The 72,089-nt window shown below is 33.7% G+C and overlaps 1 protein-coding gene and 1 long non-coding RNA gene across 2 annotated transcripts; both read left to right on the forward strand.

Moving 5' to 3' along the window:
* Positions 1-9,788: 9,788 nt before the first annotated feature.
* LOC149566048 (uncharacterized) lies at positions 9,789-11,838 on the forward strand. Its single transcript, XR_016361525.1, has 2 exons — positions 9,789-9,912; positions 11,493-11,838. It is a non-coding gene; the product is annotated as an uncharacterized LOC149566048 (long non-coding RNA).
* Positions 11,839-11,901: 63 nt separating this feature from the next.
* On the forward strand, positions 11,902-16,349 carry LOC149566049 (uncharacterized). Its single transcript, XM_089817336.1, has 6 exons — positions 11,902-12,002; positions 12,200-12,332; positions 14,577-14,663; positions 14,867-15,549; positions 15,636-15,676; positions 15,783-16,349. Exons 3-4 carry the CDS (start codon positions 14,600-14,602, stop codon positions 15,397-15,399), a joined length of 597 nt encoding a protein of 198 aa, XP_089673462.1. The 5' UTR covers positions 11,902-12,002; positions 12,200-12,332; positions 14,577-14,599; the 3' UTR covers positions 15,400-15,549; positions 15,636-15,676; positions 15,783-16,349.
* The last annotated feature ends 55,740 nt before the right edge of the window (positions 16,350-72,089 follow it).

Genomic DNA, 72,089 nt, shown 5'->3' on the forward strand with positions numbered 1-72,089 from the left:
AATTATCATGGCCTAACTTAGCATTAGCAACAACTTCATTAATGTTAGGATCAATAATAGAGCACACGTCCCTATAAAATTCAACTTTGTAATTTTGACATAATTTTACAACAAAAAGAAGATTGTATTTCAACTCAGGAACATAAAGGACATCATGTAATTTTCTATTTGGAATACTAACATTACCAAATCTTTCAACTTTGCAACTATGATTATCAGCTAATTGAATTGGAATATTAGAAGGATCGGGTTTTGAATAATCAAACACTTCTTTATGAAAAGTAACATGTTGAGACGCACCAGTATCAATAATCCATTCTAAATTTTTAAGAACATTGTAACTAACAATAAAAGCATGACGAGATGGATGAGAGTTTTAATTATTGTTATTCATAAGTTGTTTATCTTCTTTTTTTTAACAATTATTAGTTACATGACCATCTTTCCCACAATAAGTACAATGAGATTTTTTATTAGATTGATTAGGATGAGTATTATTACGATGAGTGTTTGGATGATTATTGTGATTATTATTATTATAAGTATTGGGAGAATCATTATTAGAAGATTTGAAATTCTGATTTTGACTTTTAGACACAAAAGCATGTTCATTAGATCTAAGAGTACCAAATTGTAACAACTTAGCTTCCTCTTGACGTAACAAATTTTGAAAAATACTATAAGTTAATTGAGTAGACAAAGTAGGAATAGCAAGTTGAGAATGAACATTAATAATAAATTATTGAAATTGTCTAGGAAGACAATTCTTTAAAATAATGGTAATTACTCTAATATCAGTGAGAGTAACACCTAATCCAATTAATTGACTTTTAATATAATCAAATTTAAGTAAAAATTCATCCATAGATTTGAAATCAATATACCTCAAGTCTTCCAAATTGTCTTGCAATTGAATCTTGTGTGATTCAAATGACTTTTCATACGTTTGCTTTAAAATATCCCAAGCTTCGTGGGCATTAGTACAATGAAAAATTAGAACATATAGATCTGGGTTAAGAGATATACCAATGAGGCCAAGGGCTTCCTCATTTTTAGTATTCCATGCATTTTTTTCATCTTGTGTAGCCGAGGTACCAGGAACTACAGAAGGGTCAGTAGCAACATCTAAAATATGCTTAAAACATAATATAAACGAAAGATGAGTTTTTCAAGCATGATAGTTTGAGTTATTTAACCTGATTTCTGAAATTAAAGTCGACATGATTATAAATTACATTTAAAATTTAAATAATAGATTTGAAATAAAAAAGTGAGACTTATTATCCACAAGAATGTTAAATAATTATTAAGAGATTTAGAGAGTCAAAATTAAAAACTAAAATGTTCCATGCAAAACCACTGGTCAGATTGAAGAAACAAGAAAAATAAAAATTTGAAAAACTGAAAAAATGTGTTACACACAAAGAGCGATAACTTTTTTTAATTTAACTCTATTTTCAATAAAATTTAAAAGGTTTTCTCATTTTTATGTCTTCTAAATGCTGTTCAAATTTCAGCCAAACCCATATCACGGATTAAGAGATATCATAAAAATACGAACTATTGTCTTAAAACTTGAAAAACAAATAATACTGCACATATAGTACAATAACTTTTGCAATACTATTCTGATACAAATGAAATTTAAAGAATTTTTTCGTTTGTATGTTTTCTAAATGTTGTTAAAATTTTAACCAAATCCAGATCATATATTATGAGATATAAGAAAAATACGAACTGCTGTACTTTCCTTTCTAAAACAAAAATAGAAAAAAAATTTGAATTTCAAAAACTTAAAAAGCTGGCAAGAGAAATAGGGTTAGATATAATAAAAAAATTAAAAATAAAGAATCCTTTGGTGGCAAGCCTTCCAAAGGAGGTTAGAAAAAATTTAAAATGAAAAACTCTTTGGCAGTAAACCTTCCAAAGAGGGTTAGGAAAAAAATTTGAAGATTGAATAAAAAACCTGCAAAAAAAAATAGGAATGAATTTTTTTCTTCACTTCTCCTCTCAACAAAGTTCTCCAATATGGTAACCTTCACAAAAGCTCAAAACAAGGATTAGAAAGCTCTGATACCATGTAAGAAAAAGTGATTGAAATGATAAAATATAATAAAATGAAATAGCATGAAATAATAGATTTAATCCAAGAGAACAAGAAGAGTTTTACCATACAAATGATACAAGATCAATGGAGCAGTACCAAAGAGGAAGCAACACAAGAGACAAGGATTTGATAAGGGGAAAGCAAAGAAAACCCCTTGTGAGTATTATGAATGAGGCAAAAACCTGAGAGAGAGAGAGAGAGAGAGAGAGAGAGAGAGAGAGAGAGAGAGAGAGAGAGAGAGAGAGAGAAGAAATGGAAAAAAATAGCTCATTTACAATAGCATCAAAAACTTGATGTGAATAATAGAGACTAGATGAAAATGTGAGAGAGAAGCACCTCTTTTAAAGAGATGAGAAAGGAGTTGCATGTATTTGCATGTGTAACTCTCATTTCTATGAATGCCACATTCATAAAAAGTGTGTGCAAAGTGTCAAGTTCCTCTTAAGGAGGAATATCTATTTTCTTTATTAAAGGAAATACAAAAATGAGCTGTCCTCACAAGTGGAGAATAGGACAAGAATGACATGTCCTTTACATGTGGACTAGAGGACAAATAAATAATATATAAGGGATACCTTAGTTTATCCCAATAAATAAATAAATACAACCAAGGAAAGATTATTAATTCTAACACTTGTACTATATATTGTACTAGTCTTATTATACTGAGGTGAAGTTTGGTCACTTGAACTTATGTGTAGTTCCTAAGACCAGCGTTATGACTTCTACACTTCCACCTCCTATTCAGATTCCATCTCTTGGAAAAGATTACTCTTCAACATTGCCTACTATTGCAGCTCTAGTCATCAAGCCACCTACTACAATTGTTGAGGCTATATCAGAAGATGCACATCTCCTATCAGATGATGGATTCAACACACTTGTTATCCCACCTCCATTGGAGATTCTATTTTAGGATTCTCATACTTTCTCCTTTGAGCATTAGCTAGGACTTCCAATTGCACCTTACATACATGGGTTTTATCTTTCTTTTCCATTGCCTTTGTTTCCTTTAGACTAGAGCCACTTTGGTATGTTCATCAACATAGGAGTTCTACCATTCTAGGGGGGCTAAGGAGTCTCAAGCTTCTATCATGGAGGCTTTCATTGTACTTGTGGTCTTGAGAGATTCTCTTGAGATGTTTCATTTGTGCATCCTTTTCTATCTCTTTTTGGAGTAGGGGTTTTCCCACTGGGTTTTATCTATTTCTCTATTTCATAGAGATTTGATTGTGATTGGGTACCTCATCAGGCCTTATTGTCGGGACCCAAGCTTTCTTTTTGCATTGTTTGTAGCTACATTGTTGCTCATCTTAAGGAGGGGTGTTAGAGAAAAAGGTTAATTTCATTTCATTTATTAAATTACCTTTTCTCACTTTATGCACTTATGTATTCACATTTAATAATTAATTAGTAATTATTAAATGGATTTTCCCTTTTAGGTTACCCCTTTTTCATGTTTCAATCTCCTTCTATAAGGATTGATCTTTTGTAATTGTCTCTTATCTTTTTCATTTTTGAGAATACAATTTGCATATTTTCAGAGCAAACTCTTGCCTCTTCTTGTCTTTTTCTTCTCTATGATAGGTTTCTACATGTAGGTATTCTTCGGGCTTTGTGGATTTGTATCTCTCAAATCCTTCATATCATTTATGGACAGGGCTTCATAATCTCCCACAAGAGTATTCGAATGAAGATTTTTATAAACTGATAGGTGACAAACTAGGGAAATATGTGAGATTAGTAGAGACAGTTGATAAAGTAATGTTTTAGATGTTCTCTCATATTTGCATTCAATGGAAATCATGTCATTCAAATGTTGCCTAAATTGATAGATTTGATATTTTTTGAAGGGGTGCGGAAGCAAGCCCTCTCAATAGACAAAGACTTGTTGTTTGCACATAGTTCCTTAGTGAAGAACATGAACAAGATGATTGTGAGATTGGGGGTAAAGGGAAGGAATTAGAGGAAGATAGATTAATGTAAAGAGTTTTAAATATAACTAAGTTGCATTCAAAATAGCAACAGGTTGCTTGTAAGGAATGGTTAGCAAGGGAAGATGAGTATGAATGTCTTTATTAAACTCAGTTGGATTAGCAAACCATAGTTTTGTGTTAGATAAGAAAAAAAATTGGGGCTTGCATATGATGGAAGTGGATCAAGGGATAGTGTTTTTGATAGGGTTGAAGAATCAGTTTGGGGATGGCTTTGGGATGGAATTTTTTTGAGTGACAATAGATGATGAAACAACAATTTTTGGGAATTGGTGTGTAGCTAAAGATTAAATTTCACGAGTAGGGAAGATGATACCTAAGGAGGTTCAGGTGGATGTTTAGGTCGAAGAAAGGTGGTTCAAGAGCACCCACATCAAGTGAATAATTTCAAAAGTCCTAAGAATGTATAGAATAGGTTAGGTTTAACATCCAAGCATTTGGACCTACTTGTAAGCCCTAGTTCCAAGATTGGCATAATTATAAGCCCTTGGTCAACTATGGTCAAATAGCTTAAAATCTTAAGATATTTTATGTTTTCATGTTTTTGGCATGTTTTGATCCTAGTTGGATCATTTAGTTAAGGTTTGAACATATTTTGTTCACAAATTGCAAAAGTTGTCTTAAATGCAAAAATTGCTCAAAAGTTGTCAAAACTTGTATTTTGATTGCCATCTGCCAAAAATGGTTTGAAATTCTTTTATGACCATTAGGGAAGCTTGCATAGGTCCTTTTAGGTGGATGGTAGGTAAACTCATGTACTCTTGCATTCAAATCGATAAAAATAACTCAAATTTCCTGCCAGATTGATGTTGTAACAATGTGTACAGATGCACCATAGCATCTAACCTAAATTTTCAGAAAGGTGGATGAGTCATCTTTCCAATGCACTTGATTTTTAGGTTTTGATCAATCTTCTAACTCAAGATATCTGCATTTTTGTAGAAGTTGTTTAGAAATATTGTCATACCTAGGGTTTCACAAATAATTTGCCATATCTTAGGATTTCACCATGGGAATTTGATGGCCTCTAGTGAAATCCAAGTGTGGATTATTTAATTTAAGATGTTCTTCGTCTTAGACTTGTATGTGTGGGTGGCCAATAGGAAATTGATGCCCTAGGCATGCAAGATCCATGTGCATGCTTATAACATTGGTCAACATCTCCCATAACTCACTCCAAAAGTGACACCAGGTCTTTAAATTGGGTTTGGTATATATTTATTCTTGCCCCTTCATGTTCCAATCATTGGTTTGAATTTTGGTGCTTTGCAAAGTGTATCTCCTTTCTATTTGGAGACCTAATAGGGCTAATTACTTAGGGAAGAAATTGGGAAAACCCTACTTTGTTTGTATCTTCATGTCTTGGTGTTTGGGTATGTCTATTAAACCTCAAAATGGTACTTTATTGTGTGATTTAACCATAGGGTTATGTGGAGATTGTTGAAGTTAAGTCAAATTTTCATGAAAAAGGGAGCTACAAGCCTAATATGGTGGATTTGTGAACCAACCACATGATAAATGTTGCATAGTTTGGTTTTAACCATAATTCCACCTCATGTTAGACCTAAATAGACTACAAGTCCATCCTTCAGTCTTACCTGGTCTTACTTTGCATTTCGAGGTCTTGTGTCAAGAAGTTGTCAATTTGTGCATTTTGGGCAATTTGGGATAAGTTCTCTAGATTGAAGGATCTTCCTTGTGATTAGGATTTCCTTGTATAGTGGGTTGGTTGTGATAGCCTAACATCTTAATTGAGCACTTATGATTAGTGCTTAAACACATTTGGGTAGGATAAAGGACACTTTTTTTGGCATATCTTCAATGAACGAGATCTAAGGACTAGTTACTCACCAAAGGGACTATTCCACCAAGCTCTATTGCATCAAAAGGTTGGCTCATAGTCTATTTATTAGATCACAAGAAAATAGGGCAAAGTCTTTAAAGGGGAACAATGGTCTAGTAGGTTGGAAATGATAAATAAGGATGATCAAGGTGGAAATGAAGGGTGTTTTGAGTCTAAGAAGATAAACCTCTTGATTGCAAGTGATGTTGAGGGAGGTGGAGTGTGGGATACACAAATCTCTCCTATTAAAATTTAGATAGCTCATTTGAATCAATTGGGGATTTGAGTTAGACTATAATGGAATCCAATTTGGAATTTGAGATAGAGGGCAACCCTAATGAGGATTTTTTAGTCTTGGAGGATGATGTTGTGTTGTGTGTGAAAAGAACTTTGATATAAATGGATGTAGAGGATCCTAAAGTGGAGGTGGGTGAAAAGAAAAAGAGAGGATGAAAGTCTAAGAAAATTCTATTGTTGCATGTATAGGTAGTGTGGGGGGTCAATATAAACTGAGATCGGAGAGAGGCTATGTCTCTTCCCAAGGGCAATGAAGTTACTATCATGGAATTTCAGGGATTGCAATGCCCTTAACAAGATTCACTTGATCAAGTAGAGTTTTGATCAAGTGAGATTTGATATTGTTCTCCTACAAGAAACAAAGGTAAAAAAGGAGGATCTTTTGAGTTTGGATAGACATTTTAGTGGATGGAAATTCATTTGGAGGGAGGCTCAAGGGGCTTCAAGGGGCTTGGGTGTACTATGGAAAGAGAATAGGTGAATGTGGAGTTCATTCAATAAGATCATAATTTGAAGTGGATGAGGGTGTGTTCAAAATAATTGGGTTTGATGTTTAATTTGTTGAATAGATCAAAAAAAGAGGTATTGATGACTTTATCAAGTTTGATGGATGTAATGGACGAAAAAATCTGTGTGCTAGGGGGATTTCAATACAATTTCAAACTCGAGAGAAAAGGTTGAGGGCAGAGCTTGGATAAGTTCTAGTTAACAATATTTTAATATCTTTGTGATGGATAATGGTTCAATTGATATTCATTTTAAGTGAGGTGAGTTTACCTGGACTAATAAGAGGGCAGGGTTTGTGAATATAGTTCTGAGAAACTAGATCATTTTCTTCTAGCTGGGAATTGGGCTAGTTATTGTTGGACTTGTAAGGTTGAAATTGTGCCTATCCACGGTTTAGATCACTACCCAATAGGCTTACATTTTTTGGTAAACAAATTTGTCATTGTGAGATTCTCTCTAAAACTAACCATGTTCGCGTTATGACTAGTGAGAATTGTGCTAATAGTTGGAGGGACTACAACTGATCACTATTAAATTGCAATCTTCCTTTTCATTTGAGAGGGGAAACTCCCTCATATGATGGGTGTATTTGCAATTTTTGTGTACTTTTCACTTGAAAGTATGAAAGGAGAGAAAATAAAACTAAAAGAAAGTACAAATATAAACCTCAACAATAGGCATATGATTATTGACTAAGAATCACAAAAGACAACAATTTACAAGGGGGTTATGAGAATATAGATGTAATCATGGTCAAGGAAAGATAACAAATCCTAACATACGAAGCGATAGGCTATGTGAGTACATCCAAATCAAGATACCATGAAATGAATGCATACTTTGCACCAAATCAAATGATCCACATGAATGCATAAAGAATCGCTAGAATCACATATGATAACAAGTGATTATAATTTAGAAGAACAATTTGAACATATGAACAAACACATTCTTCATTATCTTTTGAGAATATACAAGTTCAAAAACTCTTACACATAATATGAAGCTAAGATTCAGTAAAAGTTTCTCAGAAAATTTGTCTAGAGTTTCCTCTTTCCAAAAAGTTTCCCCTCCTTTACATTACAAATTGCCTTGTATTTATAGGTATCATTTTGATAAGTAACCAACTTCGGATTAGTAACTAGCTCATTTTTGTGCAATTGATACAAGGTTACGAACTTTACAAATTTCACACAAAAGTGTTCAAATTCTTAACTTTGACCAAAAGTGACAAAAATCATGATTTAGAAAATCATAACTTGGAAACCAAGACATTAACCTATGATTGACTTCACTGAGATAACCTATCATCTTTTTCGCTTCATTTGTATTACTTTCATATTTGCCAAACATTCTCACAAATAATGTGAACTTTGAGGTATATATAATTGTGATATTGCTATCAAGATTTAACTGTGTCATTTTGAGTCAAAGTCATTGACCCATGTTTCATGAGTAGTGATTGGACATGAATACATCTCTCATGAGAATAAATAGAACACTTAGCACTCATTGGATCTAGGTGATGCTCACAAGGGTGAAGCACCAGGACTTCTCGAGAGGTCACCCATCCCAGTACTCCAGCCTAAGTGTGCTTAACTATAGAGTTTCCTCCATGGTTAAACTCAAAGCTTGCAACCCCATTTGCAAAACCTTCACCAAGTGTTGTGCCTTATGAACCATTCATTTGAAAGCCCCTTAAGCTCATCAATTGATAAGTAGGAGATAATTTCCACAAGATTTAACTGTGTCATTTTGAGTCAAAGTCATTGACCCATGTTTCATGAGTAGTGATTCAACATGAATCCATCTCTCATGAGAATAAATAGAACACTTAGCACTTATTGGATCTAGGTGATGCTCACAAGGATGAAGCACCAGGACTTCCCGATAAACTCACATCGTCTCTAATTCCACAATTGCATTCAAAACTGCAAGCATCTTATGAACCGGTTGACATGTATTGATTAATCTTTAGCACATCACACCCATTTAAACCATGAAAATCTTTGATACTTCAGTGGATGCCCATATTTTCCATGTTCCTCATGTCGATCAGAACATTGCATACGATGCTTCAATATACATACCTGGGGGCCACTGAAAGTGATTACGTATTGCAAGGAAATTTGGCAGTGACTTGAAGACATTTCTTTGGGAATCACAATAGGTGGAACCTATGGAGGAGTAATGTTTGGCATTATCACTGAAATAAAATCAGATGTGTTTCTCCTCAAGCCATGTGATCTGCCCTAACTCTCATCTTCAACTGGACCACCATGTTTAAAATGCATTTGAACATAAACTTTCTTCCCCAGCAAGGATATTATTGTCCTCGTATTTGGAATAAGTTATTGAAAAAGATTTGGTGATTTCTTGGCTTCGAGCATCTGTACTTTGTGTTGAGTCTTCTTGAGCGGCTTCATCTTCCTATATTGGCACCCTTGTTATCCTGATGTTGCGAGTCCATATTCCTATGAAGCATTATTATGATGTTGCGAGCTCATTGCAAAATGGAGAGAGCTTTAGTTTTCTATGATGGCTGTGGAAATCTTATCAAACATGTGTCACACGTCTCTTCAATGTGGCTTGGGACAACACCACTTTGAGGCATTATGTAAAATGTTTTGCGTGCTTCCTTGCTATCAATGTCAGACAACCGCTTGTTGGATAATAAGTTGTACACCCAAGGCATACCACTAAACAACGCATATTCATGTCACATAATTACTCAATTTTTAAAAAAGTTAGTGATGAAGGTAATTACGGTCACGTAAGCTGCGTGTAAAATAATCAGAGTCACAGAATGCGTGTGAGTATTATATTTTCAGGTTCATTAACATTAATCAGAGTCACAAAATGCGTGTGAGTATTATATGAATATTATATTTTCAGGTTCATTAACATTCTCCAGCGTGCAAAGCATGAGCAAATATTCGGTTATCTGGTAGTCAGTCATCTGGTGTGTAACGTAAATTTTGAGTTATATGAATTTTGGGATACTTTTGGCACTTCTAAATTTATCGTAGCAATGGTGTCTTAGAAATGAAAATTCGTTGCAGTGCGTGATGGAGTTGCAGAAGATTGAATGCTTGCAATGCCGACTGACAGGCATGAATATAGAAAACTTCCCCAGATGCGCTAGTTCCCACAAGAATCACTTGGTGAATATGTTTTACACTGCATTTTTGGCTTAAAACTATGGTTAATATGTTTCGAATGATAGATCGAATTAGTGATTCTTTGGAGTCTGGTTTTGTATAATTTAGTACGCTTCAATCTAATGCCAACTGGCTGGGAAAAAAACTTGTTACAGAGAACATATATGAACAAGTGACGCAAGCGTCATAGTTCCTGTCATTTAAATTTTAAAGTAGCAATGTTTTCATTCAAACATTGATAATTACATGAGACGGTTTATGCTGATGAATCTTGATGTGAGTGACTTGCTATGGTTTGAATAGTGTAAAAATAGCTTATTTGCATTAAATAGAAAATCAAATATAAAAGATAAACAAGTTAAAAGAAAATAATGCAGAGAAAAATATTCATAACAAAATATTTGAATTGTTGGTCTTTATATTGTTTAAAATTTACAAATATAATTTCACTTGTAAAAAATTGCTAAAATTTTATCGTAATTTTTTAGAATGTAAAAGCTTATTTCCTAAAGTTTTTATAATGTTCTTAAATAACCTTTAATCAATAAATAATTATGAATAAAATAAAATCTAATATATTTATATTAAATTATTGTGATTAAATATTTATATAAATATTCTAGTTCACAATCAATAATTGGAAAAATAAAATAGAAAATTGAACATAATAATATAAAATACTAAAAATAAAATAAAACTATATTAAAAAATATTAAGATTTAAGTTTTATTTCTTATATAAAGAAAATAGTCAATATGTTATGTCACTGATATAATTACTATTTGATCTTTATGTTTAAAATAGTTCTAAAAATGATTTTTTATGGTAAAAGAAGATTTGTATAAAAGATGACATAAGCTATAATTAATACATTTAAAAAAAGATTTCTAAAAAAGATGACATAAGCTATAATTAATGTATTAAAAGTAATGTATTAAAAGAAAATTAATTTTACTCCTTCCTGTTATTGTTCCAAGCCAATCAAAGAAGAGATAAATTATTTTGTTTAAATCATTTAAATAAATGAAAAATTTAAAACTATAGTTTGTAGACATATGTTGTAAAAATTCTTGACTCTGATTAGATATTTAAAAGTTACTATTGCATCCTATGGCATCTAATGAATGCAACAACATAGAGGAACTAATAATGGAACTACTGGGTGATTTCATTCTATAGGGTATCTTGATCAACTTGACATCCTAATAGTCAAGGATTGATGTTTTTCTTGACAAACGTGTGATCAGTCACAACTCTTCTAACTTTTTTATTATTTTTTTAATATTTAGTATTCATTATTATATCTATATTTTTTATTAATTATGTATTCAGATTATTGTAACCTTATAGCTATAATGTCAAGTTTGTTTTTTTAAATCTTGACAATCCTTTTGAACTGATATTTATTTCTATAATATATTTGAATTTTATTATTAGTTCCTGCTCTATGAATACTAATGCAGGTGCTATTAGTCTTATTAATTTCACCAATGGGGTCAATGTATTTTTTCATTTCTCAGGCCTATTTTAATGTTTATTTTCGGTAATTTTTTTTCAATTTTTTTTTTAAAAATTTTGATTAGACTGCAGGAATCGGGTGCAGCACGGCTCCCCCTATAAACTGCAGTGCACCGGATAAACTTTTTAGCGTGACCGGTAGCGCTGGCACAACACGCCCACTGGTACCACAAGGACGGAGGAGACTAGAACCCGTGACCAACCCTCTGCAACAGACAAGAAAGATTTAGCCAACCAAACTAGGGCCCCCGCCCTTATTTTCCAAATATTTATTAATAGTGTTTATCTCACATTTCATTGGCTGCACTCAATTTAGACAAGGAAAATTTTAATTTTTCCAAACCGAGTGAAAATTGTTACAACAAATTGCCGCTGAAAATATCCAATGCATATCTGTGTGACTTTCATTTATGTTAGTTGTTCAGAATTAATTAATTGCTCATAAATGCTCACCTTTATCTCTATCTTTCATCGACCTAGTCCACTTTTTACATTTGCAAAGATCTCTATTTCTCTACACTCAGACAACGCAAGGAGAGGGACTGGCTAGCGCACCAATTCTTGATCTCTTGTCTGTTAGTTTCACTTTTTTCAACCCTTAATTTGTTACCTTTGTTTTGATTTAACATTTGATTTTTGCAAGTAGAATGCAGAAATAGTTGGATGCAAACAGATTTTGGTCTGTTTCATTTTTCTATTGTGCTAAGGTTTTGTAATTTTTTATTGTCATAGTTTTGATATAGTAAGCCAAGTTAAATCTTTCTTTTGGTAGTTGAAAATCTTCGCAAGATCCCGGGTTCAAATTCCACATGGAAACGTACTTATTACTGCAAACCCGGTAAGAAGTTAGTTCAGAGTTTCTGCTAGAAGAAGGCTGACCTCTGTGCGAGCAGCTACAGTAACAGGTAAAGTTTTTGACGATATGCATGGATAAAATTTGGCAATATGCATGGATGATTTCTTTTTCTTGTTCAATCTTCGTTGAGGATTTATAACGTTTTTCATTGACTGTAGTTAAAATTTATAAACAGGGCTCACCTTAGAGTTTGCCCTGTCAATCGTTGTTTAATTGCTGCAATGGGCTGCCTTTAAATGTTGGCAAAACTTTGGAATTGAATCACTTTTTACGGATAGGCTATTACAAAAAAAATTTAATAAATACTGAAAAAGAGATTAGTTAAACCTCTTTTTGTTGCTGAGAATCGAAACTGGCGTAGTGGTGGAAAACCCCTAATCAATTGTAGCATATCCCAAATAACAACCATAGAAGTTATAAGTAATGAATAATCTGGAGCTAGATATCAATATTTCTCTAGAAATAGGCTACCAAAAATTTTTTGTGGGCAAGTATACAGACTTAGCTTAATATATCGAACTTAATTTTGATACGGTACTCTATGGACTTTCTTATTAGCAGACATATCATAAGCCAGTCGATAGTCTTTATTCAATTTAAGGCCAAAAACTATATATACCTTAAAGAAAGATTACAGTGTATCTGACGGTAGGGTACATTGCCTTTTCAAGATACGTACTGATCGAGTAATAGCGATTTGATTTTCTGCTGCAAACAAAACGTCTATTTGTTATATTATTTTAAGTGGAAAGACTTAATTACAAATGGGGAATTCGTATCCTGCTGGCCTCGAGCTTTTCTGCAGCGATTTGATTTGTTGTACCTGGGAAAATGCTTTTATTGCATGGATTTTTAAATTTTTGAGAGTCAACTGTAGATAGGAAAGTTTATCTTGAACCTAGTTCAATAATTTCAGCAGCGATTCGTTTTTTATGGCCGCTGAAAAAAAGTAATTATCTCTAAGAGCCTTTTCAGAGAGAAATGCCGCTTTCGCTGACTTCAATATTTCTGCCTTAATGTTATTATGTAGGGTTTATACAGAGAAGAATAGCCGCTTTATTTTGTATTCTTGGTATCTATTTCAATCTTTCTTCCATTTTACAATAAATCCTTTATACAGTAAACATAAAATTGAGTGGTGGATATTCTAAGTTTAATTCTGGAGTATGTTGCACAATGCTGAGTTTATTTTACTTAATGTGCTCTGATTAGATGTAAAGATAGCTTTAGAAATTTTACTATGACATTTTGATTTCTTGATAAAGAAATGGAGCAGTTAATGCCTGTGCACAGATCTATTTTCCATGTTTCATTAGAGCATTATATAAGGAGTTTATTACGTTGCAGTGTTTTCTTGAGGAGAGTCGCTCTTTGATGCGTTTTCCAGCTCATCAGGAAATAAAAAACAATATGAAAGTGGACAGAAATATGAACCTCATTTTGAACTTTGTCTACGATAAACTCAATCAAGTCATGGCTTGTCATGGAATTGGCACAATGCTGATGTATTTATCTGCTGTCAAATTCTATTGCACATAAATTTAACAACCTTCTATACACATACTTCTTCTCACTTCAAAATTTGACAGTCTTCAATGTTTTCTACAGTTAGTTAATATGTGTTGCATGCACTTTTATTATTAAGTCTACAGTTAGTTAATATAACAGCAATATTATGTTTTCTACAGTTAGTTAATATATGTTTCCTGCAGTTTTACAATTAAAAAGTTATTAAAATATATTAGAAAAAACAGTCGTCTCTAGCTACTAGCTAATTATCTTTGGAATCTGTATCATTACCTTTGAGAAAACATAGGCGAAACCAATTCAAATTCTTGTACAATCAGGAGAATTTTGAGTGGAAAAAAACCATCATATGCACCAGCAGATAGATCATAAAAGCACACATCAGCACTTAAATGAGGAATCAGTTATATGAGAGCAGATTTTTGAGTGTAACAGAAGATCCTTGTATAAAATATAAATTTGATTTGACATTAATTATTAATCTAAAATATAGTGTTCTTGTAACAGCAATTAACTTCTACTATTTTGCATGATATCTTTTTCCTCATGAAACTGTTTTCACAATTTTATGGCGTACTCCAAGCTGACATAAATTCGTATCAAACTAATAAAAATCTACTCCAAGCTCCTTTGTAGCATATGGCAGGAACTGTGACACATCACGTCCCTTGTTTAATAACATAAAAATATGTTTAATTTATGATCAAATATAATAAAATATATATTTATGATCAAGTATTAAAAACATGTTTGGTTTATATTTCAGGAAAATAACCTTATATTTGTTTCATGGCTTTACTCAAGAATAGATGGAATTGGAAAGATAGACAAGTGGTCACAAGTAGTAGTACAGGTAAATCTCATTTTATAATTATTTGAAAAAATATATTTTAAACTTCTAAATTAAATATTTTGTAAGTATATTAATAATTTATGTTTTCCCCAAATGTTATAATATCAAAAAATGATTAATATTTGTAATGCTATTTTAGAATCAATTATAATAGAATGTTCAAGATAGAGCCTGAATGCTTATCTCTCTTTCTTCCCAAGAAGATGAGGAGATAGAGCCTGACTACCTGGTATATCTATGGATCGCTGATGGTTTCATCCCAGCAGGAGATGACCAACTGGATATGGCGTGGAATTGGTTAGAGCAGCATGCCCAGCTGTGTTTGGTTGAACTATGGCAAGACACAAGCTCTCATGAGTTCTCAAACACACATTGCAAAGTTCATGATTTATTGCATGATCTGGCAATACACGTATCTAGAGAAAATAGATGTGCTTTTTCTGTTGGGGAAGCTACACCTACGATTGCTGGCACTGCATGGTGTCGGATTTTACTAGCCAAAAAAGATATTGACAATCGTGCTCTCTCACGCAGGATCTCTCCGGAAAATATGTTTAATGACATGAGGGGACTGCGTGTTCTGGACCTGAGGTGCACAAGGATCTCTGCATTGCCTGCATGTGTTGGAAAGATGATACTTCTCAAAGTCCTGAATTTATGGGGTACAATGATTAAGGAGCTCCCCGAGTGTGTCAGAAATCCGAAAGGACTCTGTTTCTTGCAATGCCAAGAATAGAAAATTGAGATGTATGTTTGCGCCTCCCAGATAACAGAACTAGAACGTCTTTAGCATTTAGAGGTCTCGAATGTTTCTTTCGGGCCGAGGGTAATATTAAAAATGGTCTCTCTGAGAACACTGCGATCAATGTTGACTCATCTTTGGAAAGTAAGTTTACACGTTAAGAATGACATGGAGGTGGAGATCGTTGCACAGCTGGTGAACTAACGTAATCTGAAATTGTTTCCCTACAGATTTGAACAGGAGATTCTGCAGTTTCCGGAGACAATGAGAGGTATGAAACATCTGGAAAAACTTATGTTGCATCACTTTGCAGTGCCTAGTTGGATAAGCGATTTGGTAAGTATAAGGGATTTGCTGTTCGGTTTTTGTGAATACAGTGACTTTCCAGAATTCGAAAGAATGCCCGAGCCCGATCTCGTCAAATTAGAATTGACTAGTAATGAAGGGTGCAAAGAATTTGCAAAGGCGTTCGGAGTGTCGATAGGATTTCCACGCCTCCGCTTCCTACGCATTGCAGACTTCAATGCTTTGAAGGAGTTCCCTCAGCTGGAGGAGGGAGCAATGCTATATCTTGAGGGGTTTAAATTAGCCAGATGCGGGAATCTTATCAAATTGTGGCATAATTACTCATGTGTCACACGTCTCTTCAATGTGGCCTGGGATAACACCACTTTGAGGCATTATGTAAAATATTTTGCATGCTTCCTTGCTATCAATGTCAGACAACGGCTGGTTGGATAATAAGTTGTACACCCATGGCATACCACTAAACAACGTGGATTCATGTCCAGTTATTCTACTCTATATTTGTAATGCAGAGGTAGCAGCATCTATTTGAGGCATTTTGTCAAACAGTTGGAGTGTTTTGTCTGGCTATGGAGTATGTGAATTATTGACATATTAATTCCAATTTCTATAATTTCAACATCTTTCATTCTGTGATCTTTTAAGGCTTCGATTCCGATCATTTGCAATTGTTCAGTTTCTACGTAATCATGTTACTTCCCACTTTGCATTTCTTGAAGATGGTAATTGTTGTGAGACATTCTACCAAACAGCAGTTCGCTAGCTGTGCCGAGACTCCATACAATACTTTATCGACATGTCACACGAAATGTGTGCAGCAAGTAATGCAATTACATAATGAAGTTCAAGCTTTCCATGATGATCTCGATTGAACTCACCGATTGCTTTCATCTTTTTGTGAGTGTGGCTTGCATGCATGCTTGTTGCCAATCGTGCTCATTAATTTATTTTGTTGTGTATTTTAAGGTCATTCTTAAACATCATATTAAGGAGAAAATTAAGTTCAAAAAAATAAGTTAATTTTGAGTATTTAGAACTTTTAGTCTTGGAATGAAGCTTAGTGTGTGATGTTTACCCTATCGATATTTTAGGACCAGCCTTAAACATCACATACTAAGGAAGAAATTAACCTTTGAAAAATAAATCAACTTTGACTATTTACCACTAGTAGCTTATGAATCAAGCCTTAGTGTGTGATGTTTAAGCCATCTGATATTTTAGTGATCTGCTAGACTTATGGAGCATCTTGCACAAGCCTTAAGATAGGGGTGGTTCGAATGTGCGGGTTGAGCGCTAATAATTATTAGCAATGACTTCTAGTGGGCAATTTGCCAAGGCAATTTGACAGGCATGTCTAATGCATACCGCTTTATTATGGTTAGGAATGTTTGGTGAGTTTACATGTTCCCATCTCCATTCTCATTTCTTGAGGAGAAGGTTTATGAAGGATGACTTGTTATTGCAATTGAAATATTTGAATGAATTTATATAACACATCCTTAAGTCATCCATTGAACATTCTTATTGCATGCTAACAAATGGTGCCATCATCTCCATATCTCCATAGCATGAATGGACATCTTGGGTGGTCATGAGAGTTTTGTTTGCACTTTCTTCATTTGATTAAACATTTTATTGCCTTCCCATACATATCTACAACATCACTCTAAAGAATTATAGTTCACATACAACCAAGAGGTGTTAGTAACCGTTTCTTGAAATGCCCAGTTAGGAATGCTCTGAATTGAAGCATTTAAAACATATCTTGGTTATGTCTCAATTTTCTAGCATACACAACCTATCAGAGGTTTTCATTTTGGCTTTTTCAAACATTTTATAAAACTCGTTGTGAATGCTCAAGTTTTAAGCATTAAAAACTTTTAAAGGTTATGAGTTTGACCATTTCAAGCATCAATAGTTGTGTCTTTGACTTTTTTGAACATTTTAGAAAAGTGAGTTAGAAATGCTCAACTTTGATGCATTTTAAATCATTAAGTTGTGTTTTCTTGACTATTTAGCACAAACAACCTTTCATTAGTTTTGAGTTTGACTTTAATGAGCACTTGGGTTACCAATTTGACTTTTTCAAGCAAATTGAAAGAATGAGTTATGAATGCTCATTTTTAAGCATTGAGAACATGAGTGCTCAAATTTTGAACATTTCTAACTTTGAAAATTATAATTTTTAATCTTTTGAGCATTTTTATGTATTTTGGAAGCTTTTTGGTTAGGAATTATAACTTTTTGAGCAAGAACGTGCATAACTTTGGCAAATAAGTTTGTTTTCAACGTGGGTGGGCTCATTTCGAAGGTAAGAATGAGAAGAAGAATTAAATAATTAAAACTATTCCAAAAAAATAATTTTAACTATTTATTTTGATCAAAACTTGAGCCACATTAATTTGATTGAAAACTTGACCCATAAATCATAAACTGGATATACAAGGCAACAAGCAACACGTTTACAAGAGGATTATTCCCTGGACATATGTCCCTTCAAGTTTGAGGTGATGTGGTTGAGAGGTGAAGGTTTTAAGGATGTGGTAAAGCAATTATGGATGTTAACTCCAATGTTAGAAGGTAAAACAACATTTATTTTCTTCAAAAACTGATAGTTTGTAAAGGAAAAGCTAAAGGTCTGGAATAGGGAGCACTTCCAAAATATCTTTAATAAGAAGTTAAAACTAGAGGAATCTTTAAAGAATTTAAATGATATTCTACATGACACAAGGGAGGTTGATTTTGAATAGGAAAATTCTTTAAGTAAAGAGTATGTAGAGGTATTGGCTAGGGAGGATTTTTTTGGAGGCAAACATCTAGAGGAGCTTGGTTGAATGATGGGGACCGTAACACTAAGTTTTTTCATAATTTAGTTAAGATGAGAGGAGTTTATAATAAAATTTTCTCTATTTAGGATGAGATGGGCAGAGAATTAAGGGAGTTAGAGGAGATCAATAGTGATTTTTTTTTATTTTTTTATTTTTTAAAGAGGAGAGGCCAAAAGTTAGTTTTAAACACTCCTAGGGTGGACATAGTAATGAGAATGATGCTAAGGTGTATTTCTCAAGATCAAAAGAAGATGTTGATTTCTAAGGTTTCAATGGAGGAAATTAAAAAGTTTTTATGGGGTTTGGACAAGGATAACCCCCAAGGCTAGATGGTTTTCCATCTTTGTTCTTTCAAACCTTTTGGGATGTCTTAAGCATAGAAATTTGGGAAGTGGTGGAGGAATCTCATTTGGGTGGTTTTGTTTTAAAAGATCTCAAAAACACTTTTATAGCCCAATTCCAAAAAAAAGATGAAGTGTCTACCTTTTAGGAATTTTGTCTCATTTCTCTATGCAACACAATGTATAAAATTATTTCAAAAGTTATGGAAAATATATCAAAGAAGGTTTTGGATTTAGTCATTTATGATAAACAAAGTGGTTTTTCTCTAGGAATATCATTTATGAAGGAGTGATAATAGTGCATAAGATGATTGGCTCAATTAGTGATAGAAAGCTAGAAAAAATGATGGTGAAACTCAACATTAAGAGGGCCTATGATCAGGTCAATTAAGCCTTTTTGCTGAAGGTTTTTAGTGGATTTATATTTGATCAAAAGTGGGTTGATTGTGTGAAAAGTTGCATAATTACCCCTCAATTTTTAGTGTTGGTGAATGGGAATGTGTAGCTTTTTTTTTGAGGTTTATAAAGGTATTCATCAAGGGGATCCTCTCTCCCCCATTTTTTTATAATCATGGTTGAGGCAATGGGAAGGTTGATAGTCAGAAAGAGAAGGGAAGGTTTGTGGAAAGGGGTGAAAGTGGCGGAAGGCACTGATGTTATGTCTCATCTACAATTTTTGTATATGACACATTTTTAGTAGGTGAAGCTTTAGAAAGAAAAGCAAGAGTTATGAGAGAGACCTTGGATTTGTATGGATGGGTCTCTAGACAAAAGATTAATTGGAAAAAGTCAAAGATCTCTTATTTCTAACACCCCTAGAGGAAACAATTTGCTATTTGCATGATTCTTAATATCCAAGAAGGTTCATTGTGAAGTAAGTATTTGGGAATTCCCTTATTTCAAGGAACAAGAATTTTTTTAGAAAGGGTTAGTGGATAATTGTTTGATGAAAATAGATGGATGGAAGTGATGATGGTTGACTTTAGTGAGATGTATTCTCATGTTGAAATCTATAGTCTCAATAGTCCCTATTTTTTGATGACATGTATGAGGATTCCAAAAAAGGCAATCAAAGTGATTGAACAAAAAATGAGGAATTTTTTTAGAATGATGCAAGTGAGGAAGATAATCTACCCTTATTGGCAAGGGAAAAAATTGCAAAGAAAAATATCAATGAGGTATATGTTAAGGGATCAAAATATGATGAATGAGGCTTTTGGTGCTAAGCTCATATAGAGTCTTTATAATTTCTTAGATCAATTATGGGAAAAAAAATTAAGAGCTAGGTATTTGGATTTGGATGAGGCTAAGAGAATTTTGAGCTATCAGAAATCCATTGGTTGGGTCAATCATTTGGAATTTTATGATGTCTTACATGCATGTGATTATTGATCACATTTCTTGGATGGTGGGGAATGGGAAGAAGGCAAAAGCTTCAGATGATTCTTGGAATGGATATCCTATTTAATCTAAATTTCAACATTATCAGGAACTCTAGGATATTTTGGGAGCTAGATGAGGGGAAAGCATGGTAGATTATATGGAAAGTGTAGAGGGAACTTTAGGAAGGATATAGAAATGGAAGAGTTTTAATTTGGATTGGCATTCAACACAACATAAGGAGTATTTAAAGGATGTTTTAATGTAGAGATAGGTTTATATGATGAATAAAGAGGATAAAGTGTTTTGGTGTGCTTTGATGGGCCTCTAAAAGGCCATTGTTTTAAGATCTTTTATCTTGTTTTTAAGTAGTTATCTTGCAGAAATAGTAATGACTTTATGGTTTTAAGCAAATAAACTTATGTTTTCATGTATATGCTCTATATATGATGAGACATTAAGTAGAAGTATGAATATTTCAAATATGCTATAATTGTTTGAATCTATGGACAAAAATGGTATAATGAAGTGATGTTGCATGCTGATAAATGTTTCCTAATTTATGCTATGTCTTGGGTAGTTTTCCTCCTATAGCTAGAGGATTTGCAAGAGTCATAATTTGAACTTACACCTTTTCTAATATTGATGATAAAATAAATATATGTATGTGGAAGTGGTGTGCACATTGAATGTTTTTCAGGTACTTATTGTGGATATTCAAGAGTCAATACCTCAGCGTTAAAGTCAGAACCAACCAGATTGTTGAATCATTATGAGTGGAGCAAGTCATTATATGCTTTATATTGGAATAATGCACGAATGTAACTTCCACAACTTGCTATATTCCTGGAGGATTTATTCATGGTTAATGGTGATTCTGTTTCAAACTTTATGAGTTTGTAATTGATCCTCATTAATGGAGTGATCATAGAGTTAGGAAGTAGTTGTAGTTTCCTTTAAATAACGACTGTTGTAGCTTTGTGGGCATTTTTTTGAAAAAGATAGAAGTCAGGTTTATTTTCATAGCAATCCAATGTGATTTAGTTTTTAGTCAAGTGTAATTCCTTCACCATGAATGAATAAAATGAGCAGTTCAAGTCTATTTCTCTTATCTTGATTATCTTTTCTATTCACTCATCCAAGGGGGGCCACTTGGTGAGTGAATTGTTCTAGTAGAATAGATTTCATTTCGTTATTTGTTTCCTTGCAAGATAGAATTGTGTTGCTTCTATAGCCATTGATAACAAAATCAATGAATTGTTCTTGTAACATACGTGAATAGATAGGTTTATTGTTGCAGCATTACTTTTGAGCTTTAAGTTAAGTTTTTGTTTCAATTGCAAGCATAGAATTCCTTCAACATTTCCTTTGCATTAGTTGTAATGACTTGAAGGAGAATTAGAGCATAGACTTTACAATCATCCTTTCAAGTTTATGCTCCCGAGTTGACAAATTAAATGAAGTCAGTGTATTATTTTAAGTAAACATGTGATGTTGTCTGACCATGAAATCACTGTAAAAGGATGTCCAATCCTTTGTTATTAAAGTAATAAGTTGACTGGACATTTTTGTCACCATTACCAAGGAGGTGTTAATCTAGTTCAACCTTAAAGTCAGGTTGTTAGTTTGAATTCTGCATTGTTTTGCATGCATAAAATAAGAGACCTCCTTGGGATATTTCTTCCCTGTAATAGTCAGGAAGACATTTTCAATCTTGAGCCTAAAGAACCTCATAGTGAGAATGAAGAAGAAGAACCTTTTGAAAATCCATTTGCTACTGCTCAAGAATAAATACCCTCATCCTCTGACGAATCCTTGCATTTGAATGATCTCTTTGTTGAACCTAAATACCAAGATAATCCACTTGGCCTTGCTATCTATCAACTACCACTATCAAATCCTCCTCCCAAAATGACTCAACATCAACTTACATTTCACTTTTCTATCCCTCATCAGCAAGGTAATCAAAACTTGAAGAACATACCTTCTATTGCACTTCCAAAGTTCTATGGCTTAATTACTAAAGACCCTAAAACCTTTCTCTTTGAGTTTGATATCCTTTCTAGAAGTTATGACTATACAACTGATGTTCACAAGCTAAAGTTATTTTCATCCACCTTAAATGAAGTTTCTCTAAGATGGTTCATGGGGTTGGGTGCCAACACTGCAGCAAATTGGCCTGCAATGAGCAATTTATTTCTAACAAAGTATAAAGAATACTGTAGGGGTCGAGATTTGAAAGGGGATAACATTTTCAAAATGTCCCAAAAGGATGATGAAACCTTGGAGGACTATGTTTCACGATTCATGTTCAACTTCCAGTTTAATACACAACATCAGCTAAATGAACAATCAAAGAAACACCTTTTTTTAAGAGGTATACATGATGGGAGTATTGAAGCTCTAGATTTAATGGCAAGAGGAGATATCACTCAGAAAAGTTGAACTAATATACAGAGTATATGTTTGAATTATTCCAAAGCCACTGTGAAGAAAGGTAAGGGACTTAGAGATCTACCACATAAGTCTAACGGCAGTTTAGGAGTATCAAAGTGATACAGGAGCATCTAGTGGTGTAAGGGCAATCTTGTATCATCCAAAAATATGCTTAGTGTTAGTTTCTGTTTAGAGTGTTTTTATTTTTGGATACCCATTAGGTCAAATAAAGATTCCAACTCTCATAGCTCCACTACTAGTTTTCTGGGTTAGATTTTTTAAACACCTTGGAATACGTGCCAATGTAGAAAATAGATTATTTTGTAATTGGGCCATAATTATAATAAGTTAGAGGGTGTAAGTTGGAGGGATGATTATACTTGTAATTTAAAGCACTCCAAAAAAAGAATCAGGTCAAAGGCTTTACGAATTGAAAGTTATTGTAGTTTTAAGTTGCCTGAAGACCTCCTAAGAGCACTTCAAAGTCAGATTTCAGGCACTAAATGGCCTCATACGAGCTCGAGAAATGGGGGACAAGAAAAGCTATCCATAGTGCTATAGAGTGCTTGGAGAGCTTTCCAGAAATGTAAATGGTTCGTCAATCAGATTCCCAGATCAAAATTTATGCCTCCCAGAAGCTAAACTACCATTTCTAGATTCTTCTAATTTTACACCGACTTATGACGTATATTCTAGAACTTTTTGTTTTGGCAGTGAATGCCAAATGGCATATTCTAAAATGTACTCCTAACCCTAAACCTAATTTTTTTTACTTAAAGATATTTTTGGCATTATAAAGGTAGTTTTTTTGGTGGAGTTCGGGAGAAGGTAATGGAGGAGGGTTTTCTCCAAGATCAGACAACATTGTAAGCCTATAGGGCACGTCTTTGGTTTATTTTTATTGTACTGAATGCAATAGCATATCACTTATGATAATAATATTTCCCTTTTCCTGTTGTGTTGATTTTGTCTTGGGTTGTGCCCTCATCAAGTGGTATCAGAGCAAGTCTTCTTGAGTGTGTAGACAAAGCACCGACTATGAGATAGTTTGCACCAGGACTGTGTGGTTGTGGGTTTTGATACAAGAAGATGCTTCTACAAAAGGAGTATGGTGGAAGGGTTGGAGTTGTTACTCCTGAGGTTAGAGCCCTCTAGAGACAAGTCCAGACATTACAGGAGGAGATCCGTAGAGAGATGAATGTTGTCGTAGGTAGAAAAAGTGAGGAAGAAAATGAAGAAGGAAATATTGGGTAGGAAGGGGAAGGAGATGGAGAAGTCCTAAACTAGGTGGAGGAGAGGCTTTTTAGGGCCATTTCCAAGCTTTGAAAAAGAACTAAAATTGATGTTGACATGTTTTTGGGAAATCTAAACCCAAATGAGTTGATCGACTAGATCAATGAGCTAGAGGAATATTTTGAGTATGAGGATATTGAAGATTCTGATAGGGTTAAGTTTGCGAAGGCCAAAATGAAAGGCCATGCCAAAATCTAGTGGCAAGAGATTCAATTGGAAAGAAATAGAAGAGGAAAGGAGAAAATCACAAGATGGGATTGCATAATGAACAAACTAAAAAAACAGTTCATTCCTATTGATTACAAGCTTGATTTGTTCAAAAAGATGCAAGAGTTAAAGCAAGCAAGAAAATCTATCCAGGAATACATAGAGGAATTTTATCGAGTCCTTGTTAGGGCGAGGCATGTAGAAGCAAACAAGGAGAAGGTTGCTCATTATCTTAGTGGGTTAAGACCTAGCATTCAAGAGGAGTTAAGTCTGGTTAGAATGACTAGCATTGAAGAGGCATACTAGTTTGCCTTGTGAGTTGAGGAGGAGCTAAACAAAAAGTTTGATGGAAGGAAAACAGGGCACAGTCAAGGAGTAAGGGGCAGTAGTAGGTTATTTGGAGGCTGAAATGAGAACCAAAAAAAATGAAGATGTGGGTACTAGCCGAAATCAAAGGAACAAGGGTTTCAACCACTCCCGTGATAAAAACTTTGGAGATCAAAGAGGAAGAGGTAGAGGACATGGACAAGGTTCAGGAAGAGGAGGCTTCCATGGTACCTATTTTTATTGTAATGAAGAAGGTCATCAAGCCTTCAAATGCCCTCAATGCCAATGAAGGATAGATAGTAGAATTGATGGTCAAACCAGGGTTGCTCATGTGGATGATGATGCACAGTCATCACATTCAGAGGATGTAGAAAGAGGAGAGGATCTAGTTAATGAAAGGGTCTTAATGAGTGGTGAGACTGAACCTGGACAAAGGAGGAGTTTGTTTCGTACCAAGTGCAAGTGCGAGGATAAATGTTTTCATGTGATTGCAGATGGTGGAAGCACTAACAACTTGGTGTTAGAGGAGATGGTCTCAAAGATAAAGCTCAAGAGGGAAAAACACCCCAAACCCTATCAGATTGCTTGGGCGCAGGATGATCATAAGGTCCTGGTTAGTGACAATGTTTGGTATAGTTCAAGATTGGGAGTTACCATGACGAGGCTCTTTGTGACATCATTCCTATGGATGTCTACCATTTATTGTTGGGAAGGTAGTGGTAGTTTGATAGGCATGCTATACATGATGATCATGCAAAAACATACTCTCTAACAAAGGATGGAGTTCACCACAAATTGAAGCCCTTGATGAAGGAGGGTGAAAAGGTATACAGTAGTGCTAGGGTATGTCTTGTTGATGGAAGAAAATTTTTGGATGGCATGAAACATCAACATTTGTGTTATGCTTTAATTCCTAGAAAAGATAAGGAAGGTAGTAGTGCAATTCCAATTCAAGTTTCAAGTCTATTAAGTGATTATGGAGATGTCATCTTTGATAATGTTCCATAAGGGTTTCTGCCAATAAGGAAAATCAGTCATCAAATAAATTTAGTCCTTGGAGCTAATTTTCCTAACAAGGTTGCTCATAGGACGACTCCTACTGAGACTGGGGAGCTAAACAGACAAGTTTAGGAGTTGTTGAGGAAAGGTTTGATTTGAGAGAGCTTGAGTCCATGTGCAGTACTTGCAAAGTTGGAACCAAAGAAGGATGGAGAGTGGAGAATGTGTATAGACTCTCATGCTATAAATAGAATAACTATCAAGTATCAGTTTCCTTTGCCAAGAATGGATGATCTTATGGACTATTTGAGTGGAGCTCAATACTTCACAGAGACAGATCTCAAGAGTGGTTATCACTAGATATAGATATGAGAGGGAGATGAGTGGAAGACTACATTCAAGACCAAGGAGGGTCTATATGAGTGGTTAGTCATGCCCTTTGGACTGACCAATGCACCAAGCACCTTCATGCAGCTTATGAATGAGGTACTAAAGAAATTTTTAGAAAAAATTGTTATTGTCTATCTGGATGATATTTTGAGTTTTAGTAAGTCTTTGGATGAACATTTATTGCACCTCAGTAGTGTCTTTGAAAGGTTGAGGAAAGAGAATTTTTTGATTAATTTGAAGAAGTGTAGCTTTGTCAAAAGGGAATAGGTCTATTTGGGGTTTGTTATATCAGCTAAGAGTCTCAAAATGGACCCAAAGAAGGTGAAGGTCATCTTGGAATGGCCTACTCCAAGGTCTACCACTGAGGTTAGGTCATTCCATGATCTGGCTAGTTTTTACAAGAAGTTCATCAGGAATTTTAGTAGTATGGGTGCACCCCAAACTAAAACAATAAGGGGGGATAGAAAAGAGCTCAAGTGGACTACACGAGCTACAAGGAGTTTTGAATTGCTAAAGAAGAAGGTGATAGAGCAACCCGTGTTAGCACTTCTTGATTCCAACAAAGTATTATAGGTGGATTGTGATGCTAGTGGCAATGCTATTGGGGCTTTATTGAGCCAAGAAGGTAAACCTATTACCTATTTTAGTGAAAAAATGAATGATGCAAAGAAGTACTTTTTTTATGATCAAGAGTTCTATGCAATAGTTCAGGCCTTAAAGAAATGGAGGCATTATTTCTTGCCAAAAGAATTTTTCTTGTATACTAATCACTAGGCATTATAGTACCTAAATAGCCAAGGTAAATTGAATCAGAGACATTTGAAATGGGTACAATTCATATAGATCTATACATTGGTATCAAAATATAGAAGTGGAAGGTCTAATAGGGTTTCAAATGCATTAAGTAGGAGACAGTTGTTGCTGATAGTAATGCAAGTTGAAGTGGTTGGGTTTGATGAATTCAAGAATCTGTACCCTGAGGATCCTGACTTTGCAGAGGCTTGGAAGGCTTGTAAAGAACCTATTACTCTAGACAGGCCCAAGTGGCAAAAATACATTATTCAGGATGGTATGTTGTTCAAGGGAAGTCAATTGTGTTATATTCCAAAAAGTTCCATGAGGGGAAACTTGATCAAGAAGAAGCACAGTGGAGGGATGGTAGGACACTTTGGTATAGATAAGACCATTTCCATTATTAGAGAACATTACTTTTGGTCTCAATTGTCACAAGATGTGAAGAAGTTTGTGCAGAGTTGTTAAGTATGTCAAACAACCAAAGGATTTAGTCAAAATATTGGACTCTACTAGTCAGTGCCTGTTCCATTGAAGCCTTGGGAGGACATAAGTATGGATTTTGTTCTTGGATTGCCAAGGACACAAAAGGGTAATGACTCATTATTTGTGGTGGTTGATAGGTTCTCTAAGATGGCACATTTCATTCCATGCCACAAGACTCATGATGCAGTGCATATTGTAGATTTTTTTTTTAGAGAGGTGGTCAGGATACATGGTCTCCCAAAAAGTATTATTTCTTACAGAGATACTAAATTTGTTGGGTATTTCTAGAGGACTTTGTGGAAGATGTTGAAGACAGAATTAAAATTTAGTTCTGCACATCATCTATAAACTGATGGACAAATAGAAGTGCTGAATAGAAATTTGGGCAATTTTTTGAGGTTTTTAGTAGGAGATAGGCCCAAGGGATGGGATTTGATTATACCACAAGTAGAATTTGCTTACAATAATTCTATAAATAGGAGCACTAGTACATCACCATTCCAAATTGTGTATGGGAGTAGTCTATGGACTGCACCAGAGCTGAGGAAGATAGAGCAAGAGGTGAGGACAAGTGTTGAGGCAAAATACTTTGTTGAACATGTCAAGAACCTACATGAGGAAGTGTGAGCACATATTACCAAGATAAACTTGTAGTATAAGGCTAAGTTAGATCAAAAGAGGAGACATAAGGAGTTCCAAATTGGAGATCAGGTTATGGTATATTTGAGAAAGGAACAATTTCCAATGAGTACCTATAACAAGCTGAAGATGAAGAAATTTGGCCCCTGCAAAATTTTGAAGAAACATGATTCAGGGAATGCATATGAGGTGGAGTTGCTAGATGGGATTCACATTTCTCCTATTTTCAATATTGCAAACTTAACAGAATATCATGATGATGTTGTAGATGAGGAGTTGATGCAAGAGTCATGTCTAATTTGTACTTCTGTGAAGGAAGAGATTGAAGAAATTTTGGATAGTTGTATGGATCAGAGTACTAGAAATGGGCAATATAAAGAATACTTGGTGAAGTGGAAAGGGCGACCAATAGAAGACTCAACTTAAATATGCCTAATGGAGGTTGCCCATTTGGTTTTTCCTCTACCATCTATAAAGTGGCTAGGTCACTTTTCAATCTACCCTAGGTGTTTGATGCAGGAGCATCCATGGTGTAAGGGCAATCCTGTATCACCCAAAAATATGCCTAGTTTTAGTTTCTGTTTAAAGTTTTTTCATTTCTGGATACCCATTTGGATCAAATAAAGATTCCAACTCTCCTAGCTCCACTATTGGTTTTATGGGTTAGAGTTTTTGAGCATCTTGGGATACGTGTCAATGTAGAAAATAGGTTATTTTGTAATTGGGCCATAATTATAATGAGTTAGAGGGTGTAAGTTGGAGGGATGATTATAGTTGTAATTTAAAGTGCTCTGGAAAAAAGAATAAGGTCAAAATGCTTTATGGTTTGAAATTTTTTGCAGTTTTAAGTTGCCTGGAGACCTCCTAAGAACACTTCGAAGTTAGATCTGAGGCACTAAATGGCCTCGTACAGGCCCGAAAAATGAGGGACAAGCAAAGATGTCCAAAGGGCTATAGAGAACTTGGAGAGCTTTCCAAAAATGTAAATAGTTCGTCAATCAAAGTCCCAGATCAAAAGTTATGCCTCTCGGAGGCTGGACTACCATTTCTGGATTCTTCTAGTTTTACACAAACTTCTGATGTGTTTTCTAGAACCTTCTATTTTGGTGGTGGATGCCAAATGGTATATTCTAAAATGTATTCCTAACCCTAAACCTAATTTGATTTACTTAAGGATATTTCTGGCATTGTAAAGGTAGCTTTTTTGGAGTTTGGGAGAAGGTACTAGAGGAGGGTTTTCTCCAGGATCAAACAACATTGTAAGCCCATAGGGCACGTCTTTGGTCTATTTTCATTGTACTAAATGTAATAGCAGATCACTTCTGATAATAATATTTCCCTTTTCCTATTGTGTTCATTTTGTCTTGGGTTATGCCCTCATCACAAAGATGGAACTATCTAATTTACTGTCAAATTTCAAACAAGACATCATTAATGATGTAGTCACTTAGCTGGATACCATGCAAGCTAGAAGGAAAAAGGATGAAGCTAATACTATGTTAGTTGAATTTTTCCCACACTGTAGAGAGAAGAAAGAGTATTGTAGATGCAAGTCTATTGCAAGCCTGGAGATACAACCAATGCCTATTGAGTTTAAAGCCATTGATAAAAATAGAGAAGTGCTCTACGTTGCTCAACGAAGACCATGGGCTCAAAGACAAGGTATGCCACAAGATCCTCTTCAAATTTATAATAGTAACAATCAATGAAAAAAATACTAGTTTTAGTGGAAATAATAATTGGCAATAACCTCAGCATGGTTAGCAACAACCTCAGCATGGTTGGCAACAACCTCAGCAGGATTGGTAGTAACCTCAGTAGGGTTGGCAACAAAACTAAAATTGGAATACCCAACCCAGTCAACAAGCTCTAATGCCACCACCTCAGTAGTAGGCTCTAATGCCTCCCCCTATAGCCATTAATCCTCCTCCTAAGAAAACCCAACTACCAGTTCAACCTAATCCAAATCCCAACAATGTCAAACAAATAGCACAACAGCAAAGCTATGTTATTTCCTTAAATGATATCCACTTAAGGTTAGGCACTACTCTTCCTTCACCCCCAAAAGCCTATAATAACTTAAGTGGAGGATTCCCCGATTGAACAGGAAGATGTATCAAATCCACAAACCTCTCATGTAGCCAAAGAACCCCCATTTCCTCATAGGTTGTTGGAACAAGGTCAGACTGTAGAAAATAGTGCAATAATTGACTTGCTCAATCAGCTCAAGCAAATGATAGTGCAAATACCATTACTTGATGGTATCAAGAAAGTTTCTGCCTATACTAAAGCTATCAAGGAAGCATGCATCAAACAACCAAGAAGAAAGAAGAAGGGTCAAAAAAATATTCATGTCTTAGGACAATTATCTAATTTAATGTTGGAAAAATTATATTTACCTAAGTATTTTGACCCTGGGATTCCTATGGTTATTGTCACCATTCATGGGATGCAAGTCCAAAATGCTTTAGTTAACTTAGGAGCATTTATAAATGTCATGAAAAAGGAGGTATTGTCTTGATTGTGTATCATTTGTCTCAGAGAAACGCCAATCATACTTTAGTTTGCTAATAGTTCTACTATCAAATTGGACGGGATAATAAAAGATGTCATAGTCACCTTGAATTCTTGGAAGTATCCCATAGATTTTGTTGTCCTTTCCCCAAAGGCTAATATGGGAGGGTATCCTTTAATTTTAGGATTACCATGGTTGGCCACTACAAATGCCTATATAGTTTGTTGGTATGGTAAAATGATAATATATGATGGTATCCATACTAAGAGCCTAACCCTATACTCCCTTGCTCAACCACTATTCTTAGATGATAAAGTAATCTATCCAAACTTGGGTGATGAAGATCTAGAGATAAATTTCATCCTTCAATTAATGATGATAGGTTGAGAGTCATTTGTAGCCTCTCGAGAAGGAGATGAGATCATCTCATCCATTATCATGAATGAATATGGATTAGAAGCGCAAATGTGTCCTTAGGAGGAATGTATCTTAGAAACTATATTACCACCCTTGAACACACCTTAGCATTCAAAAGATCCCAATTCCTTCACTCCTTATTACCCCTGAGATGGATTCTTCTCCTATCGCCTAGTTATTTATGATAGGTAAGGTTATTAAAATGAAAGTTGGTCCAGGAAAGGAGTTAAATGTAACAATGCCTTATCACCTTCTCATCAGGAAATTATGCTGCAGTTACTACAAGAAAATCAAAAAGCATTTTCTTGGGACTACATGGGCATGACAAGGACTAGACCCTATGCTTTGTACTTACAAGATTTACATCACTCCTAATTTTAAACCTGTATGGCAGCCTTAGAGGAGAGTTAACCTTGTTTTAAAGGATATAGTTAAAAATGAACTGTAAAAACTATTGAGTGTTGGTTTTATCTACCCCATCTTTGATAGCCAATGGGTTTCACCCCTAGTTATTGTACCAAAGAAGGGAGGAAAATAGAGAGTTTTTTTAGAATATAGGGAGCTCAATTCAGCTGCTAAGAAAGACCACTTTCCCTTACCATTTATAGAACAAGTTCTTGACAACCTCGCTGGCAAGAAATATTTATCTTTTCTAGATGGTTTTAGTGGTTACAATAAGATACAAATAGCTCCAAAGGATCAAGAAAAAACAACTTTCACATGCCCATGGGGTACCTTTTCTTACTTAGTCTTACCCTTTGGTCTGTGTAATGCCCCAACCACATTCCAACGAATTGTCATAAGTATCTTTTCAAATATATCTACTAACTGCATGGAGATCTACATGGATGATTTCACTATTTATAGGACTAATTTTGAGGAAGCAAAAGCCAACTTAGGTAGAGTGCTCAAAGAGATGCCAAGACTATAACCTTTCCCTAAATAGTGAAAAATAAATTATGATGATGGAAGGAGTAGTGCTAGGTCATTTCATTTCATCCAAAGGTATCCAAGTAGATCCTGCCTAGATTGAAGTCATTTGTACCTTGCCTATGCCAGAGAAGCAGAAGGATGCCTGAAGTTTCCTAGGACATGCTGGATATTATAGAAGATCCATCAAAAATCTCAGTCAACTTGCAGCACCCCTTTATAACTTGTTAAAAAGGATTCTGAATTTGCCTGGGACTCTGCATGTGCTACATCTTTCCTACATCTTAGAGAAGTCCTCACCACAACACCAATTTTAAGAGGACCTAATTGGGGACTACCTTTCCACATCCATACACATGCTTCAAACTATGCTATAGGTGTAGTGTTAGGAAAAAAGGTAGACTCAATTGAACATGCCATTTATTTCATCAACAAAAATTTGGAAGGTACAGAATTTAACTACATAGTTACTAAAAAAGAGTTACTTGCAATTATTTATGAATTGAATAAATTTAGACACTACATTATGAGATATGAAAAAAATATATACTCATCACTCTACTATAAAGTGTCTGATGAATAAACCTCCAATATTAGGAAGATTAGCTAATTTAGCTTGTCGATTGTTACTTATGTGGGAATTTGATATCACCATAATAGATAAACCCATCAAGGCCAATGTGGTAGCTAACTTTCTTTCTCAATTACATGTCCCTAGTGATCATGTAGCCACTGACGATAGTTTTCCAGATAAACACCTTTTCTTTTTATCAACACAAAATCTGTGGTATGTAGATATTGCAAATTACCTCGCCATAGGCAAGATGCCCACTCATTTCTCTACCAAAGAAAAGAAGTTACTATCTAAAAAAGTGTTAATTATTCTTGAATTGTTGGATTTATATTTTATACTGGCCCTGATCAAGTAATGCATTGGTTCATCAGAGAAGATGAAACATATGACATCTTGAGAGCATGCCATGCTGAACCCTATGGAGGTCATTTTGTAGCCAAAAGGATAGCCTTTAAAATATTGATAACTGGGTACTACTAGCCAAGTTTACATGAGGATGCAACCTAGATACACTAAGAAATGTGATTAAGTGTCAACGAATGAGAAGACTCGTTAAATCTGATGAAATGCCCTTGCAGCCTCAAGTAGTTGTTGCACCCCTTGATAAATGGGGGAGTGGCTTTGTAGGTCCCGTTGAACCTTCTTCACAAGGTAAATCGCATATCTTAGTTTGCATTGATTACACAACTAAGTGGGTAGAGGCCAAACCCATGCAACACCCAAGGTATAAAAATGTTGCAAAGTTCTTGTATGAATCCATCTTTACATGGTTTGGACTCCCTAGGAAGTTGACATCCGACCAAGGAGCTCGGTTTACATCTAATCTGATAGCTGCTCTCATGGAAGAATATACTATTCAGCATGGCAAATAATCACCTTACCACCCACAAGCTAATGGCTAAGTAGAAGTTACCAACAGAGAGCTGGAAACCATTCTCACCTAAATAGTAGCACTTCATAGGAAGGATTGGGCTACACACCTTCGTAAAGCTCTTTGGGCTTATAGAACCACCTGGAAATCTACCTTAGGTTTTACTCCTTTTGAGCTCGTCTATGTTAGGTCATATGTAATGCCTATAGAATTTGAATAGAAAACATTGCGGACCACTTTGGAACTCGGTATGGAACTCACTATTGCACAACAAGACTGAATCCTAAGTTTAAATGGTCTCAATGAATGACACAAATCTACATTAAACAACACTGAACTCATCCAGCATCAACGAAAATAATGGCATGATAAGTTTATCAAAGATAAAATGTTTTCTATAGGAGATTGGGCACTTCTTTATGATTCCAAGTATCAACACAATCTAGGAATGTTTTAGACTCATTGGTTAGGATTGTATGAAATTGTTGTTGTATTTCCAAATGAAGCAGTCTAATTGTCTACTATTGATCCTATTCAATTCAAGTTACTTATCAATGGGCAACGCTTCAAGCTCTACAACAAACCAATAAGTCGTGAGGAGTTCCTACAATAGTTTCAACATACTAGAGATATCCTCATTCCTGTAGCTGAATAGTCTGGGTCTTCCACCCTGACTTCTACCAAATCTTGAATTCTTTCAATCTTTTCATAATAAACACTTTCTTCTTGAAAGTAATTTCTCTATCTTGCATCTCATCTCACCTTATCTCTTTTCCATCCTTCCATCCCATCCCATCACTCTATCATTTTTGATGATTTTTTTTAGAACTCCTTGCAGCAACTACCACATACATGCCACATACTCTTACATATATTTTATTTTACTCAGTCTTTATTTAGAAATTTGTGTTGTCTAACTTTATTCCTCTTGCATTTCCTAGCCTGGTGGGACCCATGCCTAAAGTTAGTTGGGGGGGAGAATATTCATTTTTTAAAATTTCAAATCGCATGTAAATTTTAAAAGTTATTGTCTTGTGTAATGTTTGTTGTCATACATTGATGACATGTCCTTCTATGATTGCATCATTAAGGAAGTTAATGACATTAAAGTCGAGCTTAACTTTTAATGATAATTGGAAACATGTTTGGGGTGATAGACCTATACATCAGTGAAATTTATGAGATTAAATGTAAGGAAGGATATCATGAGATTGTGTGCATTAAAAACCTTTCTGAAGCACAAAGTGACATTATGTCATTTTCTATGTCCAGTGCCATAATATTGCAAATTATGTTAACATGTCATTGTTGAACTCTGGGAAACACCACGATCTTGTCAAAATTATGTTGTGAGAAATAATGGGTTGAGGTCTTTAGAGGTATGAACCAATTGATCACAGAGTTTTTTTGGGTGATACAACTAGTTGCAAAATGTTCAGGAGAAGGGGATGGTTAGATTATTTCCTTAGTCTTAAGGGATTTGATGAGGAGGTTGCCCTTCAATTTTTGAGCATCCTACAAGATGGTTTTGTAATGGTCAAGGGCCTCATAATTGAATTTATAGAAGAAGTGGTAATTAAAGTCATTGGGTTACCTCGGGAAGGAGAAAATTGGGCAAAAGATTTTGACCTACAAATGGCTAGGGCACAATTCAATGTGCATTATAATCCTTCATTGGATATTGACAAAAAGTAGGGTATCTTTAGACTATCACTATCATTATAATTTATCCAGCCAGTGACATTCATCATTCAATACTTCATTTGTGAAGGTCGTTACGAATACCTGCATGCCCTACATTTCAAGATTCTGGCTCATCTGCAACACAATTATCGATAGTTAAATCTTCCCCATTTCCTATTTAACATTGTCAAGAAGCAAGCTTCTTTAGTACAATTAGGGAAGGACCAATTTGTTTCCCATCATTGCTTGATAAAATTAGTTGTGGAAAGAGAATTGAACAAGCAATCAATCAGGACATGGGAAGAGTTTTTGCAGTTAAAAGAGGTATAGCTTAGGTTGCTCGGCCCTAAAGGCCAAGGGGTTGGACGAAGGGAAAAGACATCTACTAGTTTTTGTAAAGTCATTCTGAGGACTAAAAATGTTCCTGAAGCCTTTCCCTTTAGTTCTAGACCAACTAAGAAGAGAATCTATAAACTTGATGCCTCTATCTCTAGCAAAAAGAAAAGAAAAAAAATGGAAACTACCAATTACCCCAAGACACCATCATATGTTTATTTGGTCTACTATTAAGGAAGGAAAAGGTAAATTTGTGGAGCTTAAGGAAGAAAAAATTGAACAACAACTTGATGATAAGAGTAATGATAATGAAACCCTACACTCACAAGAAGAGGAAGTTTTAGACAAACCTCATGAATCACCTACTATTGAAATGTCTGCAGGCAAGAGGAAATGAAAGAGTCCTCCATGCTTGTCTACACCTCCTATGAGGTGAAGTGTGAGGATTTCTAAGAGAAACGAGGTTACTAAAGCCTTTGTTCCAGTGGTTAACTTAGAATCTTCTAAGATTGAGAAGGATTCCTCTTCGAAGGAAAAATTACAACAAAACATAGCTATTGATAATGAGTGTAATAGCCAAAATCCACAACCTGAAGTTGACCTTAGTCTTAACTATGTGATTGTTGATAGTGAAAGGAGTTTAATGAACCCGAAGCATTTGAGGAATTTGAACAAATCCCTATTATGCAGGATATTGGTGAGAATCTAGAAGACCTTCCTTCTTAGGACTATCTAGAATTCAGGCAAGAAATTGTTGAGGAAGTAATGGAAAAGCTCAATCAGGATGGGCTAGATACACTGGCCACAACAACAGCTTAATCCAATAAGGAAGAGAATATGGTGATGACAATTTTCATAAGAGGAGAATGCTCCACACCACAAAGTGTCAACAAAACTACTCATTTGACATATGAATGGATAGACATTTTTAACCAGGAACCATTTCCACCACCCAATTTGTCCACACCTTTGTCCACATGAATCAATTTGTTTCAATAGTTTTTATGGGAAAGAGCTCAATAGAAGCTGGAAAAAGAAAATTTGAAACATGTTATTAATGAACAGAGCTATCAGTTGAAATAGAGCTCAGACCAAAAAAAGGAGGATTGAACAAGTTATGAGAGTTATTCCTAAACTAATGGAATGTAGATCACCATCACCAGTGTATGCATTGTTTCTTAACAATAGCAAGCTGTAAATTTTAAGTTGACTAGAATTGTGGAAGGGCTTAATCCCTCTATTGCAACTCTGCATGAGTTTTATGATGCATTCCAATCTGTTCCAATGCCTTTAAAGAATATATTGTGTGAATTATGTCTCCATAATTTAGTAGTACCTAATGACACAGGGTGGAACTCACTCTTGTATATAGGGGATCTGCAATTAAGAGCAGTGATGTCTTAGATGCAAAATAAGATAAGTAGGGAACATCAAGTTGCACTTTACAAGTATAGTGAAATGATAGTACCTCTACTCATGAGACCAGAAGTAGAACACTCTAGATGGATATTTCTGGATTGGATTTCTATTCTAGTCAACCCTGTTGGAGTAGGTAAAGTATGCTTAGTCAGAGAACAAGCCTTTGTAGATTGGGAACAACACTCCTCTCAAAATGTTGAGATAGCTATTGTTGCTTCAAGACAAAGGTGGACATGGATGCCACATGACCTAAAGATAAAAGAACCCCACTCTCCTCAAAATTTAACTCTTGGTACTATTAGGATTCCATGGTATATTGATTTGGGAAAGAATCGATGCCAAATATTGGCTTCCATTAAAGTATCAGCCCCCTATTTTGCCTACAACCACTACTAGCAGTAAATGACAATGCAGAGGATCATGATATGATAGTAGAAGTTTGGCAATGGAGAAGGGTCAAGGCAAATTATGGGTACCCTGACTATGTTAAGAATGAGCTAGGGGAGAGGACAACCAGTGATTGGAGAGTTTGGGCTAGAATCATAAACTTCATGGTTGTTGGGGACCATCAATAGCTCAGCTGGGGGGAATGATGGGCCTCCAAAAGGTCATTGTTTTAAGATCTTTTTATCTACTTTTTAAGAAGTTATCTTGCAAAATCAGTCATGAATTTATGGTTTTAAGCAAATAAACTTATGTTTTTGTGTATATGCTCTATATATGATGAGACATTAAGTAGAAGTATGAATAGTTAAAATATGCTATAATTGCTTGAATCTATGGACAAAATTGGTATAATGAAGTGATGTTGCATGATGATAAATGTTTCTTCATTTATGCTATGTCTTGGGTAGTTTTCCTTCTATAGCCATAGGATTTGCAATTGATGATAACATAAATATATGTATGTGGAAGTGGTGTGTGCATTGAATTAATTTCAAGTACTTGCTATGGATATTCAAGAGTCAACACCTCAGTGATAAAGTCAAAGCCAACTGGATTGTTGAATCATCGTGAGTGGAGGAAGTCATTATATGCTTTCTATTGGAACAATGCACAAATGTAGCTTCCACAACTTGCTATATTCCTAGAGGATTTATTCATGGTTAATGGCGATTCTATTTCAAAATTTATGAGTCTATAATTGATCCTCATTAATGGAGTGATTGTAGAATTAGGAAGTAGTTGTAGTTTCCTTTAAATAACAACTATTGTAGCTTTGCGGGTAGTTTTTGAAAAAAAAAAAAGTAGGTTTATTTTTATACCGGTCAAGTGTGATTTAGTTTTTAGTCAAGTGTAATTCTTTCACCATGAATGAATAGAATGAGCAGTTCAAGTCTATTTCTCTTATCTTGATTGTCTTTTATGTTCACTCATCCAAGGCGGCCCACTTGGTGAGTGAACTATTCTGTTAGAATAGATTTCATTTCCTTGTTTGTTTCCTTTCAAGATAGAGTTGTGTTGCTCTTGCAACCATTGATAATATAATCAATGAAGTGTTCTCGTAGCATAGGTGAACAGATAGGTAAAATTGTCGCAACATTACTTTCAACCTTTAAGTTAAGTTGTTATTTAATTGCTAGCATACAATTCCTTCATCATTTCCTTTGCTTTAGTTGTGATGACTTGAAGGAGAATTAGAGCATAGACTTTGCAGTCATCCTCTCAAGTTTACACTCCCAAGTTGACAAATTAAATGAAGTCATTGTACTATTTTAAGTAAACACATGATGTTGTTTGACCATGAAATCACTATGAAAGGATGTCTAATCCTTTGTTATTAAAGTAATAAGCTGACCAGAGATGCTTCCCCTTTTGGTCTGTATTAAAGTGGACCAGATATTGCACTTGTTGTTGGAATTGTTGCAAGATTCTCATCTAATCCAAAGGAGACTCACATGAATTTTGTGAAAATAATATTCAAATATCTTAAAGGAACTGAAGCTTATGCCCTATGGTATAAACAAGAGGATGACTTTAATCTTAAAGTCTACACAGGTGTTGATTGGGTTAGCAATGTTGATGATAGAAAAAGCATAAGTGGTGGAGTTTTATTTTTAAGAGAAAGATTGATAACATGGATAAGCAAGAAACATGGTTGTAATTCACAATCTAATGTTAAAGTTGAATATGTTGATGCTACAATCAATTGTTCAAATATTGTATGGATTAGGAAAATATTGGAAGGCATGCAAAAAGAGGTAATCAAGCATGTTACTATTTACTATGATAATACTAGTGTTATAGATATTTCAAAAAATGTGGTGATACATGCGAAAATAAAGTACATATCAATCAAATATCATTATTTGAAGAAGAAAGTACTTGAGAAACAAGTGAGGCTTGAATATGTGAAGTCTAAGGAATAAATTGCTAACATGTTTACCAAGTCATTACCTAAGGATGCTTTTGAGTATCTAAGAGGTAAATTGGAGGTCCTTCCCCTAGCTATCCAAAATCTACTAGGTGAAGATGCATGTTGCATCAATTAATTAATTAATTGTAGAATCTTTATGGAGTTGATGCATAAGAGTTTACACTTTAGGAGCATTTATGAAGTTGTGAAAGTGACTTTGATGAAACTAATGTACACAGTACATGCAAGGTACAAGGATAACTACAAGGTTTTATAAGTTTCACATTGAAATTTTATAATGACCTTTGGCATTGTTGTCAAAGGAGGAGATGATTGTAAGATTACCAAACAAGAAACATATATATGTATCCAAAAAGAGGGACATATGTTGAAAAGATTATTGTTGTTGTCGTTGAAAGCACAAACCAAGTACATTAGTTACAGAGAATATGGAGCTCTTTGTCATGAAGATTTGTGAATTGAAAAGTTGTGTTGTTGACAATGCATACATCTGATTATCTTGTTTAGTATTTTCTGAATTGAAAAGTTGTGTTGTTGGCAATGCCTACATTTGATTATCTTATTTAGTATTTTGTAATGTAAAATCATATGTTATGTATTATCGTTCATGCCAAACGAGGAGGTTGTTAGCCCCAATTGATAACATAATAGGTAATGCTATGAATTTATGTAAAAGATTCATATCAATTGTTATATTGTCATTGATGTCAAAGTCTTAGTTAGGTAGAAATTATGGTAACTCAGTAGAGTGCCATATCATTTGATTGATGAAGAGGATTTGAAGAAAGTATGATGAAGACAGAATTGATAAGTATGATATTCAAAGGGTACTTGAATGAGTTGAATAGTGATAATGTAATGTTGGTTTGATTGTATTATAATCATATATTGTTGCAATGCATTAAAGAACACAAGCTGAACTTAGTGGCAAGGTTAATGAAGGGAGATCGTATTCACCAAGTGATCATTGTATTGCCTAAGCAATTGGAAAAAAGAAAGAGAAACATAGTGCTACTCAAATGAGTATGGTAATAACAAGTGTAATTTCCAAACTAGGGATGGAAAAATTAGCCAAAGTTAACACAAGTTCCTAGAATGAGGGTCCATACAGAATGATATGCCAGTTAGAGGGAGTCATACGACAATGATCATGTAATTGAATGGTACAGTGGAGGCTGTACAGATTCAAGTGATAGAACAAGCTATCTGTATAGTGAGATGGACCAAAAATGGTTGTACAGTGGTGTTACAAATATGGTTGTATGGTGCAACAATCTAGCCATACGATGGAATTAAACCAAACGTACAGTGGATACTATAGTCTGTATGGTGATAGTAAAGGTCGTACTGGAGCTAAAGTAATGTATGGACAGTGGATGGTATGTATGTGTAGACTGATTGGCCTTACAAGGGCAATAGTAGACTATCTGAGATGTCGTATGGTGCAATTATGGGAGAACAGGATGTCGTACAAGGGGAGTATTTCTAAGTGTGGAGAGTTGGAAGGAAGAGAAAGCAATAATAAAAACCAACTTGATACTTGAAAATGCAAAATGTAACAGACATAGATTGTAGATGTAGAGTCAAAAGATTCACCAAAAGGTACTGATATTTTCGCATACAATTGAATCTCCAGTTTGCCAGATACACAGAGGTGAACACCAACAAAATAGGGTGAGGGTTGATTCCCACTGAAACTGCACGAGCAAGGTCTTTCACTTCCAAAATGGTGAACAAAAAAGAATCCCCAACAAGAATTCATTGTACAAAGAAATATAATCCAAAGCATGCCCATAGACTACCTAAGAGTCGTGCTTAAATACCCATCGAAAAACTTTCTGAGGGTGAACAAAGATAGCCGACGGTGACACAAACTACAAAAACAAAAATAAAAATGGGTTCAAGATACATTAAATCAATCGGCCCATTACAAAAGTTCAATTAAATACATTTATTTTATGATGGGGACATTACAGTCCTCTCATCCCAAAATTTTCTTGTCCTCAAGAAAATGCAAACCCAGTTCTAGGAAACCTTCCATAATTAGCTCCTTTAGTTTTGAGTCAGGCACTAAGTAGATCTTCCCATCGAAGTAAATGATGTCATCAATAACCTTGTATCTTTCATCACATACATAACCATCCATCAACTCACATGCAAAAGTGTTCTTGGAATACTCGGCCAATAGATGGGCCCACCAATTATCCAAGGAATGTGGTGAGGTGTTGAATATCTTGTTTTTACTTGTCGTGTCTAGCACCAAATCCTGTTTAAAAATTGCCTCCATCTTCTTGATTGTGACTTCCCTCGATCCTTTATTTGACATTCCTCTTAGCAACACCACCTTGCCATCTGTCTCGAATGAAAAGTCCATACTTTTGAAACTTTGAGTGTACTGGTCAAGAGTTTCCAACCACTGGATGTCCAAAATGATATCAATATCAACCAAATCTATGACAAAGAAATCATCTGCTAGGGTATAGTTTCCCATGGAAGTTTGTTACTATGGGATCACATGAGTACAAGGTAACAAGGTTCCTCCTACAACCTTAACCTCAAATCCTTCGTGCTCAACTATGCGCAGGCCTTTGCTAGTGACCAAAAATGAATTGATGAAATTGAGTGTAGCACCACTATCAATCATGATTGGGACTCATTTTTCATGAAGTGTGATGTGAACTCTAAAGATACCACCTCCAGTCAGTGTAGTGAGGGTAGCAATGGAACCCCATTTTTGTATCAAGGCATTTATTCTCTCCTATTGGGTAATTTCATCGCCAGTCACTATAGGTATTTGTTCTTTGTCATTATCAGGCATCACCTAAATGTAATGAATCTTTCCCTTCCTGAAGCAGCAATGACTAGGACCCCATGGTTCTTTGTACGTGAAACAGATTTTTTTCCTCCAGAGTTCTTGCCAAGAATCTTCATCAAATTGAGGTTTTTTTTGAATTGGCTCCTTTTCTTTGTCTTCTTGTGGGGAGGATGTTGGTGTAACTACATGAGTTTTGGAGGAAGATGCGGCCATGTCACGCACCTTCTTAATAGCTTCGTTGAGTGTACCCAAGTTGAACCCTTTGATCGAGCCTCTCAAAGGCGCTCTCAACCCATCCATGAATAATACAATTCAACATCTTTCAAATATGTTTGTGACTAATATGAACAGCCTTTGAAACTTAGTGATATAGTTGTCTACCATGCCTATTTGCTTTAGCTGAGCTAGATCTTTGAATTTTAGCTTAGGATCCTTCCCATTGAAATGATCAATGAGTCTCTCAGTAAATTCAACATAAGACGTCACTTGGTCGTGATCGAGAGTGACCAGTCCATGATGCCATCACTTATGCGCCACTCCTTCTAGATGAAGTGCTACAAACTTGATTGCTTCCTCTTCAGGCATTGGATTAAGTTGGAAATAGGTATCTACCTTTAGGACCCATGATTGTGCAATATGACTCCAAATCCATCAAATGGCAATAAGTTTACCTTTCTGATCTTTCTCTTGAGATCGTCATTAAAATAACTATCATTTCCTCCGCTAGAATATCTCATTCTTAGATCAACATAGTCTTTGTAAGATATATCTCCTTCCATATTTGCATTCCACTAATCTTCCCAAAGTTTTTCTTGCATTTCCTCAAAAGTAGGCTCTCTTTCTTTGTGTGGCACTTTCGTCCTTGGAGGGAAGATGGATATTGAGGGTTGAGAGCAAGAGGGTTGAAAGTTTGTCCTTTCAGAAATAGACTCGTCGCTATGCCCATTTTGTTCTCATGTTGTTTCTCTCTTGACCAATTTTTGTAGAGTTTCTTGCAGAAACCTTTGGGTTTCATTGATTTGCATTTGATTTCTATTCAGCTCTCTTAAAAGATTCATGAGTTCTTTCATAAGATCTTGTTGATCTACCATTCTATCAATAGGGTTATTTCGTCTTCTCCTCTGAGAATAAACTTGCATTCACTTCCACAGGAAAGCAAGATCAAAAGCTCTGATGCCACTATAATGTCCCAACTAGGGATGGAACAATTAGCCAAAGTTAACACAAGTGCCTAGAATGAGGGTCTGTATGGAATGATATGCCAGTCAAGGGGAGTCGTATGGTAGTGATCATGTAATTGAATAGTAAAGTGGAGGCTATACAGAGTTAGGTGACAGAACAAGCTATTCGTACAATGAAATGGGCCAAAAATGGTCATATGGTAGTGTTACAAATATGACCATATTGTGCAACAATCTGGTCGTACGATGGAATTAAGCCAATCATACGGTGGATACTACAGTCTGTATAGTGATAGTAAAGGTTGTACCAAAGATGAGGCAATGTACGGACAGTGGATGGTATGTATGTGCAGACTGATTGGCTGTCTGGGGGCAATGGTAGACTTTCTGAGATGTCATATGGTTCAATTATAAGAGAACAGGATGTCGTACAAGGGGAGTATTTCTAAGCACGAAGATTTGGAAGGAAGAGAAAGAAATAATACAAACCAACTTGATACTTGAAAATATAAAATGTAACACACACAGATTGTAGATGTAGAGTCAAAAGATTCACCAAAAGGTACTGATATTTCCACAAACAATTGAATCTCTGGTTTGCTAGATACACAGAGGTGAACACCAATAGAATAGGGCGAGGGTTGATTCCCACTAAAACTGCATGAGCCAAATAGGGAAGGTCTTTCACTTCCAAAATGGTGAACATCAGAGAATCCCCAATAAGAATTCATAGTACAGAGAAATATAATCCAAAGCATGCCCACAGACTACCTAAAAACCATGCTTAAATACCCATCAGGAAACTTTTTGAGGGTGTACAAAGACAGTCGACGGTGACACAAACTATAGAAACAAAAATAAAAATGGGTTTGAGATACATTAAATCAATCAACTTGTTACAAAAGTTCAATTAAATACATTTATTTTATGACGGCAACATTACAACGAGTTCTATATTACTCAAGTGAATGTTATGTTTACCAAGTAACAATTAGAAGAACAAGTTTGGAGAATTGGAATCTAAGGTCGACTATTTGATGGAAATTTGGAAAGTTTGAAAAGGTCTAAGAAACAAGTCAAAGCTTGTTACAAGATCAATGCTGGGAAAATTCAATAAGGATCTAATGATGGAGATTGAAGAAGGATAAGGATGAACACAAAGTTCTATGGAAGCTATATTTTCTAAGTGTCTAGATTCATTGTATGAAGTTTGAATTTGGAAATTTGGTATGAATTTGAGATCGACAATTGTGATTAAGTGACAATAGATGGAAGAATATGGAATCTTGGAGATGACTATGTAAGGAGGAGATCAAAATAGTTTTATGTTGTTGGTTTTGTTATGTTGTTGATATTATTGTGAAAGTAAATTATTGAAAAGAAGAATACAATAAGGTGAATTGAGCGGAGTAGAGGGAAGAGAGAAGAAGAGTTGTTAAAAGTGAAGATGTGAATCAATGGAGTGAGCAATCAGAAAAAGATAAGAATAGAATAGAGATCTAAATAAGAAAAGGTAGTTACTATTCTTAACAAATCATTTCTACTATTACTCTCTAACCATTGTAGCGTAAAATCTTGGAAAACTGAGTGGACCTAATAAGCCAATGAAGTTCTATATGGTAACATTGATTAGTGGTGTTTGTACATCCTTTAGAGTAGGCCACTCCTTTGAAAAGATCTTGGAATGATAAGGTCTAGATGATCTTTTGGTTAAACCCTCTAACAATGTCACATTAACAATGTGTATGTAACTTTTAACAAGGTTGGCTCCTAGCAAAGCTCACTTCAAAAAAGTGAATATTTTTGGGTTGTTGGTCCTAGCTGGTTTTTCCCTTCATAGGGTTTCCATGTTAAAGTCATGATGTCAAATGTGTAAATGTTATTTGTGTTGCAATTTTTTTAACATATTTTTACAGTTTATAGCAACTCGATAACAACTAAGTAATTGTAAGGTGATATCTAAGTTATTTTACTGACTCTTAGTAATGTAAAGAATAGTAAATTAATAATTTGGAAGTAAGTGATTGAAAGAGTTAAATAATAAGTTGAATGATTACACCGAGTAATTTCTAATGAATTTTATGATGTTTTATTGGTATTGAAATTGTTTCAAGGGACTGTATGATAATTGGACATAATTGATTCACCCCCCTTCTCAATTATCTAACAATTCTTTCAAGCCTTAAAATGTTATTATTAACCACTCCATCTATAAGTTGAATCCCTATTTATATGAAGGAAACATTTGATACGTTAGTTTTTTTCTAAAAGAAGAGATTGAATTCAGGAAAAATACACCTTGTATAATGGAGCTTAGAACCACAAACTTAGATTCAAATTTGAGAAGATCAAGCAAAAAAAATGGCTTGTCACAATAATATGGAGGTTTAGGAAACAACAATCCTTGAGAACAACACATACAACAAGGAATCTCTTCAGTGGGTAAATCTAGACCCTATTAGCCCAGATCAAGAGTTTGAAGAAGCAAAAATCAGATTAGAAGAACCAAGGTGCCATATGGATGAACCTTGGAGGGAGGATTCCCATCAATATTTTGTTGAAGTATCCAACATTAAGGCTTGAATTGCAAACTTGGACAAAAATAAAATAATGGAGCAAGGAAACATTACCAATGAAAGTATAGAAAAGGAGATTTAGGAATTAGGCAATGAAATTGTGAACAAAGTAGCTAAGAATTACATCAGTGATATGGTAATGATTCAACAAAGTTTTCAAATGAATCTTACAATAAATTTTCAAGAACATGAGAGAATTGTGAAAAAAAAGTGGAAGAAAATTTTATAATCATTAGAAATATGATGTTAGATTTCCAATCAATACATAATAAAATCATAGAACAAATGATTTATTGTCATTAAATGGAAAGTGGGAAAGATTTAAAAAAATTAAAAAACCAATAGAGTAATAAAGAAAAATCTGTAACATATGGGAATTAAGAAGAGCAATTGGAACCTGTCAGGATCAATCACAAACAAAAATAAAAATTACATGCAAATATAACCAACATCAAAAAATAACAAATTGCACAGAAGAGAACACAAGGCACAAATATTTAATGTGGTTCACCCAATCCCTAGGATACGTTCACCAACAACAAGTCCGATATTATTATTATCCATTGATTACAATATGCAATCCCTGATAGCTCAATACTACCACAAGAAGCTACAATATCATCATATATAATAAATTCTGTAACCCTAAGTCATTTTATACAAGCTTATGTCACTTACAAAATTAGGGTTAGAATAAGTTGTCCAATAGAAAAATAGTAGTTGATGCCTTTTACAATAGTACAGTCATTTTTAGTTGGGGGCACTATCCTCAAAAACCACCATAGGAGCATTGCCCGTTGACCCCACCTTGCACTATGATAGGGAGCGCACTTGGGGCACTATCCCAGGACCCTGCAATGGGTGCTGCTCCCAAATCCCTTGTAGAAATAATCTAGGGGTGAATCATGTCGAATAAACCTCCGAGTTTGATTAGGCTCCACATCACAATAATCTCCCACTTGGAGACTTATTAGACTCTACAACACTAACACCCCCCCCCCCCCCCACTTGGATATTGATCATAGGACTGCTAAACCTATAGCTCCCACTGGAATATCAAAACATCCTAGACTCTATTGTTCTTTTATTATGTTCAATCTAAAATACTAGCCAAAGCTAAAGAGGAGTTCAGCTTCTCCCTTGTTACTACCTTGGGAAACATATCTATTGGATTATCATCTATATATATCTTCCCCATATTTAACTATCCATCATCCAAAACTAACCAAATGAAATGGTACCACAATTGTATGTATTTTGTCTTTGAATGTAGAGCAGAATTCTTGGCAAGATGAATGGTACTCTGGCTATGTGTAAACAAATAATTATCCCTTTGTTGGTGTCCCAATTCTCCTATGAAGAATTGAAGCCATATCATCTCCTTGGCTACCTCTGTAGTGGATAAAGCATTAACCTTCTGCAATCAATAAATCCAACTCATTGTTGTCTCGTTAACATTAAATACATAACCTCTAGTACTCCACCTAGTATCAATATCCCCTGCCAAATCTAAGTTAACATAGCCTTGTAAATTAGTAGTAGAGCCCCCAAAATGTAAACGCTTATTGGATTTTCCTCTCAAATATATGAGAATCCATTTAACTACATTCCAATGTTCAATCCTTAATCTTAACTTTTTCCTTTCCAACAATCCAACAGGGTTCATCATCCCCCAAATAAACTAGCCCAAAATCCCCTTGGATATAATCATTAAAATAACCTTTGTGGGGTTTAGCATGAAACGAAGCCCCAGAATCAAAAACCCAAGAATCATCAATAATTTCTAAAGAAAGAAGAAAAGCATCCTCTTCAAATTTGTTACTTACAATATTTCCCTCCTTGTTCCCTTATGGTTTACTCCTTATTAGTCTTTTGAATCGATCAATCTTTCTTCTTATACCCTAGTTTCCCATAGTATCAACAATATCTCGGTCCTCTAGATTGAGACCTCTTCCCCTTTGATTTTCCTCTTGATTTCCCACAATTTTTAGAATTACTTCCTCTCTCAATGGTTCTACCTCTACTTTGTGTGTTCAAAGAACTTCCTGATGTAGATCGACCTAAGGTTTTCCTATGAATTTCCTCACTCAAAATAACACCAATCACATCATCAAATTTTTGGGTATTATATCTAGAAATAGAATTACTCACAACCATTACCAAGTCATTCTAACTTTCAGGCAAAGAAGACAAAATCAAGAGAGCCCTTATTTCTTAATCAAAATTAACATTCATAGAAGATAACTAACTAGTACTTGCATTAAACTCATTTAAATGGTCTGCAATAGATCTACCTTTTGCTATCTTGATATTAAATAAATGCTTCATTAGAAACACCTTGTTTGAAGTAGAGGGCTTTGCATACAGTTTTGCTAGGGTTTGCATCAACTCTTCTGTCATCTTTGCTTTTGTAATATTAAATTTCACTGATTGTTCCAAGTATAATCAAATACTTCCAAGTGACTTTCTATCCAAAATTTCCCACTGCTCATCTGTCAAAGTTCCCTATTTATTGGCTTTTCCTTCCAATGGCCAGCATAAACCCTTCTGATAAAGATAGTCCTCCATTTTTATTTTCCATAACAAAAAGTTTTGTCCATTAAACTTCTCAACCTTCAACTTACCCTCATCTTCCATTGCTCCCACTCAATCATGAGACTCCCACTCAACTGTGAGACCTTCCTGCAGAGAATACATATTAAAAAAATTGATGACGACCTAGGCTATTAAAAAATGATGAAATTTTGGCTCTGATACCACTTGTTAGGATCAACCATGAATAGAAATAACAATTACATGAAATATAACCAATATCATAAAAATAATAAATTGCACGGAAGAGAACACAAGACACAAAGATTTAACATGGTGCACCCAATCCTTGGGCTACATCCACCAACAACAAGTCTAATATTATTATTATCTAGTTATTACAATCCTCAATCCCTTACAACTCAATACCACCACAAGAAGCTGCAATCTCATCATACATAATGAAATCTCTAACCCTGAGCCATTTTATACAATCTTTTGCCACTTTAAAAATTAGGGTTAGAATATGTTGTCTAATAGAAAAATAGTAGTTTGATGCCTTTTACAATTGTAGAGTCATTTTTGGCTCCAAGGACCCTGCCCCTGAAAACCCCCGCGAGGGCATTTCCCTAGGACCCTACAAGGGGCATTGCCTTTTGACCCCATCTTGGGGGCGTTGGTCCCAAACCCTCATAAAAATAATATGGGAGAAACTATGCCAAATAAACCTCTGAGTCTGATTAGGCTCCACATCACAACACAACCTAGTCATTTTCTCATCCTCGTTGAGGTTGAAGAGATTCTAAAAATAGGTACTCCAAGAAGATAGATGATAGTCACATCAAATCAATAAAATGATAAGTAGAGCATGGTACAGAGATAATAACTAACTGGGAAGAATTTGGCATCCAAGATATGGCAGACATCACTCTAGAATAGGATAGAGTTTTTGAAGGAAATAATGATGATGCACAGTCAGATCATATTGATGTAGATGATAGAAATGGGGAATTGAGTCTAAAAATCAACAATAGAAGAATTCAAGAAATGGTGGAAGACTAAGAAGTTAATGAAGATGAATCAATTGTAGTTAGTGTTCAAAATGCAATCAGTAATAAAGGGAACCTTGGCATAGAAACAAATGTGGAAGGTATAAAACATCTTATCAAAGATAAACATGGAAAGAAATGCGGAAGGAAATCTTTGGCCAAGTTGAGAGATGTGATGAGTATGGCCAAAAATTAAATCAAGATTAATGACTTATTGCATGTAGGGAAGGGGATGTTCCTTCCCAAGGACCATGAAGCTCACTATGTGGAATGTTAGGGGATTGAACTTCCCTAACAAAATGTATTTATTAAAGCACATTTTTTCTCTTTTTGAATCTGATATAATATTAATCTAGAAAACTAAGATAAATAAAGTAAAGGGAAGAAAATTTAGAAGAAAACTCAAATTGGTTAACTCAATAGGAACTGTGGGAGGAATGGGAATCCTCTAGGATCTATGTAGTGTTAATTTCACTCTCTAAGTCTCTAAAAATAACTAGATGGTGGGGTACATAAATATTTTTAAGAGTGAGTTAAGCTTCCTAATCATCAATGTATATGGTCCTATCCAAAATATAGATAATAGGGTAGTCTAGGGAGGTGGGTGGATCAACAAATTCTCAAAGGCTAACTCGAGGAAAAATTATCTTCTTTGGAGGGGATTTAAATTCCTCCTAATATTAGAGAAAAATTAGGTGGCTCCCAATTTGTATCTCCTATAATGGTAGACTTCAAAAATTGGTTTGCCTCAAATAAGCTTTTGGATATTCCTATCTCTAATGGGGTTTTTACCTAGAATAGTAGGAGAACCTGTTTTTGTAATATTGAACAAATATTAGATAGAATTGTCTTTAAGGATGACCTAACCTCCTTCAACTTTCCCTTTCTACTTATGTTTTACCTAGTGTAGGATCATACCATTTCCCTATTAGGGGAACACCACAAGCCTTCTAGGAATCCCCTTAAATGCAAAAAAAATAGTTCTTAGAAGATGATTTTCTCAAGAAAATAGATCAATGGTGGCAAGGGGATAAAGCCAAAGTTTTGAAATTGTTATGTTTTATAGCTAAACTAGAAATTCTAAAAGAAAGAATACTTAAATGGAATAAAGAACATTTTGACAATATTTTTAAACAAAAACATGAAAAATGAAGAAGAGCTTAAAAATATCAATGAGGAACTTATGAGAGAAGGTATGAACAATGATAAATATTTAAGAGAAAAAAAGTTATTAGCAAAAAAAGACAGTATACTAGCTAAGGAAGAAACCTTTGGAAATAAAAATCTTGAGAAACATGGCTATCCAAAGGAGATAGAAACATAGAACAATTTCATAATAACACTATTAATAAGAGAAATGTTAACGAGATCTTGAAAATTAAGAACAAAGAAAGAGAAATTATTGAAAACCCAAATAAACTAGCAAAAAATTTTGTGGATTATTATAAAGATATCCTTAATCATTTTAAATCTTCAAACCTATAGGATGTTAAGAAATATGTCTCAACTAATCACAACAGAAGATAATAAAAATTTAAATAAGAAATTTACTATAGAATAGATTAAAGATGTTGTATTTCAATTGAACCCCAAAAAATCCCCAGGACTAGATGGATTTCAGGAATTTTTTCATCCAAAAATGTTGGAATATCCAAGGAAAGGACTTATGGGAATCTATTGAGGCAACTAGGAATTTTGGAACAGTTCTATCTTAAATTAATAACACCTTTTTAGCTCTAATCCCTAAGAAAACCAAGTATGAAGACCTAGGTGATTTTACACCAATAGCCTTATGCAATGCTGTATCATCTTAAAATGGAAGCACTTCCATGTTAAGAATGTTTAGCCCTTTGACTAAGTGGTTTGGGGTCATGTCAAGCACCTTGAATGGGTCCTTGGCTTAGATCTAGCTTTTTCCCTGATTCTGCCCCCTTTTCCAGTTTCTTTCTGCATTTTCCTAGCATTCTCGACTGAAATCTTGAGATTCTTGAATTTTGGGTCAAGGATGACCTTTTGGGTCAAGGTCGACCTCGACCCTAACCCGAGGTCCAAATTACAAGGTTTCATGATTTTTGGATGTCAATTTTTGGAAAGAGTTATTTTCTCACTTTTGGGTTAGCTATTTTGGTCTTTGAAATGGTAAACTCTTAAATTTCATTTAATCTAGATCCATTTCTAGGGGTTAAGGTTAATTGAGATTTAATTCTCCCATGTTGGCCTTCTCTAGAAGTTTGTGCCTTATATCTCTATATAAGGAAGCCTTCCTCTCTCATTTTATCTAAACATTATCTTGGGCATCCACTCACTATGAAACTTTGACGAGATATTATATCGAAGAAATCCATTATCAAGCATTCAAGATCTAATTCATCATGGAGGTCCATTGTTAGCTATTGAAGGATTCAATTTCTATGGAGCCCTCTTGTTGAAGATTTCTCCATCCACATTCATTCAAGCCTCTTCCTATGAAAATATCCATTTAAGATTGGTGTTGAAGATATAATGCCATTGATTTGAGACATCTTACATCCTATTCTATATTTAGTTGGAGCATCCATACTTGTGGATTCAAGGATTCAAATCCTTGACAAGAATTTCAACATAAGCAAGGTGAATAGTTCTATTTACTTTGTTTATACATATTGCAATTTCAATTACATTTCAAGGTTGATTCCAAATAGGGGTTTGACTAAGGCAACCAACCCCCCCTCCCCTGCATCCAACAAACAAAACCAATTTTCTTGTAGGTACAGGTGTGAAACAATGAATATCAATGTAGATTTGGATACCCTTTTTGTCAAACTTGTAGAATCTGTGAACAAAATTTTGTCAAAGTAGTGTAGGTCAAGGTCAACTTTTTGGGGTCAAGATCGACTTTTTGGGGTAAAGGTCAAATTTTTGGGTTAAGGTCAACCTTTTGGGGTCAAGGTTGACTTTGTCACCCTAGGTTAATGTTGATCTACCCTCGGAAAAAAAATTATGGGTTTTGAAGATCTCACAGTTTTAGCTCAAGAAGGCGAAAATCAATAGATTTTGAGACCATTTGGTAAGGTTTTCAACTAATTGTTTTTCAGAGTTAAGTACCTTTTATTTTTTCATTTCAATATTAGTCATCTAGATTTACTTTCCATATTATAAGGATTTATATGTATGTGTAATATACGGGTTTAGGGTCTCTTTCTTGTGCATTATTCTAAACCCTATTCATCAATCATATTTTATCCTATACAAATACTATATATAATTTTTTGTCAAAAGCATTAGCAAATATATTAAAGAAAGTTCAACCCAAATTGATCTTGGAAGAGAAAATAAGATCTATTCCCAATAGAGCAATACTTGATGGTATTATTATTATCCATGAAATTATTCACTCAGCCCAAATTAATAAGGACTTGTGTATGTTAATGAAATTACACATACAAAAAATTTACGATAAGGTAGACTAGAGATTCCTACATAAAGTGTTTGAAGCCTTTGGTTTTTCTCACTAATGGATCAACTTAATTTTTAGTTGCATTTCAACGCCTAAGTTTTTTTTTCTCATCAATGGAACCCCTAAAGTTTTCTTTAACACCTCAAGAGGGATTAGGCAAGGGGATCCAATCTCCCTTTTTTTCATAATGTTAAGATAAATGAGACATAAAATAACAATTACATGCAAATATAAAAAATATTAGAAAATAATGAATCACATAGAGATTTAACATGGTTAACCCAATCCTTAGGCTACATTCACCAAACAACGAGTCTGATATTCTTATTATCCAGTGATTACAACTTGATTACTTTTGGTATCTCTAATTTTTTTTGTCTATTAGTGTCAAACACTTAGTCATATGCTAGGTAGAGTCAAACAATCATCACTACAACTGAGCTATTCTATATAGGTCAAGTCATGAGATAGACTTATATAAAAATGTATATATCACGCTCTATAGGAGCTGAGAAAGTATATGGTTGCTGACTATTTTCAATGTAATTCAAGTCTAATGTTTACCATGTAGTTCGAGCATATTGTTGGTGAGTTACACAGAAGGTACCAAGCACAGTAAAAGACCGAGCATTAGCAGTATATACAATGAGTGTCAAATGCTAGAATCAATAAGTGTCAAGCAATGTAAAATGTAAATTCTAGTTAGGAATGATACAAACTTTGAGGTAAATCATTCTAGGCCAACATGGACATGATATTTAATACTTGTAGAGTTTGTTACATAGAGTTTTACACATTTTATGATGTGGATCACATATCCCTATGTTCTATGATGAACAAACCAGATTGAGAGGTGAAACAAGGAAGCATCTAGAAAACTCTTTATGAAATCTTTAAATAGGGAAAAAATTGACATACTTCTATGTGGTGAATGCATTTTAGAATTGTTAAAAAGGTTAAAGTGTGATAGATCCTGATTTGCCCCCCTCCCCCCTCTCAATATCTTGGTTTCCAATTTAGACTTCGAATTGTTGGTGTTTGAAAACGCTGGAGGTTTTTCAATTATCCCCATGAGAAATTGACACATCTAGGGGCAGCTAACTCCCATTATCAACATATCATTTCAGACACAGGGCCAACTATAAGGCATGACCCTTCTTCTACTTCAGGCTTTGCTAAACCTAGGCGGGTGGACCTAAGATTTCCAATGATATCGTACCAGTGCAAAAACATATCCCTGAATCTATTAAGCAAATACAAGCCCTTATTTCTCCTAGTAACTTATGAAATGACACAGATCTGCAATAGCTGAATACAAATCTAGAATATTCACAAGCTGAGTGAGGGAATTCTATTATAGCTCTTCAACATATAATGTAAAGATCGTTTGATTTAATAATGTTGAATTTCAACAAAACCTCAGGTATGCAGTAATAAGACCTAATGATCCTGTAATTGATCAGTGCCTTAACCATTGGGCAGTCCCATGAATCACAAAAATACATATGAATATCTAAGACATATATGCATCTTCAGATATCTGATCTATCTATTTAACTTGTAAATAGACATCAATGCTCAAATTAAATCTCATTCTTACATGATATCCCCATCAGTAAACCTGCAACCCTGTTGATTCCTTGAAGCATTTACACAACCCCTTGGGTCATAAGCAACAATGAATAACATACAGCCTTAAGGGACTGCAAATACAACCTAAGCACTATGTCAAAGAATGTAAAACATTGAAAATTATCTGATAAATGAGACATGATTCAATTGAAACTCAATCATCTACTGCTCTTTGTATTATTTCCTTGAAATTATACAATCATATGCATGAAATGAAAAACATGAAACAACCTAACAGATCTGAACTATCTGTGTTAATCTTCCTATTGTTGTTCATACAAGAAGAATTTGCTGAAAAGTATGGTGTCTCAATATTGGAAATGCATCAAGAACTGGATCCAAAATCTGGTATCACAGTCATGAGAAGATTTCTTCCAAGGAACTGGAACCTTTACAATGAAAGAAAGAATGAAAGATATAGGGGAAGATGAAATTCCTAGATCTGATATGCAACTGCCATCTGTCCACCTGGAAAAACCTTCTCAACAAGTTAAAAACAACTTTCAAATCTTTTCCCTCAAATGCTGAATCAAATCTTCATCATTATGGCTCCACAAGGCATAAATACCTGAGATATTCTATTCACCCTCGTAACTGATTTCTGATTCTAAAGTGCATTCATGGGTTCATTCCAATGCCAGGTGTAAGCTCTCAAACATGGAAGCTCCTTCTAATTTTGTTGACTATAAGCCTAACCATTGGCTTCCGTTTTGAAAACTAAAAATAGCTCCAACTGTTTTATCATAAAGCTTGTCACCTCCACATGCATTTATTAGATTTTATGGGCAAACCAAGTTGATCATTTGATAACTGACCCGCCTGTCGAATAGATGACACTAACACCTTGATCTAGTAGTATGGGCAATGGGATAAAGAGGAAAACTTATATCTTCAAGTTCCTTTTATAGCAGCACCCAAAACATTATTATTATCAGCTCTTGAACTTATGTCACTTGCAATCGTGTTCCAATCAATCTGCAAAAATTAGTCGGGCCCAAAGTGGGTTCAGCTAAAAAAAAATTATTTTTTGAACGACTGAATTGGCAAATTGATCCACTTATCATCCAACACTGAATTGAAAAAAATTGATCACCTATTAATTAACTGGAAACCATATTACCACTGATCTACAAACTACCAATTTAATGTCAGGAGGTCCATTGACTGCCTTTAAAAATTGACCTGAACAACTGATCAAGCTCTAAAACTCAGGATCTCTATTCTCTTTGACATGTTCAATAGGCCTGCCAGATCTCGTTGCATGATGACATCAAGGTCAAAAGATATTGACCATCAAAGTCACCCCTTTAGAATTACCTGCACCAAAACATGTCAGAATACCATAAACTGGGTTTGGATTTGGCTCGAAAAACTAGGCGAATGAGCACATGGGGAAACAAAAATTGGGACACTGATTCTATGTCATGAGGTGAATATGAATATGCAATTTGGGTTCATGAAAAATCACAAGGCACAAATGGCGATCAGTCAAAGTAGGCTACTCAAAATTTTGCAACTAGGAACATTGACTAAAAAGTGATTTTGGCAAACAGAATTGACCTGGAAAAGTGTGCATATGGATTTTTCATGACTTGCAAACTGACACACTTGAAGTATTTTCAGAGGAAAACACAAGGATACAATTCATTTGACTTGACCAATCACAGATCAGGAGTTATAATGTTACGAACAAGGCTGCTAATCAATCTGCAAATACTGACACTAGTAAAACTTAAGAAATTGAGTTTGGAATCGCATTTGAAAACTAATCAAACAGATTCTTCATGAGCTAAAACTTGAAACATAAGAAGTCTCTGACATCTAAAATGCAACGCAAAAAGAATTTCAAGATTTAGGTCAACTGGGTCAAAATTACAACATGTCAAACAGGGCTTCCCAGAATTATGTGCAATTTGCAAAAGCATGAAAACAGTAACTGACCAACTTTCAGGGATTCAAAACCTAATCAAACAAACTCAAAATGACTCAAAATCTGAAACATAGGTTCTTGAGTATGGACACTAGATACTCCCAAAATGGTGAGTCACAAAACCTTTCTGGGTGTGAGATATTCAGATGCAAACACAGCTTCTTGTCGTTGTTTGACACTTGGTGAAAATGCAAATTAGACATTGGCTCAAAATAAGACTTCGCCAAACAGGTTAGAATATCAGTTTAACTTCATGGAACACTTAGACAAGCTGAATGAAAAGTGTTAGAAACATTGAACACCTTAGGGGCCTCACAGGTACAGTCAAGTACATTTGCATTTAAGGGCATTCAAACAGCTTGAATTGACTCAAAATTTGAAATGGGACTAAAAATGAAGCATGCAATTTTTGTCCCAACACCAATAATTGGTATCAAAGCTATGTTCTCTTAGAGAAGCTTAACAACTTGGAGTTTAGATCTTGGAGATGGAGGCTTTTAAATTGGACAAAGTTATTGACAAGTAGGTGATTGCAAAAACTTGAGACAACAAGACAAGAATTGAAGAAATCCCTAAAAAGGAGAAAGGAATTGGCTATTTAAGACAACCAATTTTCTTATGAAGAAGTTGAAATTGAAGGACTATTTGAAATAATAAATTCAAATGAGACAGCATCTGCACATCTACTAGATAAGAACAGACTCTTGAATGAAGAAGTTAGAGGACTAAAAAGGGAATATGAGATTCAATCAGTAAGGATATGTGAAGTGACTGAGAAAAAGAAGAAATATGAGGAAGACAAGGTTGTTGTTGAGGAAGAAAAAAGACTAATGATAACTATACTTGAAGAAATGATATTTTATGTACAAAATATTACCAACACACAACTTGACATGATGAATCAACTGATGCTTACAAATCAAGAATTGAACAAAAAAGATGTGGAAATAGAAAATCTAATATCACAGAAGTATCTACTGAAGAATGAACTAAAAAATGAAAAAGAATATGTGGAAAGATTCAACAAGTCAAATGAAGTGATGAAATACTTTGAAGGAATAATGAGGTCATCTTGCAACACTTTTGGATTAGGACATTCATTTACCAAGAAAGGAAAATCATCCAGGAATGGTGAAGTGAGAAATGCAAAGTCAAAGGGGAAACCAACATGTTATCACTATGGAAAACTTGTTCATACTACAAAATCTACCAAAGAAAGAATGGTATGCAAAATCCTAAACTTAAGTTTACTGGTTATTGATTTTATTGCAAGAAGCAAGAGCATCAAATACATGAGTGTAGATCAAGAATGACGAATGTATCTACTACACCTAGATTTGAAGGTTATTTCTATAACTAGTCAAAAGTATGCACATATAGCATATGAATGTAGATCACATACAAAAGCCTTCTAGACTAATTAAAGGAAAAACCATGCACCTAATAATGTATGTTCCAAATGTCATAAGTTTGGACATTCAAGCAAATACTACAGAACTCAAATACCAACAACAAATCACAACAACACTAAGGGTAAAGGCAAAGTGAAAATTGATCAAACAAGGAAGGAGATGAATCAAACATGGAAGAAAAAGGTAGAAAATGGAAACAATGGAGTTATGATCACCCAATCAAATGGAGAAGGTGATCATATCGTCTCAAACTAATCAAGAAAGGTATGTATGGAACTATATATCTAATGATACATCATACATTAGTTCCTAACATAAAATGTGTTAAAGTTCATATTTTCATAAGTAAAGATGCATAATAACAAATCTATGAAAGGACCAGTGCAAAAAGAATCATTTATACTAACAATGTTGAACACTAGTAAAATTGTCTATATTGACCAAGCATTCCAATATGGACCAAGTACTTCAAAAGTTAAACTAGTATATAGGCCGAGTTAGATGGAAGAGATTGAGTTATATGGTAAAGACCTAGTTCAAAGACACAATGTCAATCGAGACAACTAGCGTCCACTTACCTGAGTACACAAAATTAATGAATACCCTAAATCAAGAAAAAGGAAGTATATATCAAAATTTGAAGGCATTATTTCATACCTTACATGAAATGAGAGTTATTTCTTACAAATTCCATCAATCTAGTTGATTGAACTATATGCCATGTATGGTAGTGAATCAAGCGTGGAAGATAGTCGTGAAAGATCATGAATATGATCTTGTCGATTTCTAGAAGCTTCAATTAGTAGAAAACTTGACATCTATTAGGGAGGAAAAGAACTCAATGTGTAAGTTCATATCACTTGTTATGTGTATTTTCTTTTACATTCAAAAATATTTTCTTGGTATTGGAAACATTTTTTGGGAACAATGAAAACCAGTGACAAGACAAATCAATGAATATATAACTCAATTAGGAGTCATACTTTAAGGAATTCAAGCAAAGAATGAAGATGAGGATGAGGATAAGGATACCAAAAGAATTGGTAATGAGACATTATAATTATGTATGTTTCCTAGTTGACACAGATAACACATATGTACAAGCAGTCAAGCCTAGAAAGGCATGGCTAATAACAATTGATTATGAGGTTGATAGTGATACAATTGATATAAATTTTGTTGCATTATTTAATGAAGAAATTGACACTGAAGCATAACCTTTTGGGAAGTATGAAGAAGCTAAGGAAATAATTACTATAGATATCAAGACAGCTTCCAAGGAAAAGAAAAGGAATAAAATGATTAAAGACCTAGAAACAAAGCTAGGCACCCAAAGCAAGAGCAAGGAATCTCTACAGATTACACAAGGTTTTGGAGAAGATGAAGAAAAGGGTAGTGGTGATGAGGAAGAGGAAGAAGAAGGAGTAAAGGGTAAGTCCCTATTTGTTGTCACACCACATAGTAAGAAGGCTAAAGGAACCAAAAATAAGCCAATGGTGACATCCCTCTCTCCTCCACCACCTACCAAACCAAGGGCTAGAGCAGAAGCTAGTGTTGAGAAATCTGCATGGCAAGCAAGAGCAATGGAGACCATAGAAGTCAAGCAATTCTATTGGTTAAAGGACTAACCGTAAGGAGAAAAAAATCTATTAATGAGGGATGTGTCGACCTAAGACAATCTTCAAGCTTATCCAATTTTAGATTTGTGAATATGACACATTGGATAATGTTGACAAAATAAAAGTTGAGGAGGCCATGATAGATATGATGGTAAATCACAAGTTAGCTCCAAATGAAGTAGAGAAGAAGATACCTATAGATTTGTATAATAGACTTAAAATAAGGTGGCAACAAGCATAAGAAAAATAGAAAAATATAAGAATTGACACATTAACCAAGGTTATCCCTGATCCGTCATGAGATCAGAAAGAAATACTTTTAGAGAAATATAGGAACAAATTTTTTCCTTATTATAGAATTTTCAAGATAATACAAAATAAGACTGAAGCTATAATTTAGTAGAATGAGTTGCTTTGGAAAAGCATTTTTGGTCTCATAGCAAAAGATGTAACAGAAACAAAGGATATTGAGACAGTTATTGTTCAAGATGATGAAAGTAATGAATTGAGTTCAAGTGTGTCAAGTCTGCAAGGTAGCATATCACCATTTCATGTTCACACCCTTGACACTCCAAAGAGCCCTCAGATGTAGACAAGGAGGAGCAAGAGGTAGAAGAAACTAATAAGGACACTAGTGTAGACATTCCTACCAAAGGGCAAGAAGGGAAAAATGTGTCACAACCTCACATTGAGGTAGATAAGGAGGAAAATAAAATAGTATCGAGTGCACCTATTTTTGTCTCTAGAACTAATGTACAAACTCGACCGAGTGGTTATACCCCCTCACCATCTCCCAAAGCAGTGTCAAGCAGCAACACTTCTACACCTCACTCAAGGAAAGCAATAAAGGACCTCTCTCCAACTATTGAAGTTAGTTTGGATGAAGTTATTGAGATGCCACAATTGGATTTGGAAAATCTAACTCTTGAACAAATAATTTTGTTGCAAGAAATTTTGACTAAGAAGAAGAAACGTGAAGATCTAAGGAGAGAAAACCAACAAAAATAGGTAGTGCATGATGTTAAAGACATTTTTGTTGAGGCATTTGATCTACAAAATTTTGATGGGCAAGCCCCAATCATTTCCCAGTTTGTAAATGTTGTTGAGCAAATAAATGTTGAAGATATAGAATAAAATGAGAATTTGATGAATTGGTTAGCGAAGAAATTTGAGAACAGGGTTGTAGACAAAGTTTCTACAACTATTGTCGAGAAGAAAGTTCAATTGCAAGAACGTGTACAAAACACAATAGAACTAATTAAGAAAGTACAACACTTGTATGATATTTTATGTGATGTGCCAAGATTGACTAGTGATATTCAGGCAAACATCTAGTAGATTCGGGCTGATATGAAGACAACAAGCAACACTATTTTACAATCAGCTACATCTAGCTCCCAACACTATAATTTGTTATTGAATTCTTAAGGAAAATTGGCTAAGCTTCAGGTAGTTGATAGAAACATGAGATCATAGTTGATCTCAATTCAATCAAAGTTGATACCTCATTTAGAGGTTTTTCAAAAAGAAATCAAATCAGCACAAGATCTTATAAATTGAGATCACAATTTTTTGATTTCTAATAGTTTGATTGATTTGGCAACTAGGTTATAGTTGCAAAATCACATTTTGGAATCAGCAAGAACCACTTTGGATCATGTACTTGCTATGATCAACCAAGTACACAAACCTTATATTGAAAAATATGGTTTGATTCCACCCATTCAGCCCTAGCCACAAACATAAGTGACAAAAACAAGGGGGAATGTAATTATGATTACATATTTTTAATGAAGAACAAAATAAAATAAGAACAAGGAGAATGCAATTATGATCAGAAGAGTTTAGAGTCAAAAAGAAAATAGAGTTCAAAAGGTACATAGGGTATGACACTGAAAATCAGACTACTTAGAGTCTCAAAGTCATGTATTTATATTGTTCATTATTTGTTTATTCGACATAAGTCAATGTTTTGTAGTTCTATTTTGAACTAAGTCATAGGCTTAGGGGGAGTACTCATATTAGCATTGTAATGATGTAATTATTACAAAGTTTTTTTGCCAATAATGTCAATAGGGGAGATTGTTGGTATCTCTAACTGTTGTTGTCTATTAGTGTCAAAAACTTAGTCATATACTAGGCAGAGTTAGATGGTCATCAGTATGATCAAGCTACTCTATAAAGGTTGAGTCATGAGATAGACTTATATATAAAAATGTATATAGTGAGCTCTCTAGGAGCCGAGAAAGTATATGGTCACCAAGTATTTTCAATACAAGCCAAGTCTAATATTTACTAAGCAGTTTGAGCATATAATTGTCAAGTTACACATAAGGTACTAGGCATAGTAAAAGACCAAGAATTAGTAGCATAAATAGTGAGTGTTGAATGTTAGAATCAATAAGTGTCAAGCAACACAAAATTTACATTCAAGTTAGGAATGATACAAACTTTCAGTTAAACCATTCCAGGTCAACATGGACATGATATTTAATACTTGTAGAGTTTTTTACAGAGAGTTCTACACATTTTATGATGTGGATCATATATCCCTATGTTCTATGATGAATGAATCAAATGGAGAGGAGAAACAAGGAAGTATCTTGAAAAATCTTTATGAAATATTTAAATAGGGTAGAACTTGACATAGTTTTGTGTGGTGAATGCATTATAGAATTGTTGAAAAGGTTAAAGTGTTATAGATCTTGATTCACCCCCCTCTCGGTATATTGGTTTCCAATTTAGACTTTCAACAATTACAATATGTAATCCCTTACAACTCATATCGTCGCAAGAAGCTACAATCTCATCATACATCATGAAATCCCTAACCCTAAGCCATTTTATACAATTTTTTTGTTGCTTAAAAATTTAGGGTTAGAATAAGTTTTCCAATATAAAAAATAGCAATTGATGCCTTTTATAATAATAAAGTTGATCGAGATTTTGAGGGCACTACCCCCAAACCCCCATGGTAAAATCTAGGGGGAAATCATGCCGAATAAAGTGAGGAAAAATTGACCTCCAAATCTAATTAGGCTTCACATCACAACACATAATCGCAGCTAAAGACTTGATAGGAAAATCAAAGGTATACAAGTTACTGAAGGACTTTCCAATATTACACATCAAAAATTTGTACATGATACAAAACTCCTGATAGAAAGTACTATGACAAAAGTTCAATAGTTTAGACAAATCATCAAACCCTATATGGAAACATGAGGTCAAAAGGTAAATAACCATATATCAAAAATATTTGTTGTTAAAACCCCTCCAAATCTAGAAAGGAATATCTACAATCTTATGGGGTATAAAAAAGGAAACTTTCCTTGTAAATATCCAGGCATTCAATTAGAAAAAGGTCACATGGGAAATAAGACTTGGGACATAATCTCTAAAAAGGTGGAAAAGAAAATGGACAATTAGAAAGGAAATGGTTAACAAAGGCATGAAGTCCTACAATGATCAAAGTGGTTATGTCTATTATCCCAACATATTGAATGCCATCTCTACCTCTGCCTAAAGGAGTTGAATATAATTGGATAGTAAGCTTAAGAACTTATTTTGGAAAGGAACCGATGAGGAAAAGAAGCAAACATTGATCAAATGGGATAAGATATGTAGACCCAAAAAGCATGGGGGTCTTGGGATCAAAAATTGGAGTTGGTAGAATGAAGCATTAGGAGAAAAACCCATTTGGACAATGTACCAAGAACATGAAAGAAAATGAGGTAAAATCTTATTCAATAAGTAATTGAATACCACTAATCCTATCTCTTTATTCAAAACAAAAAAAACAAAAAAACTGAATAGATCTAGAATCTGGAATTTGATGATTAACTATAGACTGCTAATTGCTAAAAACTTAACTTGGGATATTAGACTAGGACAAGATGACTTATTTTTGGAAAACTCTTGGGATGGACATCCACTCCTTGGAAACTCCAATATATCGATAAACATTAAAAGTACCCTTACAAATCTCTAGGGGCAATATATTAGTGACTACAAACATCTAATAAATGATGAGTGGCAATGAGAAACTCTTGAGGAAAAAATTATATCGATGAATGAAAGACAACTATTTGAAAATATCTTGAAGGAAAGACAAGTCAATCATAAGGGTATGGAGGATAGACTCATCTAGGGTGCCTCAAAATATGGAAATATAATCTTAGAAAAGGTTATGAGATGCGAATAAATTCACAACAATTTGATAAGATAGATATCACTCTAAACCTATGTTGGGACTCAACATGTCTTCCTAAGGTAGACATCTTATTTTGGGTGTCCTTTCAAAAGAGAACTCATTGAAGACCGATTCACTAAAATCAGGTTTGAAGGACCAACCAAATGTCCCCTCTATGAGCATGATTTTGAAACAATAGATCATAGATTCTCATTTGTTATGAAAGTGACTATGCTGAAAACTTAACTAAAAAAAGCTTTACTCGATAATCTTTATGACTTTCTCAAAAGCTATCCTAAGTATAGAAAATCAAAGGTCTATGATAAAATGTGGAAAATAACGCCTTCAATATTACTTTGGGAAATATGGAAAGAAAAAAAGGAGAATCTTTTGCAACAAAAGTATGGACATACCAATCTTCCTTAACAAAGTGGAAGCATGTATTATTAAGGTAATGAATAATCATCTAAGGAATGCATACAAGGAAGAAGGATCTTTCTCTTCCCGAGATGATGAGATGAGCAGAAATTAGTTTAATTTGATTAATCCACCCATGTTGAACTCAAAAGATAACAACTAGGCCAAGAAGGACTGTAAATGGTTCCCCCCCTCCTATGGGTTTGTAAATACTCAATTCAGATGGTGCTTCTCAAGGTACTCTAGGGAAAGAAGGCCTTGACTATATTATTCACATCAATAATGGTCTTCAAATAGCCAAAATGGCTAAACCCTCAAGAAAATGTCAAATGACTAAAGGATTAAAATTTTGTTTATATTTAGAAATTAAAAAACTAATAATAGAAGGAGACTCTCAAATCATCTTGAATGCTCTTAGAAGAAGGGAGACCCCAAATTGGAAGCTCAACTCTAAGCTTGAATATGTTATCTTAATGTTAGATAAATGTGAAGAATTTAGCTTTAAACACATATCATGAAGGAAACAAAAAGATAAATTCTTTGGCAAACAAAGGTGTGGATGGAGTGTATATATTAAAAAACTAAAATATTACTCTTCATAAACAACAATAAGTGTTAGAGTCATATTATTCTATTATCTAAATACTCATTTTAGGATAATTAGTATGTTTTTAAATCCCAAGTGTGAAGTAAAACCAAAATTGGTATTAGTTCACATAACTCTCATACTCTAGGCTAAGAATAGTGTTTGTTTCAATCTTTTATACTCTTTAATCCTTTTAAACTTAACTCGTAGCCTCAAATAAAATTGGAGAACACTTTAATGTTTTAAATCATTAATATTTAAAATAAATGACCCTTATGATGGTTGCGACACGATTGATAGTATAAATTTGGAGGAGTGGAATGCTTGGTAATTATCAGCATTAGTGGTATTTCTCCACATGTGAAGTTTTCATAATATAAGTGGAAAGGAACTAAAATAACTGGAAGATATATGAATCAAAATTTCTCGTAGTAGTGAAAAAAGAAACTACATGCTAGCATTATGGATACTCCTATCAAGATGAAGCTAGGAAAGTGAGAGATGTCCTTCTGGAGTGAAGTCTCAGAGAGGAGACTTGTTCTATGTATGGATATTAAGGACCCACTTGACATTAGAGAAGTTCTAAGAATTGTGGGCAAAGAGTTTTCAAAGATGAAAGATATGCCTAAAACAAACATAGAAGTGATTTCCATAATGGTGGATACTATCATGGATGTAGACCAAGACAAGGAATTCATCTATGAATTGTGTTACAATTTTTTTAACATGTCTTTTTTGGGAGAATTGCGAGCCATGCTAGAAAATATAGACAATGACCTTTGCATCCTAAAAAGGAGGGATTGGGGAATCATAGATCACCTAGTTCGTGTTTATCCCATACTAATAATTGAAGATCACTCCAAGTTCATGTGGAGGATTATTTCAATCAAAATAAATTGGCAGTTTCTGCTAAAGACATTGCATGCTAGGAACAAACTGGGTTGAAGATACTTAGAATGGTACAAGAAGGCTAACAAGGTTTACCATAGTGATGATGAGTCAAACCAAGAAGAAGAAGGAGGTTCTTAGCAATTAGGCTTAGTCTTTCAAGTTTTTCATCTTTCGTTATTATATAGGTCTCTTCTTTCTTAGATGAAATCTCTTTTTGGTGGGAACAAGCTTAATGTGTGGTTATGTTTTCCCTCAAACAATAATAATACCTATAGGGTATAATATCTATATATAGTTAGATCTTTAAACAATATTATGCTCTTTTCTAGTAATAGAAGCTTTAAAACTTTATAATTGTTATAAATTTCTATCAATTTCATCTAGGTATTGTAGAATAGTTAGTAAAAAATGGGGATTTTTTTCAAAAACTCTCATGCTCGATAGGAAATGATAGATCCAAGCAAATATAAAGGTATGCTTCATTTATGTTTTGTAGGGTATTATAAAATCATCCTCTGGATCTTAAACTTGGCCTTATTTTTTAGCTCCTCTAGTAGTTGACTCTTTCATATTTTTACTCTAGTCTCTTTGCTCATTTTCTATCATCCATCCTCTTTGTTGTTATTTTTCCCTCAATTCATCTGGAGTATTCAGTCATGTTCTTCATCTTTATCTTGGCTAGTAGATTAAGGTCATTTGTAGAGTATGATTCCTTATTTTTGTCCTATCTTCAACTTGCACTCTTTCTTGGTTTTTCTTTCTCTTTTCGCTCTTTGGTTTCTTGTCAGGCTTGGTTTCAGTATTTCTATTCACCTTCATTTTTGTATCATCCTTCCCTAGTTTGTCATTTTTCTCATTTTCTTTTCACCCCCCTGCACTTGTCCTCTTAGGGTTTGTTTGTTTCTAGTTTCTTCTAGGTGTTGGTTTTGGTTTTCCATTCTTGGTATCCAGGGTAATCCTCCTCCTCTATTTTAGTTTTAATTTTTCTCCTTTTTTCCTTTTTTGGTACAATTTCTATCAATTATAGGCATCTACCTCTATGTTTATCATATTTTGTTTGTTGATGACATGTTTCCCTTCTCTCATGTCTTTGTGTGATGTTAGCATCATTTAAAAGCTATGACTTTCTAATAATTAGTATTTATTTTTGTGTTTATCATAGTTTTTATTAAGAGAATTACATTAAAATATAAATAAGAGATTTTAATCTTTTAAGTTAACTAGTGCAAATTGTTAGTAATTTGCCAATTAATTAACATCTAACTTACACTAGGTTTCTAATAAGAGCAAGTGCTCATTAGACATAATTATCGATCTAAACTATGAGATGCCTCATGTGGTTCTTGGTACTTGACACATGTTAAAATAGATAGTGAATCAAATTAGTGATCTAATAATGATTCATAGGGATACATAGGTATAGTGGTTGAATCGGCCTATCAAATTATTTCGACTTTTAATACTATGTAACAGGTAATTGTCTTAATAAATTGACACGAGTTTATCTACGAATACTTGTTTATATTTCTTTAATCATGTTACTTTAAAGATTGATTAGAAGGTTTATTTACCATTAATGGTCTTGATGACTATGAATGTTAAATATAGAAAAAACATTCATTTTGATTTATAAATGTATATGCTTACTTCTATTGAAAAAGCTTAATTTAATTAATTTATCTTACTGCCAATTTTACATATTTAGCACCTTTTAACAATGATCTTGGGCAAGGTGGTATGCAAGATTCAAGGAAGAAGAGGAATGAACTAAGTGATATCAGGAAAAGTGCTCCAGATGAAGATAGTTTTTGAAAGTAAATTCATAATTACTATTTTTTAATTTGCAAAAGAATGGCTAAGATAAGCAGAACTTTTGTAAAGCAAGGAATTTTCCTTGCATTCATGTAACATAAACTACATTAGTTTAGAGTTATAGGGGCTACAACCAAGGTTTTCTTCTCCTTGTTCTTTCTTGTCGGTATGCCTCCATGAACCAAGAACATCTAAAATAATTAATAAAATAATAAGGCCTAGACCTTTTACTGAGAAAAATTATTTAAAAACAAATAGGACAAATGTCATTTATCAAGCAAGAAAAAACAAAAAAATAGAGTAAGAGGTTTGTAGATTAAACAAATAAATAATAAATAAATTTTGATAAATAATTATTTAAATAATGTATTTATTTGATTATACAAAGATAGTTTTAAAAGATAGAATAATACAATTAAACTTGTTTGAATAATAGAATCATTGATTTATATAATTAATTATACTAAATAATACATATTAAAAAAAAAATGTCCTAATAATAATTGTTTGAATTCTAGTTAGCAAGGATGTCCAAAAACTTTACAATTAGGATTTCAAATAATCAATTTACAACATCCAAAAAATTAAACAATAATATTGTAGAAATGTTTTTTAGAATCTATAAAATTTATAGTCTTATATCTTAACTGTATTTTTTTTAAAACATCAATTCTAGTTATTTACATATAAGTCATTCATTTCCGATTAAAAATTCACTAAGGACTCATAATAATAGACTAAAATAATCTAATTATGTGGATTTCAATTATAGACACCATACTTTACATACATGTCTTTGAATTACACGTTTTTAAAAATTGAATCAAAATAAGCAGACACAAAAGTAAAACAATTACAAGTGTGACATAATGGTGTGTACTTGTTTTTGATTAAGCAGCAAGAGGGTGCTGGCCCTTGGTACAAACAACTCGCACTATGCTATTAAATGAAATTAACAGCCTTTAGTGCCAAATCCAAGATCCCCAAGGATCTACAATATAAAACTACCTCTGTCAAAGACAGAGGTCAGAGAATGACACACCTTGGGACAAGCCCCAATGGTGTGTACTTGTTGCTATAGTTGTAGAGAATAAATATTTATTCATTTACTTAAAAAATAAGATTAAGTAGAGAAATATAGTTTTAGATTTTCTTATTTCTAAATTAAATTGTATGAAGCTTTTTATAATCAATATAAAAAATTTAGTAAGAAAATAGTAGTTTAATTCTATAATAGATCAATTAATACGATCAAAATTTAATGATAAAAAAATCAATGTTCACAAGAAATGGAAAATCTAGAATAAAATTAATTCTAAAAATAATAGTAAATTGTTTTATTATTCCTTCCAAACAAATATTTTTATGTGAGCATATCATAATTAACTATCCATGAATTAAATCTACAAGAGTAAAACAATATAGTAAGCAAATATATTGTGTATACAAAAAAATAAAGCTTTTTCATAAACAAATTGTATTCCAATCTAATCAATTATTATGGGAAGATCCATGTCACTTCTATTAACTATTTAGATAGATTGTAAAACTAACTAATAAATAAATGATGAGAGTAATTTATTTTTAATCAGCATACCTTTATATTTCTATAAAAAAAATTGTCTTGGTACATTTTTATAGAAATATATGAAAATACAAATATTACAATGAATTCATAATACAATATGTCATCAAAGGCCAACAATAACATCAACCACATCAAACTTACAACATGTGTATCTTAAATACACGTGTTACAAAAATAGATCGTTATTATATTTATTAAAAATAAACAAAATTTAAATTTGACATTTTAAATCATCCATGTTTATTATAATATATAGTTTAAATTATATTTTAAATAGGTGTAACTAATTTTTTTTATAGGTAAGAGGTTGAAGCCAAGATTGATTATTATTAATTATTATTGTGTTGTGAGTTATTATTATTATTTATTAAGCTCGAGCAGTCTCAAACCCAAGACCTCCCAAATAAGATGCTCACAATTTACCTTTGTGTTGTAGGCTCTTTGCCTAGGTGTAAATAATTTTTGAATGTAGATTATTTAATACATTTTAAATATATTTTAGATAGATGTAGATTACAATTTCTAATATGAATTATTAGTTCCTCCAAAGATAGGATACTAATGCATTCATTCAATTCATTTCTTTAATTAAATTAACCAATCATATTAAAGAATTAAATAAAAATTTAATGTTTATTTTTATTTTTTATCTTTTCGTGATTATATATATCTCACTTTTCTAAAATTCTATTGGACAATACTAGTTTTGGTAGGGAGGAAATTAATTTTAATTAGAAAAAATTACAAATTTTTCAAAACCTTATCTTTGTGTACCCTATGTTATTAGTCCTTGCCTTATATAAGGCAAAGAACTAATGTTCCCAATAGCCCCCAACCCAATTCATTATTAATTTCTACCAAGAAAATTTATTGTTGCATTTGCAAATTTCTAATGTTCGATTTTTAATATTATTTATGATATACTAATTTTAGTTTTTTGATTTGTTAGAGAATATTTGCCTAGGGATATATCATATTTTTCAAATTAAAATAGGCCTATCAAAATGTATTTAATATTTTTGGAACTCTGACAATGTGTCCAAAGAGGCTTGTCAGAAAGAATTAATTTTTTAAGAAATTGTGACAATGTGTCCGAAGAGTAAAATGTAGAAAGTAATATTGAGAATTAATTTTATGTCGGAGGTAGAAGAAAATTTGATAGCATTTCGACTAGCGGAGATAGTGGCAATAGTAATCGTCACGTGGCATTGATTTAAAGAAGTAGTAGGTGCTAACTTTGGAAGAGTATTTGTAATATTATTCTGTTAGTTTGCATTTCAATATTTATTTATAGAAGAGAATAATTTATCGATAAAGATATTTTTATAAAATCTTATTTGAATATTATAGTGATCATTTTAGAATTTTAAAATAAACCATTTATATTTCATTGTTATTAAATTAAAGTAAAGTACTAAAACATAATATATCTTCAAACATTACAATAACCATTCTATAGTTCATAGACAAAAATCGTCATCATTCAAATTAAAAACTTTCATCTAGAATTTTTGTATACTAATGTATTCAATATTTTATTCAAATACTTGAAATTGTAAATTTTAAAACAAAATGTTGTAGCTAAAATTTATTTATTAGTTAAAATAAAAGTATGAAGAGAAGTGCTTTGTTGGAGATTCAATTCAATTTGACAATTATTTACATTTGAATGTATTTATTTACATAGAATTGAATTGATTTTTTTTTAAATTGATGAGATTAATGATAGCTTACTTAACTATTATGTTTGATATTGGTTTTTCAAAATTTTGAATAGATCAAAACATTCATATATTTCATGAGTTTTGATTCACATTGTGGTCTAGTTGATCTACTTTTTATGCATAGGCTGATGAGAATGGAAACAGATGTATTGATTCACAAGTAGATGTATTGATCCATAAGTGGACATCTAAATTAATTCGAAGGGACTAGAAATTAATAGTAGTTGAGGACTTTAATGTGTTCTACACACTTGGAGAATGACCAAAAGCATTTTTTTAAATATAAATTCATACACCAACTCTTTTATCTTTCTTCCTTAAAGTTTGCACTAGGCAGGGACTCAAGCTCTCTCAAAGCTCTTGTATTGTAATGCTATCAAATTAGTTAGTATATTTGGCATAATTTCTTTCGTACAAAGTAGGTAATGTTAAGGAGGGCTTGAAATATATAAATTAACTTTATTTACCTCCCTTTTTGTGCAGTATTCAATGATCTTTCACCCTCGTCATGTATATCTCAAGGAACAATGTACGGTCTATGCATCAATAAATGACTTTAATCAAGGCAAGTGGAGATATTTTTTAGGTTTGATACTAAATAATGCTAAGGTAAAAAAATTATTTTTGTTTCTTAAACAACTATATTCATTTTTTATTATTTTTTGGTAGGTAATAGGCTGAAGCCTAGAGATTATTTATTATTATTTATTTAGATTAATTATTATTATGTGTTAAGCTCAAGTAGATTTGAACCCAAGATCTCCCCCATGAGAGGCTCACAATTTATCGTTGTGTTGTAGGCTCTTGCATATTATTATTCATTTTTTATTATTATTAAGATTAATTATTATTATGTGTTAATCTCGATAGATTCGAACCGAAGACTTCCTGAGTAAGAGGATTGCAATTTACCGATGTGTTGTAGGCTCTTGCCTATTTTTATATAAATTATTTATTAATAGAACATAAATAAATAAATAAGTTATTTTTTCTATTATAAAGTAACTTATTAATATAATTTATGGCATTTATTCTATCTCCATGTCAAACAATTGTTTGTGATTATCGTACAAATGGATACAAATCACTATTTCTTTAATATAATATTTTATAATCAAAAATCTACATTCATACGATTAGAAAATATTATAACTAGAGATTTTTAAAAATAAAGTCATTTTATTAATTTTCAATTCTTTAATATAATAATTTATGACTAGAAATTTACATTTACTACACACACACACACACACAAACTTATAATATAGGTTAAGAAATGTAACCACTTTTACCTTAAAAATAAATAGTTGATTTACTTTTTCTTTTAAATGTTATAATGATATATTTAAAAATAAATAAAGTCATTTCATTATTTTTTGTTTTATTTTTCTATTGCATATCAAGTAGTAAAATATTTTTACAAGGCCCATAGTGTCATAGATTATGAAAGCTTACCACAAAAAAACACCATACTGGGACTCATAAAAATGAAAAATAGCCATGCAGATGAGATGGAGAGTTTATACCACCATCAGATAGCTAATACAATATCACATAAGTAACATGGTTTAGCATATAAGTTTTTCTTCCTCCTCTTCCTCACTTGAGTCTGAAGTGGTCAAATGCATAGGGGAAGGCATGAAGGACATAGGGGGAGCTTTCCTTTCAGATGTTTGTCCAGTTCACCAGGTACCTTCCTTTCGGATCCTTCTGATGATCTGTGATAGGGGAACATTAAAATCATCT

The sequence above is a fragment of the Cupressus sempervirens genome, chromosome 3, assembly GCF_028749045.1.
Source record: "Cupressus sempervirens isolate cs-2001-9-10 chromosome 3, ASM2874904v1, whole genome shotgun sequence".
NCBI classification, from domain to species: domain Eukaryota; kingdom Viridiplantae; phylum Streptophyta; class Pinopsida; order Cupressales; family Cupressaceae; genus Cupressus; species Cupressus sempervirens.

Coding starts and splice junctions, on each gene's coding strand:
- LOC149566049 (XM_089817336.1), top strand. CDS start 14,600: ATGGCTTTACTCAAGAATAGATGGAATTGGAAAGATAGACAAGTGGTC. Junction 14,664..14,866: donor GGTCACAAGTAGTAGTACAG/GTAAATCTCATT, acceptor CTTCCCAAGAAG/ATGAGGAGATAGAGCCTGAC.